The sequence below is a fragment of the Rutilus rutilus genome (assembly GCF_951802725.1).
Source record: "Rutilus rutilus genome assembly, chromosome: 7".
Taxonomy (NCBI): Eukaryota; Metazoa; Chordata; class Actinopteri; order Cypriniformes; family Leuciscidae; genus Rutilus; species Rutilus rutilus.
The window spans coordinates 28,413,960-28,486,048 of record NC_140221.1 but is presented as its reverse complement, the minus strand read 5'-3'; the positions used below and the strand labels follow the sequence as shown (position 1 = coordinate 28,486,048).

At 36.9% G+C, this 72,089-nt stretch overlaps 4 protein-coding genes across 5 annotated transcripts; 3 read left to right on the top strand and 1 right to left on the bottom strand.

Moving 5' to 3' along the window:
• The first annotated feature begins 32,681 nt into the window (after positions 1 to 32,681).
• ier5l (immediate early response 5-like) lies at positions 32,682 to 35,421 on the top strand. The gene has a single exon (XM_084413279.1). The coding sequence runs from the start codon at positions 33,281 to 33,283 to the stop codon at positions 34,187 to 34,189; it is 909 nt and encodes a 302-aa protein (XP_084269405.1). The 5' UTR covers positions 32,682 to 33,280; the 3' UTR covers positions 34,190 to 35,421.
• A 4,465-nt stretch (positions 35,422 to 39,886) lies between these two features.
• On the bottom strand, positions 39,887 to 50,066 carry ptpa (protein phosphatase 2 phosphatase activator). 2 transcript variants are annotated; one of them, XM_084413127.1, is made up of 10 exons: positions 49,994 to 50,066; positions 48,275 to 48,384; positions 47,829 to 47,915; positions 47,597 to 47,722; positions 47,221 to 47,338; positions 45,912 to 46,011; positions 45,575 to 45,699; positions 45,213 to 45,313; positions 43,711 to 43,818; positions 39,887 to 40,507 (listed from the first exon to the last, which is right to left on the bottom strand). In XM_084413127.1, the coding sequence occupies exons 1-10, from the start codon at positions 50,016 to 50,018 to the stop codon at positions 40,433 to 40,435; spliced, it is 975 nt and encodes a 324-aa protein (XP_084269253.1). In that variant the 5' UTR covers positions 50,019 to 50,066; the 3' UTR covers positions 39,887 to 40,432. The 2 variants fall into 2 exon arrangements, with proteins under 2 accessions (XP_084269253.1, XP_084269254.1); XM_084413128.1 differs by lacking the exon at positions 49,994 to 50,066 and having other exon boundaries at positions 47,829 to 47,918; positions 48,275 to 48,387.
• A 558-nt stretch (positions 50,067 to 50,624) lies between these two features.
• On the top strand, positions 50,625 to 58,492 carry crata (carnitine O-acetyltransferase a). The gene is made up of 14 exons (XM_084412922.1): positions 50,625 to 50,779; positions 51,428 to 51,706; positions 51,824 to 51,942; positions 52,580 to 52,633; positions 52,752 to 52,917; positions 53,034 to 53,208; positions 53,542 to 53,720; positions 55,166 to 55,266; positions 55,354 to 55,473; positions 55,594 to 55,716; positions 55,844 to 55,979; positions 56,405 to 56,467; positions 56,567 to 56,704; positions 57,240 to 58,492. The coding sequence occupies exons 1-14, from the start codon at positions 50,753 to 50,755 to the stop codon at positions 57,453 to 57,455; spliced, it is 1,896 nt and encodes a 631-aa protein (XP_084269048.1). The 5' UTR covers positions 50,625 to 50,752; the 3' UTR covers positions 57,456 to 58,492.
• Positions 58,493 to 59,354: 862 nt separating this feature from the next.
• On the top strand, positions 59,355 to 68,309 carry fkbp15a (FKBP prolyl isomerase family member 15a). The gene is made up of 23 exons (XM_084412921.1): positions 59,355 to 59,523; positions 60,783 to 60,889; positions 60,983 to 61,058; positions 61,148 to 61,217; positions 61,292 to 61,366; positions 61,476 to 61,574; positions 61,674 to 61,823; positions 62,501 to 62,569; positions 63,326 to 63,463; positions 63,564 to 63,694; positions 64,272 to 64,320; positions 64,416 to 64,535; positions 64,615 to 64,705; positions 64,812 to 64,891; positions 65,430 to 65,514; positions 65,613 to 65,719; positions 65,796 to 65,894; positions 65,980 to 66,074; positions 66,178 to 66,232; positions 66,427 to 66,598; positions 67,084 to 67,220; positions 67,843 to 67,950; positions 68,046 to 68,309. The coding sequence occupies exons 1-23, from the start codon at positions 59,477 to 59,479 to the stop codon at positions 68,163 to 68,165; spliced, it is 2,280 nt and encodes a 759-aa protein (XP_084269047.1). The 5' UTR covers positions 59,355 to 59,476; the 3' UTR covers positions 68,166 to 68,309.
• The last annotated feature ends 3,780 nt before the right edge of the window (positions 68,310 to 72,089 follow it).

Here is a 72,089-nt window from a genome sequence, read left to right as displayed (position 1 = left end):
GTATACAGCATATAGAATGTCATCTGTTTGACACTGCTTCTCAGACACTGATAAAAAACATTTAGTTTTTTTACTAAAATACTATTGGCTGTGGTCCAAATGTGATTATAATGTAATCTGTACACATCCCAGAGGAAGTGCACGTTGTAAGTATAATTTACATAAAATGATTTGGACAAGTTACACATGTTGTGTGGGCAATTGTGGTGCTCAGTGACTGAAGTTCATCACCTTAACTACCGTAGTCTGGTTATCAGGGTATCAGACAATCTAAATGAAATACCGCTTAGTACTCAATATATGACTTCTAATCCACTCAGATGCCTTAAACAGCTGTTCACAGATGTGCTTACTGCTTTTGATGTAAATTCATAATCTCACTCTATATTACATGTAAAAGCTATAATGCAAAATACTTGTTTAAAAAAGTTAATAAGTATATAAAAAAAATATATTGTGTAAATATAAATGAAGCATTCTTTGGCTACAATAGTTCAGAAATGTATTAAGAATTGGCTCCTTTTAATTCATGAGATGAAATTGGAATTTGAAGTGAAATGACAAGAAAATGGAATTTGCTGAATTCAAAGTCTAATGGCATTCTGGTAGTGTTCTTCCACATTGTTCCTTAAAATGAAAATAAATGGATGAAATATAAAGAAGTACATATAAATCAAGTACAAATTTCTAAGTGACCTTCAAACAAATCTAGGCTCTCTCTTTAAGGCCTATAAAATCTACAAACTTAAACTTATAAATTACACTCATTGCAATTATATGAATTTCTCGTTTTAATTCTACTTCCTTAAATTAAAATTGCAATGCTGCATCCTGTTTGGTACAACAACTCAAATTTAATTCAAATTCAGGAACTGCAATCTTAAAAAGCATTCTAAATTAATCTCTGTATGATGCAGACCTCTGAACTTCATTGACAAACTGATTATTCATTACAGAGACCTGATGTCAGTTTTTAATGACAACACTTTTATCACGGATGATTTTCACGATAAGGTTTGAATACCAACAGGGTCTTGAAAAAAGGTATGACCCTAATATGTCCACCAACTCAAAATGCAGCACAAACCAGAAGAGCAAGTGCGACAAAATACGGAAAATCAACTGACTTGAATGCATCTGTGGATCTAATGGATTTAAGTAGGACTGCGTCAACTTCTAGACATTCTAGATACAGATTTCATGAGACGTTAGATTACATTCACTCTCACTGAAGGATTTTGTGCAGTTTTGCACTGAGAGAAACAACGTATCAAGCACATAAGACATTAAACAATTGTCTGGTTTGCATGTTACATTATGAGATAAAAATTTGAGAGAGGTCTGCATGGTTCTTTCTTTCCTTTTTACTATTAGTGCATTTTTTCATTGTCAAATAATGTCACGTCTTTCATTTTCAATGATTAATGTGAATATAAATGGAACATCACTACCTAAACATCTTTCTAGAGCTTCCCGACAAATGTTTTTTAGCCTATTGTAAGGTGTCAGAAATTTTGCAGCAACGTGGCACTGTACATGCCACTGTACATGCCTACTTTTACATACATCTTTATTGCTGCAAGTGTGGGAAAATTAACTTAAATCTACATGTTTCCGAATATACACAAATGTATTTCAGTTCAGAAAAGATTCACACAAAAACAGACACTAGATCTGTGTAAATCAAGCAGATATTCCTCTTCCTCCTCATGTCAACACAACAATGCAGCCCTGCTGTGGAGCATTTTAAGTGCCGCAGCAATGTACAGGCACCAGCGACACACAAGGTGTCATCACGACCACAAATCACTTCCTTGAGAGTGTTTCTTCCACCCTTCCACCCCTAACTCGTTTTCTCTTCCTCTCTCCTTCTTTTTCCTCTCTCCAGCACACCATATAGGACGGAGTTAGTATATATCTCAATTAGAGAGCTGGAGTTGGAGTTGGAGGGGGAGGGCTTCTGTCCATACTGACTCCTCCCCCCCCAGTGCCCCACACCAGCCCACTTAAAGTGGAAGCAGCGCAGTGCCGTCTGGAGCCCTGTCAGTCAAAAGCCCTGCGGCCCTTTATGCAAATCAGTCTGTCTGTGGTGGACCGGGAGGGGAGGGGGAAACATGTCTAGATTTGTTTGTCATCCGTTATGCCCTCCCCTTCAATTCTTCCACTTCATCTTCTCTCTCTCTCTCTCTCTCACACACACACACACACACACACACATACATACATACACACACTCTCCTATATTCCGTCCTTCCCTCTTCTTCACCTTCCCTCATGGTATGCCTTGACACATTTATTCCTCCTTCTTCTCTACTTCTCTCTCAGGTCCCATAACCTGTCCACTTCTACAGCCTTGAGATGAGAAATTGTGACATAGCTGTGAAACTGGGAACCAGTGAGGTGAAGCATGCAATGCAACTGGGCTCTAGAAACTGGGTCGCATAAAAATGGAGCCTAGACACGTGTGTGTGTGTGTGTGTGTGTGTGTGTGTGTGTGTGTGTGTGTGTGTGTGTGTGTGTGTGTGTGTGAATGTCTGTGCACATGTAGAAACATTGTAATTGAGAGATTTGAAAAAAGGTGCAGACTGAACTTGATTGTAAAGAAGATATTAATACGAATTCATTCACAAAAACAGCAATTTAAATAAAATGTCTTCCAGCAAACATGCTCTTAATGGCTCAACTTTACAACTGATAATGCACCTAGTTTTGGAGTTCTTTGAAAAAGCAGAAAGACTATTTAAAAATTCCTCTACGAGGATCACCATTATTCCTCCATCCCCTCCCCAAAATTATCCCCACTTTCAAAACTCCCAGAAAAGCGTCAGGTCTGAACAAACAAGAAGTCTCAGTGAATCCCTTTGAATACCCCCTGTGGTGAAATTCCTTGAGATATCAAACTAAGACAGACAACTGAGACAAGAGCTGCGATGATCTTTAAAACTGGTGACCAAACATCACCCGTCACCAGAAAAGCAGCATCTTCATCTGCACAAATAAAAACAGCAGGCAAGATTTAAACTAAATAAACACACAAATAGTTCTGTCAAATCATCTGCTTGTCTAATCCAAATAAGCATCTTCAAAAGAAATGTTAAGACTACATTGTACTTCAAGCGATGACAGGATTACTGGATGTTGCCGTAGTAAAGTATAGCACAAAATAACCTGAATTTAATTAAGTATAAATAACTTTATTTAACATGATGTTGTCATTCATTGACGGGATCCTGATGTCATATCATTTTATATATTGAGCTGTATTTAAAAAAAAAAAAAAAAAGTATAACAGCAAAATCTTTTCTTAATTTACTCAAGAGTCAATACTGAAACATGTAACTAAAAAACACTTTAAAGTTAGTTTGAGGTGTACTCGATTACAGGATCCTTCATTCTTTTTTGTTTACGCATTGTAAAAACCAATACACAAGGGTTAATGTGTTTGAGAAAGCAAGAACGGAAAAAAACTCACTTAAATGACATGCTGAAACCAGATCTGAAAAGAGGTGTGTGTTTGGTAGTAACGGTACTCACCTGTAGAGACCTGTAGTCTTTCTCTTTTCTTGTCTGAAGACATGCATGTGAGAACAGCACTTTTACGGCACATGGCTTGTTTCCACACTTCTGAAAGACCACATTATCATAACTGTTAATCATAACTTCAGTCTGACAAACTCTACAAGTGTAAAAGAGTAATGTTTTATTAATAAGTCCTAAAAATCCTCTCTTCACCAGGGCCATGCGTGCACACAACAGAATACAGTTGCCAGTACTATTTTAGGGGCCGTTCACACAGAACATGTACTTGTGTTTTAAAAGCGGGATGAAAAAGAACGCAAGAATGATCTCGAGACAACTTTTAGAACTTTTTTTTAACTTAACATGGCGTCAATGCAATGCTCATGTGCGAGACGCGGAAAAAGCGGCAAGACGCGGAACAACTGTCAAAGGTGTCCATCTAGACTAGTACATGTTTACACAGAAAACAGTTAAGTTGTAAAACAATTAAAGGGTTAGTTCACCCCAAAAAATGTTTTTTAATTGTCAGTAATTAGGCTACTCACCCTCATGTCCAAACCCGTAAGACTTTCGTTCATCTTCGGAGCACAAATGAAGATCTTTTTTATGAAATCTGAGAGCTTTCTGTCCATCCATACTACGCAACTGACACTTTGATGCTTTAAAAAGAGATTGTAAAACTAATCCATATGAATTGAGCGGTTTAGTCCAAAACTTTCTGAAGAGACACAATCACTTTATATGATGAACAGTGTGAATTTAGGCTTTTATTCACATATAAACATTCATCAACTCACACATCAGTTGTGGTAAACAGAAGCTCAAGCATGTTCGCATGATGTGCAAGAACCAATGAGGTTCATGCTTGAACATGCTTGAGCTTCAGCAAGAGGTTTGTTCTCACACATCAAGCAGGTTCGGTAAAAGCCTAAATTCAATCTGTTCATCATATAAAGTAATTGAGTCTCTTCAGAAAATTCAGACTAAACCATGCACTCAATTCATATGGATTACTTTAACAATATCTTGATGAACTTTTTGAAGCATCCAAGTGTCAGTTGCGTAGCTGTCTATAGGAACATAAATCTCTCAGATTTCATCAAAAAGATCTTCATTTGTGCTCTGAAGATGAACGAAAGTCTTACGGGTTTGGAACGACATGAGGGTGAGTAATTCTTGACAGAATTTTCAATTTTGGGTGAACTAACCCTTTAACAATTAAAGGTACACAATGGCCTGGTTTCACAGACAGGACTTAGATTAGCCAGGATTTAATTATCTTACTGCTAATCAAACATGCACTACTAGGCACTACGATGGCTGTGTCTCATGTGACCTTGTTATTTGTACACGCTGTGACTATACAAAATCACAACATGTAAATAGGAAAATGTTGGCGTTATTTTGTCACTTATTGGGAGCAGTATGCTAGCTGGAGCCGTTTACCTCCAGTCTTTGTGCTAAGCTAGGCTAGCGGTGGGTGCGCCAGACAGAGTTACAGCACGCACGGAGATGAAAAGGGTAAGTATGGACTTATCTAACTCTGGGGGATAAGGTGAATAAGCTAAAGTCCCAAAAAGTCGCCGTGTTCCTTTAAGAAATAACCAGTTTGGATCTCAAGCTGACTAGCTTAAGATGTTACTAGCTAATAGACATGGTTACTTCCTTGAAAATAAATTCCAGCACAGGGCTACAACGAAATGACCCTTCACAAATTACAATACATAGGCTAATGCTTTATAGTGAACTCTGTTAGAGAGCTACATATGGCAATTTATCAATAAAATACCTTACTCACCTGTAGAGAGATAACACCATCTCCATCTCTGCAACATTTCAAATCCCTCAGTTCTCTCTCTGAAAAAGTCAAGCCAATGTTGATTCTCGGTTTATTACGAGTTCTGTCGCGTTCATTTTGCCAGCAGACACTCCTCTGTTCTGTTCTATGGTGACATGTTCGGTTCACTTAGTTTTGTAGTGGCCACAACATATAAACTCGTGGGAACCTGATAACTTTAAGTGATACTACTAAAGCTAGTAGTAGCTTTACTACTAGATATATTTATGGAGATAAGATATAAAAACCAGCCCAGTACAGCTATTATCAGCTGTACGGCCGAGCTTTCGATGTTGTTATGGGAAGGCCGAAACTGATCGATCCAACCGTTGGTTGGTTTTTGTCACATGACCTGCTTGCTGCATTCTGAAAAGTTGAGTGTGCCTTGCGCCTACTACATTTGAAATAACGAATTTGAGCGCGCAAAAGACGCGATATGTGAATGGCCCCCGAGACAAAAACACGTTTTAGAAGAAGAATTGGTGATGTATTGACTCATATTCAAATTGTGTTAATTTTTATCAAAAATGTACATAGTGTACAGTTAGTATAAATTAAGTTTGTTGTCTTTCAAGTTATACGGTGGGAGAGTCTGTTGTGTTGCATCTTTTAGTTTCGGTACGTTAACTTACAGAAGGTCATCTCAAGGTTTCAGATCCAGTCTTTCCCTGGAGCTTCTCCCGTCAGTTTTGTGGTCCAAATGCTGCACTTCAAACTCCGTAAAATGCATTCAAAGCCGCTTTCCGTTTATCAAGGTTTGACAGATGAACTCGCGCTGTTGTTTTGGAGGCCGCCATCTTTGATATACTTTTGTCAGTGTTACCAATAATTTTGTCGCTGACATCGGTTATTTATTTCTCGATGTATGTATTTATTTATTTATTTAGAAATTTGTGTTTGAGTGTTATGAGCATTTTATGGTGTAGAAATGTAATGAAAATGTAAATAAAGGCAGCAAATTTGAATAACACAATTACACTATTGTTGTGGTAACCTGCATGCATTTATGTACAAGCTAAAAATTTTAATATAGATTATTTAATATTTTAATCAATCACACTAGCGAGAGTGTTATTTTACCGAATATTAGCACAGCTGTAATTTGGCCATGCACATGGTGCATTTATTTTTATTATTTTAATAAATAAATAAACAAGAACTGATAATTAGCACATTCATTTGGCTGGAGTAAGTTATTTAAACAAGTAGCGTAAACAGTTAAAAAAGTAAACAGTGACCTTAATACTTTTTACAAATTGATTTGATTTTTCAAGCTGTCATATTGTTTTAAATCTCATATGGTTATTTTCTTCTCTTTTACAGTTTTTCTCAGTCGCTTTGGTGCATTTCTCTCATCACTACTTACATTTGCACAACAGTTAGTTCAGTTCTCAAAACAATTAGTACAAACTGCAAAACCTAGTTGATAACCTGCAAAAGCGTGTCACTTGCTCAAAATGGATAGCTCATTCCTCAAAAGCAAGTATTCATGTCAATGAAAGTGTCAGTGTCATCAAAATGAAAAGTCCTGACACCATTGTTTATGAACAAAATAGTCAAATGGCTTTGTCATGTTTTCATTATGACAGTTTACTCTGTAAATGTTTTCCAATGCAAAAAAGTCAGATCTTGGTGACACTACCTGAAAATGTTCAAGACAGCACTACATACTATTTGCACAGCCATTTGAAAAATACAGTAAAGTTACACATTACTGTATTTAGTGAGGTAACTGAGTACAAGACACTGAATATGTATGTTTCACATTTTTACTGCATATGCTCTTTGCAATTCTAATTTGTTCACAGCATTGTGCAAAAGAAAAAATACACCCTTATTTTACAACAAACATAAACTCCCTTTGGGTAGAGCTGTGCACAACTGTGAACAATATTGCAGTACATATTGGAACTGAACATACAACATACATAGTACTGTAATCATTCATGCACATCCAGACGTTCCTCATCAGTGAAAGCTGAGATTCACCTGAGAGAAATTGTTCAATTTAGGAGACATTTTCAGAAAAAAAAAAAGATTTAAAAAAATGTGTAAAATTTGCTTGACAGATTTTGACAACTAGTTCAACATTTTTGTATGTAATGACTCAAGCAATGAAATGAGGACTATTAGTTTTATATGGAATGACTATTCAGCATTCACATGTATAGTTAATTTTGACTGACATGACATAAGCAAATGATAATGTTATAAAACAGCAGAGAGTTGTATGAAAGCAATTGTTGCATGTCCAAAAGCATTTGCAGTTTGTTGGAAGGAATGAGAAACTGCTACTATGATGTGCACAAATGACTAAATGTTGTGGAGGTTGAACTAACTGTTGTGCAAATGTAAATAGTGATGTGAGAAATGCACCAAAGCGACTGAGAAAAACTGTAAATATTATTTATAATATATATATAGATTGGAACATAAGACCAGCAGAACAGTCATACACTGCTTCCTCACTTACCCCGCCGTAGCCACGGAAATGCTACCCAATCCAGAGCCTCAGAAATGCATGGAGGGCGGGAATGGCTCTGAGCCCTCCTTCCACCTTTCTTTTTAGACACACAGCCACAAATACACACACAAGCGGCATGATTCAAATGAGTGAGGTAGATATTTACATGCATACAGTACATATCAACCATGTCACTGTTCTCACCCTTTCTGTCTCATTCACAGACACATTAACAAAAACACTGTGACACTAATACTTTTCTAATCCTCCTCTTAAATACATGGCCCTAAAAAATTTAAGAGAGAATCGTTAAGATTTAGACTGACATTAAACGAACATTAAAAACGTACCTTGAATTTAGTAGTATTTTCTAACTTGGAAAAACGTTTCCTTTTTTTAATTATTTTTTTATGTGAATGACAGTTCAGTTCTTGGAAGTTGCACTCTAGTTGTTGCACATGTGGTAAAGGCTGTTAATCTTGAATTATTTTCCATCTAGGGCACTTCTTGCAGCCTCTGTAATATCTAGAACTATTTCTTTCTCTCACCAGACTACATTCTGCAGTAACCATATAGGTTTAGCATGTGTCAAGGCTTCTAGTATGAACAGGTGGTCATAGGTGAAGTGTGTAATATCTTTCAAAATAATATTTCTTATCCCAACTTAACATGTATATACAACTATAAGTTAGCCTTTTGTTGGTTGTTTCCTCAAATATGTTAGTTTGAGGACTGGGCTATCTGTTTGTCCAACCAATGGCAGTGCTCAGGAAACCTGGGAAGGAAACACACATTTTATTTATATATTTTTATACAGTACAGTATTGTTATACAGTTCTGCTCATAAGTGTACATAACCCTTTCAGAATATGCAAAATGTTACTAATTTTAACAAAATAACGGATCATAAAAATTGCAAGTTATTTTTGGAATGAGCTATTTCACATAACATATGTTAACATATAGTCCACAAGACAAAATAATAACTGAATTTATAAAAAATTATCCCGTTCAAAAGTTTAAATACCCTTGAATCTTTATACTGTGTGGTTACCTGGATTAGCCACAACATTTTTGTTGATTTTTTTGTGATAGTTGTTTACGAGTCCCTTCTTTGTCCTGAGCAGTTACTGCCCACTGTTCTTCAGAAAAATCCTCCAGGTCCTGCACATATCCTCTGCATATTTGAACCCTTTCCAACAGTGACTATGATTCTGAGATCCATCATTTCACACTGAGGACTATTGAGGGACTTGTACGCAACTGTTACAAAAGGTGAAAAAATTCACTGATTCTCAAGAAGGAAACAAGATATGAGCCAAGGGGTTTCAAATTATTTTGTCTTCTGGGAAACATGTAGGCCTAATTATTTAATGCAGGACTAAATGGAAAAAAACTAAATCTTTAATCTTTATCTTTAAACAAAATAAAAAATTTACACATCATCGATGTTCAAAAAGTTTACAGGTCTTAAACTTCTATTTCCTTCAGAATTAATTCTTTGATGAATAGAAAGTTTAAAGAAAACCATTTATTTGAAATTGAAGTCTTGATCAATTTAATGCGTTCTTGATAAATAAAAGTATTAATTTCTTTAAAAAAAATAAAAAAATAATCTTTGGTTGAATTTAAGATATTAAACAAGGTGAACACAGAAATAATATATTATCTTCTTCTACTTGTATTTTTAATTTTATTTTTACATAAATATATTATGACAGTTTTTACAGCAGAAACATTCCTGAAAAATGTAGAACTACCATATGTTAGTCTTCATAAACGGTCCATCCAGTCAGTCTGAAATAACATTATTAACATTGAAATATTGAAATAACACAGTGCAGGTGTCCACTCCACACAGGTTTCCACAGCTACATAACATTAATGTAACAAAACACTTATGTGGAGAATTATCTTCTCAGTGAAAACATTAGATTGTGTAAGCAACCGGCAGAATGATTCTACTAATCTCAAAAGCACCATCTTAATCACAGATCAACATTAAAAATAAGATTCTCATGATTTTTCAGGCTATAGTGCCAGGCTGTTACTTTTACAAAGGTTGTGGGGTTCAACCCCTATGGCTGCATTACTGTGGCCATAATCCTGCTCCATCACCATTGTCCCTCAAGCAAGTGTGCGACCGTATTGTACAGTAATTCCGTCAGATAAACAGCATCTGAAAATGCTTGTCAATTAAACACAGGTTACCCAGCGCTTTCCGGTTCTGTTTCCATTGTTGAAGGCAGTGTTGCAAGTAGCCATAGGCCTATAGCAGCCAGAGAGAGAGACTGCCAGAGGGTTCTCCAGGACCTAAAGCTCCTTAGACCCCACATTGGTACCCAGCCTTCATGCCTTGTAAACAGAATTGCAATTTCTTTCCATCTCCCGCCTAACACATTCTGCTACACCAAATATAGCCGCCTATTTCCAGCTCCCCAGCTCTAACGCGAATCCTCCCCCTCAGCTGTCTTGCAAAGGGGGCATCTAATCTGCTTTCTTCTTCACCACTCGCTTGCATTGTAAACCGATCCAAGAAAATATGAAGGGAGAGGGTGGAAGGTGCAAGGTGCAAGGATGAGAGAAATAAGAGCGATAGATGGTATAAAAAAAGAGAGTGAAAAGATAGAGAGTGAGGCCGAAAGAGAACGGGGGAGAGAAGAAGATGACCTAATTACAATTGCCCACAGTGTGAACCATCTCCCTTTGAAGAATATGAAAATTGCAAAGAGACAAGGAAAGCCAGACCGGCCGAGATGTGCGAAACACACAGCAGAAGAGGAAAGCAGATTGAGTGTGCCTTGCTTTTGAAATCCTTATCACACATTCACATCTACATTTCGCACAAGTGCACCAGAGAAAAAATACTTGGTTGTTCCAATGATGTTTCATTCAAAAGGTATAGCTGTCTCCTAAAATCTTGAAAAGTCTGGATAACTCTGATGTAAATGCTCTATATTGTTTTGTGTTCTTCTTTTGAAGAAATTACTGCCTTGTTGCATAGACAGATCAAATGTACCCTTGTCAAAATTCATGTTTTGTGTGGATGAGAGGTTTGAAAATGAACAGTGATTCATGTGACTGTCGTACACAGCTCCCCTCAGGTCACCAAGCAGTTGTCGTTGTTTTGAGAACTGAGAATCTGTGCCCACAACTGTATGATCAATTTAATTATAAATATACGATTTAGATCTTATTTAACATTATATTACTATTGAAATATTATTAGATTGAATTTGTGAGTGCTGATTACTGATTACAAAATCATGCACCCATTCAGCTGTTCTCAAACAAATAATCCTTGGTGGTCTGATGGAGGTCTTTTGTATGATCAAATGCTGTGATATTGCCTCCACCACCAGACCAAATATGTAGACAATATCTCCCAGAAATGCTTTCTTAAGATACAAGCCCATAAAGTACATGCACGCTTTGATACATTATTTAGACGGATTTTCTAAAGCAGGCAAGAACAGAGAATTTGAGGTGAGAGAACGTGGATGAAAAAATAACAAAATGAATTTATTAGAAATCTATCTGTTTTTCTACCTTTTTGACCTAATTAGCAGCAAATTCCCCACAACATGTTAATGTTAATTATCACTTTCCAATGATTCATAAAACTAATTAGCTACACCTTTGAGTAAGGGATGTGGATTTAGTCCAAGCCATCACGTCCTCTCAGAATGAGAATGAGTCATTAGAAACAGTGTTTTGTCTTTTGCTGTTTGTTGGGGAATCAGGATTCAAACTGAATGCAAAATTGACAAAGCCACATAAGGAAAATAAAGCAGCACAGAAAGAAAAAGTACATGCATACATGAATTGGATTTAAGGGGTCCACATATGGACACATGAACAATAGCAGCAAGAGATGATAATATTGCATATACACTACCGATCTAAAGTCTGTATGTTTGTGTATGTTTTTGAAAGAAGCCTCTTATGTTCCGATTTTAAATATAATTATATTCTATTTTAACATATTTTAAAATGTAATTTGTGATGGCAAAGTGGTGAACATTTTTAATATTAATATTTTTAATGCTGATTAATATTTTTGTGAAAATCATACTTTTTTCAGATTTGTTGATGAAGAGATGTTCAAAAGAACAGCATTATAAATAGTCACTTTTGATCAAATTAATCCTTGCTTAATAGAAGTAATAATTTCTTTCAAAAAAATGTATCAAGTGTATTTTAGATTCAAATCACCCACTACAATCCTTCCTCATAGTCAAGAAATTAAAACAAAAAGGACCGGTTTCACAGACAGGGCTTAGATTAAGCCAGGATTAGGCCTTTAAGTAGCTTTTATAAACGTGCCGAACAAAACCATTACTGGTGTGCATCTTGAGACAAAACAATGGCACTGACATATTTTAAGATTTTGCTTTCAGTTAAAACAGCTCAAACATGCATTTTTAAGACTGTTAAACCAGGGAAAAATCATTTAAACTTTGTATAAAAGATGTCACCATGCCCCAATTTTTATTTTATTTTTTTTACAATTATAACTTAAAACAATTATGAATCAAGATGTTCAGCCTGGCATACATCATCCTTAGCATTCCTCACACAATGAAGGTGAAACTAAAAATCACATTATTAAAAGAAAACATTATCACCACGACACATAACAGAAAGGGAACAATGACAACACTGCAAACTGTAAAAATAGTTGTGATTTGCATGATTTAGTCATGCCATGATGCATGCTGGTCCAGCAATGAGGTATATTTGCATATGATGAGGTACAGAGGTAAGATGAAGGAATTTAGAAAACATCCTCAAAACACTTATGGGACACATGTATCCCCCCCCAAAAAAAGGCCTCTCCTCGCATTGCGTAACTCTATGTGCCATCTGTGACTTTCAGCACTATACACACACAGCAAGTTATATTCACCCACTATTGAATTCCCAATGGAAGCAGTTTAGTATGGCTACAGTAATGTATGACATGTTCCTCTTGACCCAGCCAATCTTCAGTCCTAATGTACAGAGATCACCTTGCTAGTCCTCATAAGATCCCTGAGAAGTTAAGCTTTTAACACAACATTTAAAGTGGCTTTTTGATATTCAAATGTAAGTCAGTGTACTAAATAAAAGGTGGAGGAAATCTCTAAGGGCGTTTGCTGCCCATTCGCTGTTCATCTTCTTTTTTCTGCATAAACTGGCCCACATTTTAATGGAAAAAGCATCAGATTGATTGCCATTTTCCATGCCATTCAAGGCACTGAGTCGCAGATAAAAACAACGTAGTATTATAATGTTGATTCATCCCAACTAGACAGGTCTGGGAGGAGGCAAAATTAAATATTTAATGTGTTCTCTTCAACTTGACTGCATCCGTGCTGAGAGGCTGAAAATATCCAACTGGCTTATGTAAGAGCCTGTAGCAACTGTAAGGAGGGAGAAGAATGGAGAAATAGAGGGTGACAGAGAGAGAACGAGGGAGGGAGGGAGACACAGAGTGTCCCCGCTCTGCAACAGCAGTCTTATCAGGTTAACGCCTCCCGTTCTATTTCCTGCTCCCTCGCTACCGCTGGAGATTCACGGGTGATTCGTGCCCAGCTGGACGAGCTGTCCTTTCAGCCAAAGGCAGAGGAAAAGAGCAAATAAGAGAGAGAAATCATTATATGGCAGAACTAGTAAACAAGATATGTTTTAAGTCTATGTAACATTAGCACAGAGTTAATCTTGTTTTTTGTTTGTTTTTTTACAATGATAAAGGGGACAAAAATGTGCATCATGATGATAATGAATAGATTAAAATTGATATTGATGATGAAAATATGCTGGAAAAAAAATAGTACCACAAGATATTCATAATGCGATGTTTTCGAAGAAGAAAAATCGAGAAAAAAATATTGGACAATGAAAAACTAAAGCCTCAAGAATTCACAACATGGTGTACTCATGATGGTATTTCAAAATTCTTATTTTTCACAAGTTCTCACGTTAGAAATTTGGGGTTTGGGTTCAGTAACATTTTTTTTTTTTTAATTAAGCAATTATTTTTATTCAGCAAGGATGCATTTAATTGGTCAAAAGTGCCAGTAAAGACTTTTACATTGTTACAAAAGATTTCTATTTTAAATTAAAAACAAATAATTTTTTACTTTCTATTTATCAAAAAAATTATAATAATAAATATATATATATATATATATATATATATATAGAAATAGTGTATCATGTTTTCCACCAAAATATTGAAAGAAATGTTACTTACCAAATCATTATATCAGAATGATTTCTGAAGGATCATGTGACAGTGAAGACTGGAGTAATGATGCAGAATTCAGCTGTGCCATTACAGGAATAAATACTTTTTAAAATATACTAAAATAGAAAACGAATAAATGCAGACCATAAGAAACATCTTCTAAAAACATTAAACAATCTTACTGACCCCAAACTTTTGAGAAGCAGTGCAAATATTGACAAAATATTGACTAAATGTATATATTTTCATCATAAGACAAAAACTGTAAAAATGACCAGTGCCCATGGGCTTGTCTGGTACCGGTCTAATCTACGAAATCCTAGATAACAGGAGAAAGAACAGAAATTTAGATCAGAAGCTCATCCATACCTCATATCACAAGCTACTAAGAAGTTTTTAATCAAGACAATCACCTGAAGTCTTAGTTCTCAACAGGTTCTGCTGCATGACTTTTCAATTTCTCTTATAATTATCCATTCAAAATGAGAAAAAGGTAGTCCAGGTCAGGATGGATGTTTCTTAGTGGAAATTATACTACAGATTGGTGTTCTCCAACGAATGGTGATTAGGCCAGAGATTAAAGACAGAGAACGAGCGTGGACCGAATGAATTAAATGGAAATTAGAGTAGAAGACTAGTACACTAGGGTTCAGGGTCAGATGAAATTGTATTCATTTGGATTTTGGACATTTATATTCAGATTTAGATTAATTTAGATGATTTGATAACGAGTCTTTCATTATATGCCAGCATTTGTCAGTGTAACTGGTGTTTTGTCTGGGCACAGTTGGAGGGGTGGGGAGCTGGGGTTTACATGTAGGAGGATAGTAAACATATTTTATCACTCACTGAAGCTCACAGGCTGTAAATCAGGATCTGTGCTATATCGCTCCTCATCTCTGGCTTGTAAAATGGATTAATGAGACCTGCCCCTTCTTATGAGTGCCACACACACACGTTCACATGTACCTTGTGTGAAACAGAGAAAACATTTCCTCTGTAAATTGTACCTCTCAGTAAATCATAATTTTACAATTGCTTCTGGCTTTGTCAACTGTGGTTAGCAGGTGGTCACCGTGATTTTGCCAAGTAAAACATGTTCTTGGTTCAACATATTTTGTTGATCCTGAGACAACATTCCTGTTCGAAACTTATCCCTACCCCTAAACCAACCCTTTACTTTTCCCTAAAATCAGAGGGAAATGATAGGTGAATAACACTGATAGAAGCACCCAACCCTTGTAAGCCTAAACTTGACATAAACTGTAAACGTGTCCTTCAAATCTGATTAGTTGATTGGAATGTTGTTTCAGGATCAACAGAAAATGTTGATCCCGGAACATGCCGTACTTGGTGAAATCACAACTAGGTAAACGTTAAGATCATGGTTAAGATGCAAATGTAAACTCTAATAAAGCTTTGCTAAATGTAACAAATGGTATACCTCCATCCATCCAAGTAACCTCAACACACAACTGTGCAATACAAAATATCTCGTCGGTACTAAAATTCAAATGAGGACAATATTTTGTAGTTCATGTAACTCAAGCTGCAAAAAAAAAAAAAAAAAGATTTATATTGCACAAATAATAAAAATACTACGGATGGATGGATGGACATGAAATATTATATGGCTGGAACACTGACACAGTCAGAAGCCAGGACAGGACCTACGTGTTTAATAATATATATTTTAATAGTGTATATTGAATATTATAATTATAGTGTAATCATTTGAAAATACTCGCACATGCTTATAATATAGCCTAACTAAAATGGCTAATTTACTTTTTTTTAAGTAATATTTTCCCACTAAATAACTGTAGATGTGGTCTGAAAGCTATTTCTCATACAGTACATCTTACACCTAACATAAATAAATATTTGTACACAAAATCGTGAAATACTAAAGTATAAAATCCAGATATATTAACTATCTTTTTTGGTTGAATTCTCAGTAAGCAACACAGAGACTCATGTGTGTTGCTCTTCTGTACTCGCACAGTGATAATGTCAGTCATATCATAAAGGAGCAGAAGCCCAATCATTCTACATACTGTGCCTGCACTGCACTCAATCAAATAAGATGCATTTCAACATATTTGGCTGCTGGAGTGTTAAAAAAAAAAAACTATGAACCTACAAACATGCAGATTTTTACCATTATAGTTGCAACATACACTTTCTAATACATAGATTAGTTATACATTTTGTAAAAAAAAAAAAAAAAAGAAAAAAAAAATGTTTTTCTGCTATTTGCTCACTTTAGAAGAAAATTTCAAGATTGTTTAAATGTCATTTTTACAGCTGTAGGTAAAAACTAATCTAACCTCCTTCAAAGTGTTTGCGTGTGCAATCACTGTTTAAAAGACACCATCATCAATCTGCCACTGGAGGCACCAAAGTCACTGCATCTACAGTGTGTGTAAACACCTGACACGTCCTTGAACACATACACACACAGAAACATATATATATATATATATATATATACGACTGTAATGGGAAAACAGCAAACTATTTATATGCACATCAACACAGATGAATTTACTCAGAAGAACAAAAAAGCAGTAGAGGATGTCAACATGAAAAAGAACATGGAGAGCTGACTGATTTACTTCATTTACCAAGGTCCATTTTGAACACAAATAGATGTGTTTGCAAATGTCTTGGCTTTAGACCGTCATGAATATCAGAAAGGAATCTCTCAGTCAGTGGATACACACTGGCCACTTTATTATAGGGTATGGTGGTGGCAAATGGATATTTTCTCTTTTTTGGACCATTTCTTTATAAACCCTAGAGATGGCTGTGTGTGAAAATCCCAGTAGACCAGCAGCTTCTGAAGTCCTCAGACCAGCCCGTCTGGCAGCAACAACCATGCCACGTTTAAAGTCACTTAAATCACCTTTCTTCCCCATTCTGATGCTCAGTTTGAACTTCAGCAGATCTTCTTGATCATGTACATGAATGCACTGAGTTGCTGCCATCAAATTGGCTGATATTTGCGTTAACGAGCGGTTGAACGGGTGTATCTAATAAAGTGGGCCGGTAAGTGTATTTAAAGGCATCTTTGAATAGTTAAAACACAGACATTCAAACACACAAATACAATGGCTGTCTGCTATTGTTTTTAGATGCCCTGATGCTGTCAGTTGGCAAAAACATCCTCTAAGGCCACACCTCCTGAATCTAACAAGTAAACTGAGACCTATACCATGTGTCATACAATGAGGTATCCTGGGGAAGTCTTTGTGTTGTATGAGGACAGTAGGATAGAGTGACCCATAGGGCCCCGGGCTACGCGAGGGTGTGGCAGAGCTCGGGAAACAATGCTGGTAGTTTTGGTCAGGTACTGCAACCAAAAACAAAACACTGGATCTTTCCGAGTGCTAATGTAAACGTTTTTATCCAAAGCAACTGATAGCGAGTTTAAGATTTAAAGTGTTCAAGTGAATCTATCCCATGACTTCTGCACTATTAGTAACAAGTTCTTCCAGAGGAGCTGAAGGATATATTTGCTTTAAAATGTATTTATTTACAGTACTGTTTAAAAGTATGTGATTGGTAAGAGTTTTTTTTTTTTTTTTTTTTTTTTAAAGAAATTAATACTTTTATTCAGTAATGACACATTAATCAAAAGTCACAGTTAAAACATTTATATTATTTCAAAATATTTGTACAGTATTTTAAAGAAATGCTGTTCTTCTAAACATTCTATTCATCAAATAATCCTGTAAAAAAAATGTATCACGGAAATTCAGAAAAATATTAAGCAGTTTTCAACATTGATAATAATAATAAATGTGTCAAGAATGATTTCTAAAAGATGTGGCACTTAAGACAGCTGAAAACTCAGCTTTGCTAAACTTTACAGGACTAAAGGTCCTTGCACACTGAGTCCGAAATTTTCGCATGCGTTTTTTCGTATTCGTGAATATTCGTGATTCGGTGGGTCTGAATTTTCAAACTCGACTTGCTACGGACACGAAAAACGCAGAAAATCGAACCTGATTCAATTTTTGTTTTGACGGACGAAAGTTTCGGAGGCAGTGTGCAAGCGTGATTAACATAACGTGAGGTCGTATTTATTTTTTAACGTGCGAAAATTTCGGATGCGAATTTCGGACTCAGTGTGCAAGGGCATTAAATCTTAAAACAGTTATTTTAAATTGTAATAATATTTTACAATAGACCTGTTTTTACTGTATTTTTGATCAAATAAATGCAGCCTTAAGATCCTCTTTCCAAAACATTGATATAAATCTTACCAACCCCAAACTTTTGAAAGGTAGTGTAAATTTACATTTTCATGAAATACTTGAACTCCTATATCTACAGCTTTTATTTATCAAACCTTTCATTATTCGTGGCCTAGTTGTAAATGCTTTTACACACTGAGCTGGTATGGTCATATGGGTGACACAAATTTGAATCTGGCTTGATATATGTCCTGTTGTCTGAAAAACATGACAACAGAGACTACAAAAATAGCTATGAATGATGCAGTGGAAAAAAATATTAACAATTTCAAATTCTGCTAATTATTTGTCAAATAATTTCACTTGTGTGGAACTATATTGTACTTTTAGAGATATTTTGAAAATTAAAAGCTCCGTAGAGAAGAAGGAGAGACAGATGAAGGAGAACAAGCCAGAGCAAAGTCCTTGAGTCTGTTGCTGGATCCGTCAAGGGCTTGCTCATACCTGTATCATCTTCAGTCCCTGCCGCACACCTGGCCGGGCCTCCCTTTTAGACATGACACAGCATGCTTATTTGTGTGTGTGTGTGTGTGTGTGTGTGTGTGTGTGTGTGTGTGTGTGTGTGTGTGTGTGTGTGTGTGTGTGTGTGTGTGTGTTAGAGAGAGTGGGAGGTCTTTAAGAAATAATGTGCTAATTTCTTTAAAAGGGACATTCCCACTTTCCCACATTAATCAAGTGTCTCATTAATAGACATAAAGTACCACGTAAAGCCAGAAACTACAATGACTTTAAAACACAGACTTTAAAAGTTTGTAATACCATATTAAAAACTGAGCTGTTGGCTTTGAAAGGTTTTCTGATACTGAGATACTAAGAGAAAGCGTAGCTTCGTAGCATAGCTATTCTCTGAGAAAGTAATTAAAACAAGCAGAAGCCTTCTGACAATTTGAGAGTCAAGCTGGACCTCTAGTGTTTCTCACAAAAAACAAGAGTAAAGTTTTTCTCATTCTCTCTCTCTGTCTCCACCGAAGCCCCTCCTGGTGGGAGGGGTAACCCCCCCCCGTGTCAGACTTCAAAGAGGAGACTGAGCTCCTCTTGCATTCATTTCAGTCTCCCAGCTTAACCACCGAGTTCAAACGGCTCACCCACACCCTGTGAGCCGAGGACTGGAGGAGCTGCACACAGCACAGAGACAGACACTAGCAGATACATGCACACAAAAGGCACAAACACACAAACTTACATGCGCAAACTTGCACAGAGCTTCATAATAATGTTCAGAGACATTTATGAATGCAGTCTTTCAAAACTTTCTCCTGAAATTGCTATGGAAAACTTCATGGTAGTAATTTTCATTCTTCCCCATATCCAAGACAGACAGGTCTGCTGTTCGACCTAATTTTCGGATAGACTACTGCAGTTTCAAATAACCTGCTTTCTATTTTAATATATTTTAAAAAGTCATTTTTTCCTGTGATGCCAACGCTGAATTCATTACTCCAGTCTTTAGTGTCACATGATCCTTCAGAAATCCTTCTAATATGCTGATTTGCTGCTCAAGAAACATTTTTTATTTTTGTGGAAAACGTGATTTCCGTGATTTGTGGAAAATGGTAGTAGTCGAGTCAAGTCACCTTTATTTATAGAACGCTTTTTACAATACAGATTGTTTCAAAGCAGCTTTACAGAGATAACAGGAAAATAATGCAACAAAGTTTGTTTCCAGAAGAAAACAGCGTCACAGTCCAGCTTATGTAAGCTCAGTGACGTTTCATTTTTGTTGTAAAAAAAGTTATTCATTTAGTTCATTTATATATATAGCCGCTCTGGAGAAAACCGTGATGTCATGTAAAATACTGAAACAATATAAAACAAATAGTTCTGGTCCTGGCTTGATCAATCCAACATTTCAGTCATGCTAAAATCAACTATATAGTAACAGTTACGGCGTGGAAAAAATATCACTATGCAGCACTCATAGTGTATCAGTAGTTTATTATTATTATTTTACAAATAAGGACCGAGACACTATTTACATGTGACTAATGGCAAACAAACATGCATACACACAACAAACATGACAAGTCTATTCTGATAACTCCTGTTTATATGCGTGTGTGTGTCATCATTTTTGTCGCATAGCAACGTTATGTCACAGACTATCTTCTAATCTAGCGGAAGGCTGTTAATTAAAGGAATAGTTTTTAAACATTTTGTTTACTCACCCTGAAGACTTTCTTTCTTCTGAAAAACACAAGATGTTTTGAACAATGTTTCAACTGTTTTTGTCTAAAAAATAAATAAGTACCTGGACCCCATATAGCCTTTCAATGCATGGAAGAACAAAAGTGATTAGGATGAGTAAATGATGACAGAATAATTTTTTTGGGGTGAACTATGCTTTTAAGAATACGTTTATTTAACAATAAAAATATTCGTAACGTTTTATTTTAAACAAATAACACAGTATATTATTTGAAGTGAAACATTTCATGCTTGAAATATTCAAATAGACTTTACAGGCTTTTATTTTAAAAAAAAAAGATAGACAGCAGCTCTAATATGGCACAATTTTGATTGCCGGCCCTCATATGAGAATAAGAGCGCTTACTAGTGCTACATTAAGTGCTGACTTCAGTGGAGTACTTATTCTCTGCCCTAGATTCAGGCAACCCACTCTAGAGCTCTATACAGTCGCAAGCTCTGAGCAAATTGCTTTAGATATTGACACTGTAGAAAAAGGTGAATGACATTTAATTTTGGCAGTCATTTAGGATAAAAACAGTGCTTCACCTTGAGCATTAGTGACTGTATATCGATGCACGCGACTGTCTGTCTATTTCCGATGAGGTCTGGGGTCTTCAGTTCACAGTTTGTCGAATATGTTTACAACAGCATTTTTTTTTAAATCTCAAATTAAGATTTATTTAGATTCTGTAGATATTCAGAAGGCCTTAAAAAGTATAAAAAGCATAAACTAAATGTTTCAAGTATCGCATAGTTCTGCACTCTTCACAGAACAGAACGAGACGCACATTATTAACAAGAACTTTGCAAACTCAGGGAGATTTTCTCTAGGAGACTTGGAAAGTACCCGCTCCCTCCCTTTTCTCCCCCTCTTCTTCGTGAGAGAGAGCATGTGTGTTCGATTAACATTTGCCGGAGTATTTGTTTATGGAGTGCTCTCTCTCTCTCTCTCGCTATGGCCCCACCCCTAGAATTCCGGGTGTTCCATATTTCCCGAACATGGTTCAGGAATTCTTTGACCTGATTCCACCAACTCCAAGACCACGTCTCACGTTTTTTCTCAGTTTAAAGATCACACATTTATATAAATATACACAAATATATAACATTTAGCATTTCTGCTAACAAAGGGAAAGACACAAATTTACAAAACTATTTTCAGGGTGAAAAAAAGTCTGAAACACAACTATGATGTCTGCTTTTGACCCCCCTCCCCTCTTTTTCTTTCCGTCTTCCTCTCTCTACTTCTCTCAGCAGACAAACATGTCTCGTTAATCCTCTTGGCTTTCATAACTATGAACAGGAAATGCTTCTTTTGCACTGAACACATCGCCGGATTTTAACATTTCGGTGCTCTCTCAAATATTGGCCTAAAACCATTCATTTATTTTCATATAATCAATTTTAAACCACTCTTTATGTTTAAAAAAAGAACCTGCTGACATGTGGATAAAGTTACTGCTATAAAACTAAAAGAAAAATGGCAAAAGGCTGTTTATATCCCTTAGATGTCCTTTTTTTTTCTGCCTGCCATTTAAAGGGGTCATGAATTGAGAATTTCAAAATGTCCTTGATCTTTTGGATATGTAAGAGGTCATTGTGCTATAAAAACACCCTGTACGTTTCAGAACTTAAAACTTCCTTGTTAGTCCAAAAATAGCTTTTAATAAAACCAAGCTCTGAAAACGACTCATTTTGGATTTTGGCACATTATGACGTAATAGTGCAATGAAAGACCGCATCTGCAGAATCAGATCAACGACCTACTTCTACATTAGTGAGATGACGAGGAGAGAGGAGCCAAACATGATCACTGGACTAAAGATAACATTACTTTCCAAAGGATCCCAATGCTAGGAAAGTGATAATTTCAACTATGCGAATGTCTCATTAAAGCATTATTTGTTTGTTCAGTACACTTCACTGTGGATTCTTTGGTAAATCAGTCGCAATTTCAGCGCAGGCTTTGCTAACAGACTATCTTACTTTACTGTAAGATATGGACCCGATAGTAATGCAACAACATGCAAGAAACCTTGTTACTTTTACTGCCTAATCTGTGATCAGTGATTTCTGATATGTAATGATTCATGTACAGTCAGATGTTCTTTGTCTCAAAATTATTTATTGCTGTTTATGCGTTATTAAATCAAGCCAGTGACTACATGGTAAACTTCACATTGTTTCTCTTAGTTTCTCTAAATAATCAAGTCAAGTCAAGTCAAGTCAAGTATATTTGTATAGCGCTTTTCACAATACAGATTGTATCAAAGCAGCTTCACAGTATTAAATTAAAATAATACAACAAGGTTTGTTTCTAGTGGAATTTATTGATTGATAAAATCAAATTAATTTAAATTGTGATTTAATTATATATAGAAAGCAATCAAAGAACGCTCCCTTTATAATCACTGGAGCTGTCAATCAAACAGTGCAAGTTTATTTGTGTTAATATGACACACACAAGTACTATATATTAGTGCATACATTAGTGTAACTGTCTTAGTGACTAAGTTCTGGACTCTCTTCAAAATTCCCTATATAATAAATGACGATCTACACTGCACAATGAATCTCGTTTACATCGTGTTTGCACTATTAGTTATGATGCACAAATCGAATTGCAATGACGAGATCACTTCATTCATGTGCTCAACAGACATGTCTATCATCAGCTACAATGCTTATCGCTGAACACTTTCCCAAGTGTGGGTATTTGCAGGTTGGAGTAATGGGTGTGATGAAAGGTAGGGGCGTGGAGAAAGGTCTTTATCATTGGTCCAAAAAATGTCTGTCAGGGTGTGGGGTAGGGTTAGTTTCTGTTGTAGAAATTCACCTTTCGGCCATTACCCCGACATAAAGCTATCCCTGTCTCACCTTTCATGCAACTGAGTAGATCTAAATATGATGCTATAGTCAATATTTTTCACGATTAGTTAAAGGCCCACTGAAGTGCCTTGAAACGTGCAGCATTATTCAATGTGTTGATGTAATTTCCACTAAGCAGGAAGACAGAGTGGGACATATCGTACATATCCCCTTTTTGTAAAAGTGATGTAAATGTTGATGTAAAAGTTGTAAAAAATTATCTTAAAAAAGCTCCATATCGCTTTAAAATATAGCATTCTGTGCAGAATTCAAATGGGTCCAATACGTTTACTGGTCTGCGCCGACTCACATATGATCGGCTCTGTGCTATCGTGTCTCTGGACCAGAGCAGATTCACCCCAATGGAAAGCAAATTTACACTGTCTGAATTGTTCCTTATCCCCTATAAAGTGCACTATGTGCCATTCACCATGTAGAAAATAGTAAATGTGTGTACAAGTGACCAATTTTAGCCACAGCTTCAGCGTCTATTTATAATGTAGAGGGCGGGACTCTGTAGAATCTAGAAAGCATTTGATTGGACAGAAAATCTGATGAGAAGCTGAAGTGCAGAATAATGTCATCAAAATCATTGATCCATATTGGCGGAAGTGAGAGACTGTAAATTTTGAATGCTTATATCTTCTAAATACGAATTTTGTCATTTGTTTGGTAGCACACTAGCTTATATATAATGCCAACGGCACGCTTATAAATAAGGCTAAAATATTCATACTAAATGCCAAAAAACTTCAATTTTGATTTCATGGGGACTGGGGTTATGCAGTTCATGACCCCTTTAAGCATGTCGTTAACATTTCAGTCCTCTCTCAAATATTGGCCTGAAACTTATGAGGGACATCAATTGGAGTCATAGCTTCTGTTTTTTTTTAAATAATTACTTTCAAAAATGATTGAGAAACAGTCAAAGTTTAAATAAAAAAAAATAATTTCAACATAAGGAATGTCAAATAAACAGGTCAGTGTTTCTAAAATTAGATCATTTCACATTCAACCAATTGTTGCCTATACAAACACTCTCAAATCCCGCCTCCCTCGCCCTCTGGAAGGTAACAGCCATATAATACTGACCAGGAGAGTGACAGAGTGGACACCAGTAGAGGGAGTGTATGAAGAGTGGATTGCACATGTAACTAACCCATACGCCACTTCCTGAGAAGAGTTTCCTCAGTACAGAGACACTCCCTACAGCGGCTCATAATGCATCCAGCAGCAACCAACACTGCAAGTTTCTGAAGGAGAGCAGGCCACTTTTGTTTTGCGTTCCAAACATACTGCTGTACGTCTGAGCTTGTGTGCGTAGCCTATATGTATAAGAAGACACAAAGAACATATGAGAAACAAAGGAAAATGTTTACTAATATAGAAAACACATGCAGTCTGTTTAGACTGAAAATCTAAATTCTCATGTAAGATGAATATCGTTCATAACGTTTTCAGACTGTGAAATTATGTATTCTCATAAACATATGATACAAATAAAAAAATATATATTAAAAAAAGCTGGCATAAATTGCAAGATGCAATTTCTAATTCACATTATCTTGTCTAGGATTATTTTAATTAAATAACCATTTATTAATCGATTTTAAAACATGAACCGGCTGACATGTGGATTAATTTACTGGTATAAAAGAAAATGAAATATTCTGTTTATATCTCTTCTATGTCCTTTTTTTCTGCTGGTCGTTTGAGCATGTCATTATTGGCAGAGCTGATTCGATGCTCGCATTTTCAGGGGGAAATTGTTAGTTCTAATATTTCACTCTCTCTCACACACACACACACACACACACACACACACACACACACACACACACACACACACACACACACAGCGGTCTAAGCACTTCAAGGAGAAATGGGCCCTCTGCAGGAGAGCATTAGTAGGCGAACCTCGAAATCAACGCAAAGTGTCACCACGGCACCAGCCATTGGATTCATGACGCACACAAGCTGAAGGATAAAAATAGGGCACAAGCTACACTCTTGAGAATGCCTATGTACCTGACACTTCCACGGGCGCTCACTTTTCTGTGGAAACGGACTGATGCGAATTTCAGTATGGAGAAAGAAAAACATTTGCTGCGAATTCGCTCATTCCTATGCTTCTAAAGTAGTGCGCGCTGCAGCACAACCTCTCTGTCTTCCGCTGTCACCCCGCAGCGCGCACACGTGGGCGAGCCCGCGCAAGCTCTGTTGAGCTGGAGGGAGGAGTAGGCACGCAAGTCAAACATGCATCCTGACATGTGGAACATTTAACTTATGTCGCTACCGGACTATAGAACGTAATTTATTTCGAATAATATATTTCATAAAATATTTTAAGACCCAATTCTACGATATGCTTGCTCGTCGTTCGTTTTTAAAAAATAAACATTTGCGTCCTTCACCTACAATAATAGCCCGGTAGCCTAACTGTTAGCCTACATGTAAACATTTAACTTTAATATGAAACATTTTAAATAGCCTACTTAAATTATGTATGTTTTTGTTTTGTTTATTTGCTTATTTTATACTAAATTATTTTGGTTGAATTCCACGTGAGTGCGCAAAGGTTTACCTATGGTGCGTGAATGCGTCCGTGCGCGCGCACCTCAAATGTCCATATCCACCTAGAAGCCATCAAAAATGCACCCCCCTTCGACTGAAGAGGGTAGTGAGGAGAATAATTTCTGGCACTGTGAGATGCAAAACTACAGCCGTGTTTAAGTCTCATTTTAAATGAAACCAGATGATATTCTACCTAAAGTAAAAAAAAAATATATATATATATACAAAGTCTGTGCATTTTTAAAATCCTCAGGGTCCTTATGTGCACTTTGGTCAGAACCAAGTCTGTCATTCATGTTAAAATCAATGAAATTGATTACCAGATCAAGGACAGAGCCAAAGAAAAACCCTATTTCTAGCCTTTAAGATGGTTGTTGTTTTTCCACGGTGCACACATAGTCTTCTGAGTTACTAAATTCTGAAATAAAGAATACAGATCTTAATGAGATATACGCACATAAACTTTGGAAAATATAAATTATAGAGAAAATGTACATTTTGTAGAAATTCCTGCTCTCTGGAACATATTGACAGCTCTGAAAAAAATCGTATTGATGATTTTTGCTCATTTTTCTATTTTATTCAATTCAATTTGATTCATTTGGTATGTGATTGATTGACATGTTTTGATGCATATAATCTGATACATAATCAAAATTCCTTAGCAACAAAAATATAAAGAGTAACTTCAAAGATAAAATGGTAACGCTTTACAATAAGATTTCATTAGTTATCATTAGTTAACATGAACTATAATGAACTTCACTTCTAGCATTTATTAATCTTTATTAATGTTAATTTCAGCATTTACTAATACATTATTAAAATCAAAAGTTGTATTTGTAAACATTAGTTATTGCACTGTGAACTAACATGAACAATGAACAGCTGTATTTTTGATTAACTAACTTTAACAAAGATCAACAAATACAGTAACAAATATATTGCTCACTGCTAGTTCATGTTAGTTAACACATTAACTAATGCTAACAAATGAAATCTTATTGTAGAGTGTTACCAATAAAACTAAAAACCACTTAACACATTTAATAGGACTAGTAAAATACTTCTAAACTCATTTGACTTAATATTAAATAAAATGTAATTAAATAAAAAATAGCAGGACAGCAATAATGTTGTGTGTTCTTTACAAAAAAAAAAATAGTATTTTGACCAAATACCTAAATACTATGTGTGTGTGTTTGTGCTGTGTTGGAGATAAAAAGAGCAAGAAAAAAAGAGTTTGTGTGTGTGTGTGTGTGTGTGTGTGTGTACCTGTGTGAGGGAGAGATACAGCTCCCTCTTTCTTTCATTCTCTGTATCTCTCCAGTTCCCCTCCCCTCACCCCCATCCCTTTGGTGAAGAGTGAACACACCCTCGGTCCGTGGCATGCAGATGAGTCTCAACAGGTTACAGGAAGCTGAAATTCCAGAAGAGCTAGAAAGGCTCAGACAGGAGAGGCTGCTCAGGGAGTTCATTTGTCACAAATGACATCAACTCTCAAACATTTCTTAAGAAAGTCGTTGATTCTACAAAAAACAACAACAACAACCTACCTGCTACCTTGCGCATTGCAAGCAGGGCTCTTTATTTTTAATTAATTAGATCATTAAATGTGTTCTGTGTATTTATTGCCATACATATGAGAATAGTAGTATTAGCCAGCCTGAAATGAGCCTGACCATTTCAACCCAGCGTATTTCACAATTAATTAACGTTTTTAACTCTGTATTTAGGCTATGTATAGTATAAATGGCGTTACTTTATCTAGGTTAGTGAGAATAATCACATATGGGTTCACCCTGCCTTATATATCACGTGTGTTCATATTATCACATTTTCTTGCAGAACTAATGCAAATGGAAATTGTCCGATAGACTTTGGAGGAAAGCAGGCTACTTTCCGACCGTTAACTCAGCCTGCTTTACGGGAATAGAAACATGCGGGGAGATACAATCATTACCATGGAAACCAATCTTGCCTGAGGAGGATGGGGATGGGGAGGTCAGGACAAGTGGTTGCCTTGGAAACCGCACACATTGCTCACGCTCAGAGCCCTCCCTTAGCGGGCTGACGTGTTGCAAAGGGGGTCGGCGACTTTAATTGGCCGAAATTCAGCCTCTGGGCTTGACACCTCCCTCCCCAACACAGTTCGTGCTCTTAAAGGGGAAATAAAATGCAATTTGTGAACCCGGGCTAAAAATACTTCAGCAAAGAATCAGTCAAAAACGTTACATGAATATATGGAATATGAAGTCTTATTTGGTAAGTTGTCACTGACTGTTGCTCCTGCTCTAGATAACAAGAAGAAAAAAAAAAAGGAAAAAAAAAAGGAAAGTGAATTGCGCAACAGCCAAACGCAGAAGGGACAGCTTGTGTTTAGTAGCAGGCTGATAAAAACAAAAAAAAAGACTAAATGTTGGTCTTAAAAACTCTCTCCCACAAGAATGTACAGAGTAGGCTACTTTCTTATTAAAAACAAAGACCAGTAAGATAATAATCCAACTTGCAAAACGAGATAGCCTAGCCTATATAGATTAACGTTTTATTTATTGGTCAAGGACGTGAACCGTCACTATTCTCTTAAAAGCGCACTTGAAAACGTGGCCAAATGTAACAAAGACGTTTAACTCATTTTCGTTTGACAAAACAAAAAAAATTGGCTATCCACAAACAGAAAGATCTTACCGTAGCCTACAAAGCAACGTCGCGCTACCGGTAGGCTATCTAAATCTACCAGACATCGATTAAGAAAAATATGTTACAGATCAATGCACTTGCCTCGTGGGTTATTCATTTATGCCTTTTGAGATATGTCAGAATATAGCCTACTTTCACCTCATCAGCTTTGTCAGTTAGCCTACTATTGTCAAAAAGATGTCTACTGCAATCTAGAACGTATGGTGGCGTCCGACCCTGGGAAATTGCATCTTGCGATTTATGTTAAGTTGATTACTTTGCCTTTAAGTTCACAAGGCATCCATCTGCCAAGCGGGGAAAGCTCCGCCCTGATATTTCACCCACTGGTCCTCCTGCCACCAGAATGCCCGCGAGTGTCCTGAGCAACGCAAATCACACTTCAAATCCCACAATGCTCCTCCTGTGATAAAAGGACTTCAGTGACGCCTCAAGACCGGGGAATGTAGTTTTTCTCACTTTAATTTAGAATGACGTTCATTAAAATGTATATTTTAAAATTCTGTTTATGTCTAAGTTTTTTCTGATTTGAGTAAGCAGAAAAGAACAACAACAAAAGTGAAGAATGAAAGTGCTTATGTCAATAGCCAATTAAAGCATCTTTCCGCGCAGTCCGTCCACATAAAAATTCGCATAAAGTTATATGCAATTTAAATAGCTAAACCTTTTTTTAAACACACAAATTTGTCATACAAACGCAAACCTTCAAGGTAAAACATTATAGGGATTTGTGATTGTATTCAAATTGAAGCTATTATCCATGCATGGCATTCTAGTAAGTTATTAAAAATCAGTAAGTATTATTTTTAAATAGCCTACATTAGCGTGTTTTTGTAATCTTTGTTTTGACCTGACTGAAGGATGTTATTGAGGTAAAGAGCAATCATATCCTATAGTAGACAATCAGAAAGAGGTGCTCATCACCTCAACTAACAAGAAAATAGTAAATCCTACATTTTCTATGAAGCATTTAAAAGACAATTAATTTTCTTTCTGATGATGGAAGTTTATAGCCACTGACGGTGACCTCTATCACAACTGGAGAGATTCACGGTCGCTGGAGTATGATACTCCATATGAGAATATAACAGATTGTGTGTTGTAAAGAAATGTTTTTATGTCACTGTAAAAGACAGTTACACGACTCGTACAGCAGAGCTCTTCAGTTCTATATTCTTCTCAAATTCACCTTTAATTTCTGGTGTTAAGATGCAAGAATGTAAATCTTGATCTGAAATCTTCCCTTTCAAGCAAATGTTTATGTGTGGCCAAGATGAACAAACAGTAGCTCAATTAGATTCAGGTGAGAAATTAGAAGGTGCTTCCAAATGTTGTTTAGCTTTCATCATTTTTAAGAATTTTAAGCATTTTTATACAAATATACCCATACTCATTCTCATACCCTTTCATATATTTGTAATATGTATGTTATCTCTCTCTTGGTTTGCCCAGTAGCCAGTTGCAGTACTTATATTAAATTATTAATAATGTTCTTTTTAGCTCATTACTAGTTATGAAATATAAAAGCTAAATATATAAAATAAAATTTCAAGTTAATGATATGTGAATACATCAGAATGGTTAGTTCTTGTGATGGCTATTTCATTATAAGATTGTGAATTTATTCCATTCAAGCAGGAATAGAGCAACTTTGTATTGGAGAAAACAAAAATGAATTACAACATATAACATGTCCAACTTTTGTTTAGCTTACATTCGACATCTATGCACAAACAGGTTTTTGTTTACATTTAAATACATTTAAATTTTAAATTATAATGAAACCTAAATTGATTGATCTTTAAACATCCATTCATTATCCAACAAAAGTTTTATAGGGCCATTTACACCACAATCACTGAATGTGACACCCTTACCCCACCCGCTTAAAACAAAATGTGAGAATGCCTAGAAACTTTAAAACGTAATACTATATGCCTTTTAAACTTTAAAGCATGATTGTTTGGGATTTCCAGATCAAAGCATGGCTGGATGGATGGATGAAGAATGGCACGCACAAGGTTGTAAACGTTTGCTTAGACATGTCACTTCTGAAGATACAGTTATGATAATAGGGAATATATAAAAGAATGGTATGACACTAAAAGAGAGGTGAAGCATCTTAAACCAGCTCTATGTTTAGAGGCCCATTAGACAAAATTAGCCTGCATTAGGACTAATAGTCTGCACACAGTAAATATCTGGGTAGAATTTTGATGTCTTAAACATCCCTTGGCGTAATTGGAAAGCGACGGGATATAATGCTGTTCTTTCAAAGATAGAGTTGGGTTAATGTGATGAACTCTGCTTGGACACCTATGAAATTGAGGAGAACTGGCTTCATATATCCACCAGAAATCCCTGAGATTAGATGATTAAAAGTAATTACAAAAATGAAACGTTAGTTTACATCATTTCTTTGCAGATGTCACTTGGTTTGATATTTTGTTTTCTAATGCAATGACATTCACACATTTTAAATGTGTCTTAAGTGTCCAAATAGTAATATGGAGTGGATGGATGCATTGCTGCACAAATGTGTTGCATGAAAGGACCAAACTGACGCAGTAGCTTTATTAGGTAGTATAAGTTGTACTACTAAACATTGAACATCTGAATATGTCTGCATTCTTGGTCTAAAGCAACTTATCTGCATGTATTTCTTTAGTACAAGATCTATAGTATCCTTTAGGGCTGCATTACATCAGTTTATTATTAAACTAGTTAGAGATCATTTTCTAAATCTCTTCTGTAAATTATTACATACCATTACTGTACCAGCTTTTCTGTGCATTACAAAACCCACTGCCAAACCCAACTAAACTATGCTCTAAACATGCAGATTTATCACTTCTTAACATTATAAAGATTCCTTCAGATACAACACAGATATGATATTTTTTTTCTTTCTCTTATTATAAGATTGCAAGTCATAAGCTCAACCTTAAACTGTAAAACGACTTAATTGTCAGTGTCTTAACATACTGTTTTAGTTTCACATTCCATTATGTCTTTAACACATGACTATAATACTGTTATAATCATTTATGTATAATTTGTGTGTTGGTTACTTGTTTGTGTAAAGAGTTGGGTGTTTTGGGCAATGTTAAGATGCAGAGCTGTAAAATCTGAGTTTGTGTGTGTGTGAGAGAGAGAGAGAGTGAGTGAGTGAGTGAGTGAGTGAGTGAGTGAGTGAGTGAGAGAGAGAGAGAGAGAGAGAGAGAGAGAGAGAGAGAGAGAGAGAGAGAGATTTTTTGACTCGCACAGAACCAAATCTGATTTTTAGAAAATGTAACGGTCTGGTTTTTTTTTTCTCTTATTTTCTTTCTTGTTTTTTCACATTGTGCAGGTGCAGACTGAATTACTAGACAGGGGCCATTCAGATTTTCTAAATTTTATTGAGTCAAAGTTGAAAAGTTTAAGTTGAAAGATGGGGAAATATTTTACAGTCCTTTGTGGAAGTTTGTACTTTCTGTCCTGAACCCCAGTAGTTTAACAATATACATGTCATCTGTTGATATGGGATAAATTAACATCTATCAGACCAAAGGGTAAATTAATATCTGTCAATATATTTATGAATATCTGTGCTGAAATGAATACTCCAGAGCATACTTTATTCATCATCTGTTTTGACTTTCTAAAAATAATATTCAATTTTAACTAAATATCTACAGTAGTCTTAGATGTTTTTATTATTTACTTTAATATCCTTATCTGGATTATTTGAGATTATTGATATTCCACATCTTGACATTTAAGATAATTGCATCGTCTTGTATATTTTAGGTAATGCATATTTGAGAAACATATAGCCTACAATGTAAGAATAAGGCTATACAGTTTATATTACATAGTATTTTCATTACATTTGCTATGTTTTGAGTCTGAATCCTCCATTACATAATGTTTTCCCATTTACTAAATCCATATGACATAAAAACAGGCTATAATATATAAATATATTTAGCCTATTTATATTTATTATGATATTTATGATCAATGGTTTAACGTTTCATGTGCTATATGGGTTACATGTAAGTTGCAAATAGGTAATAATAATGTTCTTAAAATATCAATTGCCAAAAATTAAGTAAAAAGAGTTTTAATGACTGTTAATCCAGAGTGTTTTTCAGTTGTGTCAAATTTACAATGCTTAGTACTTGTTAGCTTATCCTGTTTAGAAATATATATATTTTAGTCAATTTATGTCATATCCTTCAAGTAGTCTCTCCAGCACACATGACAAGAGCACGCACTCCGAAGTACAATGCGCCTCATGAGAACATTCCAGTTTGGTAAAGTCAGTTTGGAATTTGAATAGCACAGAAGAACCGCCTCTCTATGATTGGACGAGATCAAAACCTCTGGGTGGAATTTGCTTGTCACTCAACGATATTCCCAGCCCCTGATTGGCCGAAGGTAAAGTGGGCGTAAAGTTCTTCGCCATATATATACTATGGCAGCAAGCGCAGGCTAATGATTGCCTTCGCTCACACGTTGAGGCAGAAACGACCACGTTCAATGTTTCTCCACAGAGCTGACTTAAGCCTTCGTCCCCGAACGAAATATCGTGATTCTGACTAAAAGAAAGTTAGTTACTTTCGTCAGAGCGGTGGGAAAACATCACGACCCCGACCATGATCAACACCATGGAGTGTGCAGTGGATGCACAAAGTCTAATTTCGATATCATTACGAAAAATCCACAACTCCCGTACGCAGAGAGGAGGAATCAAGCTGCACAAAAACCTGCTGGTTTCCTATGTACTGAGGAACGCCAGGCAAGTCTACATGAACGAGAAGTACGCCGAGATCTACAGGATGCAGCAGTACGAGGAGGTGATGACCGTCTGCAACGAGATCCAGGAGCTGAACCCGCTCGATTTGATGGAGGACTGCGAGGAGCAGACGGGGGACTGCTGCGGCAGCGCGAGCGAGTCGGCGAGCCTCTGCGGCGCGCTCTTGCCCGTCAGTCACCAGGCTCCTCCGGTGCAGCACATCCAGCCCAGCAGCGCCTGCTCGGTGCCCATGGCTCTCCAAAACGAAGAGGTCTGCAAAGCTCCGGATCCCTCGTTCTACCGCAGCTGCTGCGCGGAAGCCTACCCCGTTTCCAACTGTGACTTTTCGCCGGTAAACAACATGCACTGCAACAAAACTACAGTGCTCGATTTGGACACGCATGTCGTTACCACAGTAGAGAACGGGTATTTGCATCAGGACTGCTGCGCTTCGCTCCAACAATGCTGCCAGGGCGCACAGAGCCCAGCCAAGAAACGCAAGCTTGACTTTGGTTACTACGTGTCCGAGATCGAGGAGGTGCCGGATTTTACGCCGTGCAAAAGAGCGAAATTCGAGGACTCTTCATACGTGTGCACGGAGCATTTGGACACGTCGAACATTTCCAACCTCATCTCGATCTTCGGCTCGGGGTTTACGGGACTCGTGAGCAGACAAGCGGACTTGGAGCAAGCCTTAAACGGACAGTTCTGTAGCAAACAAGCCCTGGCGAGTTTAGGGGCTTGGACGAGAGCTATTGTAGCCTTTTGACTCTGTGGTTAATGCGAATACAGATACTTTATGAAATTGTACAGAGTCTAAGACAAATTGACTTTTATTTTTGCAGCAAAGTTATTTAAGCGTTTTTTATTTGGTTTGTTTTTAGTTTCGTTTCAGTGAGGGTGGCGGACAGTGGTTGTAGCCTACCACTTGTGATGTCCTGTCCTTTAAAACAAATGTCGATATTACAGCAAACGTTTTAATACGAAGTTGAATTTCGTTGCCTTAAACCCAACGCAGACTGCTAGCTATGGCCACAAACATGGAAAGTCTCTGAATGTGTCGCTCGTGGATTGTTTCTCTTTTCTCTCCCCTTCCCAGGAACTTTCACAAAGATGTATTGTAAAATAACATTACTAGTCATGTAATGTTGGGAATAACAGGCTGCAAACGGAGAAGCCTACCCACTGCACGCTTATTTCTCACACAAAACACTTTAAGCAGTCGTGTCATATTTTCTAACATTTTAACGACTACCAGTTTACCAGTAGAACAGGCTACTATACAAGACTATATATCTGAGCTCGTGTTGTTGTTAACGTAGAGCTACAGGAAGAGGACTGGCTTCAACAGACTACATTCTGTAATATCATACAGGGCAATCAAGTAGGCTAATGAAGGTGCAATATATGAACCCCCTCCCTGTTTGAGTTTGTTGTTTTCTGTATTATGAATTGTTCTGTTGAAAGTGGCGAGGACTGGTGCGTTTTGTTGACTGCACTGACTGACCTACAGCTCCAGTTCCTCTGAGTGTGTTTGTAGTTCGCCTATGCCAGTCACCTCATCAACACTGAAAGTTGGGGCCATTAATTAACACTACAACTCCCATAATGCACGCCGTGATTTAATCTGCCAGCCAGGTATTTTTGTTGACTAACCAAGTCTCCAGCATTAGCCATTTCCTGCCCCCTTACTCTCAGAAAGAAAAAGTTAAAGCCTTCACAGTAATTCATAATGCCAGCATTTGCTTGGTTTTGTGGGTTTGATTTTATTTTCTACAAACTTAGACCTTTTGTTCTAAAAAGGCAATCTCATAAATTAGCCATACGTCCTCACATTATATAAGCACTATGTGTACTGAATTAAAGACGTTTTCAGACGTATTCTCCATATTTTGTTGGTATTCTTGTATTTTTGTGCATATTAAATTGTATATCACCGGGTAAAACTGTTTTAGAAAGTATTTGTTTAAAATTTATAACCTTAATAAAAAATGAAACTTACTTTGCATCGCCTCTTTTTGTGTATCTTTTGATAAACCAAGAGTGTCAATTAAAGCTAACATTTAGGCCTCATCTGGTGATAGTGAGCTTGACTCAAAGCAATACAGAAATCTTAAATAAATCTCGATATATAATAAATCTCATCTACCATATCCACAGCAAATCATTAGCCTATACATTTGCCAATTTCCCATTAATGTTAGTTACATTTCTAATCAAGGCCAAACTCAATTTTTATTTCACTCACAAAAATGATTTCACTCAATGGCTCTCCAAACTGGCAACAACTGTGCATACGATTTTAGATACTAAATAAATGTTCTCAGCATTGGTTACCTGTTTTATATCAGCTGAAATTTAATTTTAGATAGCCAAGCCTATTTGCCATTAGGCTACCTGTGGGATATTGAACTGTCACCTGTAGGCCAAGAATAAAACAACTAACGAGAAGGAAAATTATAGGTAAAGCCTACGCACCATAGATAGAATAAAACAAAGCACACAATATAGTAAAGCCTACATTTAAAACGAGGGTTTCACATGCAAAGAGCATTACCCATAACAGCAAACTTTTGTCTGACAAACGCGTCACGTCTTATTGGCGGGCACTGTGTTCAAGGCGCGCGCACTTTTTAGCCAGAAACTCTCGCTAAACTTGCAGACTGTGTTATCTCTGCTGTATGCCACATGGTGGTGTTCTTCAAAATCAATGAATGAAGGTATTAGAGCGCCTATGTAGCGGCACTTTGGGCTGACCTCGAATCCGCTGCTCCCTGCAACCCCCTCCACCCCTCCCCTCCCTGTCCTCTCCCCGGTCTCTCTCTCTCTCCCTCTCTCATCTCTAGCCGAAACCTCTCGACTCCTCTCAATCTGAGATACCCCACCGCAGTACACCCGACACATCAACGTCCAACATGCATAGGCTATTGTCAGGTCGTTGTCTTAGCTGTTTTCGACGAATATAGCTGTTTCGCGCATGCTTAAATGTCGCTAAAACGCAGGTAATTCGGTCGCGCGGTAGCCTGTTTGTACTACATTACGACGAGGCGTTTAAAACCGTTCAAATACGTTGTAGCTTGGTTTGTAATGCGACGGACACGTCTTAGAAATAACTGAATGATTCAACAAGGTTAATTAGATGTCGGCTTAATGAGTGTGTAAGTTATATTTGAACCCGTTTGTTTGTTTTGTTCTGAATACGCTCATATTAGGGGAAATGTGTCAGTGCTAACGTTACCAAATCTATTTTTATAAAAAGACCGTTTGTATATTCGTTTAATTTTTGACAGCCGATGTAGGCTACTACATAGTCTGTGGTGTGTGGCGAGCTCCTCCGCGTGGCAGACGCGGGAAACGCTGCCATGGAGAGCGCGCGCACGAAACGAATGCAGATTTTCTCATTTTATGTGATGGAAGGATCCATGCGCTGTCAATTATACACGCACACAGAATCTTCCACATAGATAGCACGTGTTTCATTAGCCGGTAGACGTGATATATATACTAAATGCGCCTCTGTTTACACTCTCCTTGTGAAACGGTCTCATTGGTAACATCAAATGTTATTGAAGACAAAAGGCACTACTTTAATCTTATCTTATCTCAACTGCGCCTGTTGAACTCAGCAGTGAAGCCTGCGTGAATACAACTGAATAGAAACGGGGGATGCGGATCGGTGTTGGGTAAATTCGACATGAGTTCATGTCAATAACCGTCACAGTGGGGCGACTGGACTATAGTGCCGAATTTGCCAACCACTGAAAATGACTCAACTAAAAAATACAGAATGTGAATCAGCCTGTCCTGCGTGTAGGTCTTGTGGAGCACTTTGTAGATCCCTAAAGAATTTTATTTTATATAACAAAATTACATAAATACACCAGTGTTGAAATAAAACCATGTCCATGTTTTGTTTTTTTAATTCAACATCAAGATTCATGTTAAAATACATGTACAATGTATATCTATATAATAACCATTTACCCCCAAATCATAAACTCTATATATCTTTTTCTTTATACATGAGGCAATACAACCTTTTATTTGATTTATATATCAGTTTTAAATGAATTGTAGCATTTCACATAACAGGACACTGCTGAAACTACTTTGAAGTTCAGTCAACTATATTTTAAGAGGAAAAGACATTTTTAACCCTCTGCTATTATAAGTCACAATGTTAGTAATTCACTTACAACTTAATTGTGGTGGTTAGGAAGCAGATAAACATCGAGTGTTATGTCCCATTATTAACCCAGTAGTTCCATTGCATCTCAAAAATTAGAAGACATTTCTTAATTAAATACTAGCAACCCAAAAAGCCAATTTGATGACACTAAAGATTTTGACAAATTTGATACCGATTGCAACAAACCCCTTAAACTAAGCAGACCCTTAGTTATTATTATAAATGAATTGTCACAAAGTTTCTTAATTTAAAGGGTTTGTTGCAACCAGCTGCTGGCATCCAAGCTAAAGGGATGATTTTGTAACATAACAGGGCTGTATTTCCTAGAAGCATCGTAATCCTAAGTAGATCTTGAGACCATTGGTTTGCATGATCTACTTAGGCCTACAAAGCTTTTAGGAAAGGAAGACCAGGGGTCTCATTTATAAAACTGTGCGTAGGAACCTTACTAAAAGTGTACGTGCGCCCGAAAGCCAAAAATGGCGTACGCAAAAAAATATTCAGACTTATAAAAGCGTGCGTACGCCAGAACCTGCGCAGAATTCACTTTATAAATCCCAGTCAGCGGAAGATTGTGCGCACATGCGTCTCCACCCGAAATAACCATATATGGAGCTTACAACGCCTAGTTTTACTATGCAGATCCTCATCTACATATCATTTGCATATGATTATTCATCCACGTGATAACTTAAACGTTATCACGTGGATGAATAATCATATGCAAATGATATAAACGGTACAAGAAACATTACATTAATACAAATCAAGTAGTTGTCTATCCTTGCCTTGTTTTTGAATAGCCTACATAAATCAAATAGTGTAAAATACATTTCAGAGAAAGTTTTTTTTTTTAATAAGCAATTATCTCTGTGGTTAAAACATTAAAGCACGCCACAGGAAAAGTGTTCAAAAACAATCGCATCCACAACAAATATTTCTAATGATTGAATTTAAAAAAAAATTTAACTTAAGTAATGATTTCATGTTTAAGTGTTTAACTCCATTAATTTGAATGGCATATTTAATATAAATGTTTATATCAGAAGTATTTTATTTATTTAAACTGTTATTTGCGTCAGTTTCACTAAACGGCTCAACGCGCTCGCTGCCGCGGACATTTAAGAAGGAATGGATATTTGCTTCAAGTGACAGGCTTGGTGATTGATATTGTATTTGTATAATCTTTCTGTATATGTTTAATTTTCTTTAGATTTTCTGTATAAAAGTGACCAAAAATACATTTAACTCCAGCTCACCATCGGTGTCGCCAAAGTGCTCCATCTCCAAAACGTTCGTACGCATGGGTCAGAGTTTGCGTGCAGGTGCGCAAATTTTCCCCTCAAGTTTTTCTTTATAAATCCCACCTTTTGCGCAGGAACTGGCGTACGCATGTTTTCAGCCCCGTTTTGTGCGTACGCAAGCTTTATAAATGAGGCCCCAGGTCTGTTAGTTCCATATTAACCCATGATAAACAAAAAAGCTGGTTGGTTTAAAACAGAAAAGTAGCCCAGGACTAAATACTCTGTTTTAACATGCCTCTCATTTCAAAATGATTTCATTCTCAATCCAGATGAATTTCAGTTAATCAATCTAAAGTGTGCTAATGTGCAGAACAATGAATACTTACTCTGTGAAGTATAAATTATATTTGTGCCCATGTAAAAAGTGTCCATAGATGTTTCGCCTGGTTCTAACAGCATACACATTTACTGCATTTGAGTAACAAAAGCTTTGCACTATTTCAGTCATTTTAACTTGCAGACTGTACCCTGTTCAATAAATGATACTCCCTCTCTTTGTTGGTTATGAAGCAAACTGAAACCATTTATTTACACAGAATAAAGTTTAGAAATCAAAAAAGCTTCACTGATTTAGCATAATGCCAAACTGGTGGAGCCACATTCATTGCTTTACTATAGCAAACGGAAGACTATGGTATTAGCTACATGTGGCTGTTTACAAACTATACGGGTTAAGTCTTTCTGACATTTTACACACCAATTACTTGTCCGATTTTCAGTTAAATGAAAAAGAAAGAAATAAGCACAGCCAAAAATGCAAAAATGTAAAACTTAAGTGGTTGACAACTTATAAATGTCTTACATAGGTAAAAACTACACTTGCCAAAACCATTCACAGCAAACACATACCTCAGTGATCTTTGATAACTGAACAGCAAGTGACTCAAAAAGCGCCTTTTGAGACACTGATGCTCCACAAACTCACAAACACCCGCACACACACAAACACAAATTGTTCTTCAGATCTTTGCACACAGGAAATGGAATCCATTAAACCAAAATCAAGCCTTCAACCGTTCATTGTGACAAGCTCTGTTCTTTATATACACATAAATAAATATAAATGCCAATCCAGATGAAAATGTGTATGTGCATAACTGCAGGTGTCTTAGTAGCAGTTCAACTTCCTGCTTGCAGGGAATAGATAAATAAAACCATAAAGACAAATTGCATCACTAGGAGGAATATCAGAAGTGGGATTTCATATGCACAACTAGTAGACTGTGAAGAGCAGGGCTGTTCAGATCTACTGTCCTGCAGAGTTTAGTTCAAATCAACTCATCTACTCCTAAACCAGATGATCAAGGTCTTCATGTTCACATAAAAATTTGAGGATAGGATGTATTAGAGCAGCTTTGGGACTGAACTCTCTAGGAAAAGTAGATCTGCAGGATTAAGACCAAGCACCTCTGCTGAAGAGAATGCATACTAAGGTCTGTTAACATGGAACTGAAGCGCTTTCGTCCTTAAGAGTTTTGGTTGTACTCTCTGACAAGGTGCGAATTCTTTCTGTTGTCTCTCATGGTTTAACTGGCTGGATGGAGAGCAGGCTGCCAAACTTGAAATGCTGGATGACAGGGAATTTTTCTAGACACTGTGAGAGGGCGACAGAGAAAGAGTTAACTAGTATCAATCAACTACACAAGCAAGAGAACAGATTTACTAGCTTTCAAAATGTCTAATGCCATGGCGTCCGAACAGAATAAAACTATAAATATACAAAGGTATATTTCCACAAACACACACACACTACTGTTCAAAAGTGTTTTTGAAAGAAGTCCTTTATGCTCACCAAGGCTGCATTTATTTAATCAAAAATACACAATTAACAGTAATACTGGAAAATATTATTACAATTTAAAAGAACTGTTTTGTATCTTCTATCACATGATCCGTCAGAAATCATTCTAATATGCTGATTTTGATAGAAATCTTTTTTAACATTACAAGTCTTTAGCGCTTTAAAAGTCGACTAAAGGTTAGTCTTGGTCGTCTAAATTTGAATCAGTCGGTTAGTCGCAGAAAAAAACTCCACAGGAAGGGGCAAAGTCTTAACACGGCTGGTCCATGAGTTAATATTTCAGGCAAAAAATCCAAAGTACTGTGGGAACGTTTCGAGAGGGTAAAGAATGACCAAAAAAAAAGCTGACGTGCGACCCCAAACATGACTTATCATGTAAAACATGCATAGCCTATAGCACTTCACATGGCCGTTCACTCTATCGTTAATGTTAACCTAGACAAATGTGTGCTAATAAGAGCATGTCCAAGTGTTCATGTGGAGTGTGGAACCTAAATGTTGCGCTTAATGCACGACATGTTTAACTGAACTTCCACGTCCACGCCATCGGAACGCCATCTCAAAAGCCGGTGTTAAGTCGTGGACAAACTTGTTGTGTCCCTTTCTCATAATATGAGAAGACTGAGATTGGAGTAACGGTGAGTCAGATATAGCCTAATTGTCCATATATTGTTGTAGAGTTTCAGTTTGCTGCTATTTATTTATTTGTTTTTATATAGGCTTAATGTATATATTTTTGTGTGTGTTCTGACCTCGGAAAAACTGAGTTTTCATTCGATGTTAAGGCTACCTGTCTGTCTGATTATGTTTGCACTGATATTTCTCTATTAAGTGTTTCAGTTTGTTAAGATAAGGCTGTTATTTATATTATAGGGCAGCGGTCCCCAACCTTTTTTGCGCCACGGACCGGTTTAATATCAGACAATATGTTCACGGACCGGGCTTTAAGGTGCGGCGGATAAATACAACAAAATATAAAAAATATATAAAAAATAATTAAATATAATAATAAACGTGAATCCAATGTAGGCTTACTTGCAATTTTATTAGCAGGGTACTCGTAATATCGCGCCTAAAGACAACTGAGAAAGCCTGAACACAAACAAAAAGCCCCCCAAAAGAAAAAAATCTCCATGTTTACAGTGCTGATGCGATGTAAGGGTGGCGCTGCCAATAAAGCACCTAAAAGCTGTCACAAAGAACCGATTTTAAGAACCAAAATTAATGATTATGAATATGTAAAATATAGCAGGAGACATTTTAATTGTTTAATAATAAACAAGTGTTTTCTGTGCAAAGATTAAGTTGACAATGCTGACTCGATCTTCGCAGTATGCCTAGTGAACGCGCCAGAGAGAAATGCACATTTCATACGAATTACATAAGCAGAGAACAGTCAGTTTTCTATTGTTTTGAATTGCTCTGTTTAAAATTAGACATTTCAAGCTTTCTATGTCTCAGGTCTGTGAGGCAAGTAGGCTACCTTATACGCTGAATTTCGGTTAATTTATGAGATCAGCTCCAGTTCACGCGCCCGCGCCTCCGTGTCCTGATTAAATATTTTCTATTATATTTACTTCTTATTAAATCCAGGCAATTGGGTGATGAAACATTAATTAAAATTAAGATACAATTAATACAAAACGAAATACAATTTAAAGACAGGCTTTTTGCTTTCTGTCTGAGGTCTCTGTTAAAGTTTTAAAGCAGTCTTTTTGTGCCGCTTTCAGAGCGCTCGATCACGTCCGTAAGGGTGAACTGTCCCATCCGAACAATTATTTTTTTGTGTGAAATAGGCTACATTTCTAAATTAATGCGACTTATAGTCCAGTGCGACTTAGGCTATATTATGTTTTTTCTTCTTCATGATGCATTTTTTTTACTGATGCGACATATACTCCGGAGCGATTTATAGTCCGGAAAATACGTTAAGTTATATATTCTTTCTGTGAGGCCCGGTACCAAATGTCCCACGGACCGGTACCGGTCCGCGGCCCGGGGGTTGGGGACCTCTGTTATAGGGTATTTATTTTCTTTGCGTTCTGATGCGATTTTTGTCACTGTGGCAAGGTTTATGCGCACACGTGAGCACTTAATTTATATTTTATATCCTCATTATGGTTTACCGCCAACTAATCGACTGATGGCTTAAATGAACGACTAACAGTCAGCTAGGAAAATCTTTAGTTGGAGGCAGCCCTACAAGTCTTTACTGTCACTTTTGATCAGTTTAATGCGCGCTTGCTGAATAAAAGTCTAGGATTGACTATGAAGTGTATTAGGATCTTCAAACTACACCGGCCAAAGGAGACGAGATGGAAAAGCCTCTCATGTATTTCAATGTAGAAAAAAGTGAAATTGAGACAAAAGCATATTGAAATGTCGCTCAGAAACAGAATTAAAACCTTTCATATATAAAACTTCCATATGGATAGCTTTCATATTCTCTTAGCATTTAACTTGAAAGACATCAGTAACAGTCATGAGTCCCAGGCTGACGGAGTCAAAGAGAGAACGAGAGTGTGATATATACGGGGGTGGGGAAGACAGAGAGAGAGAGAGAGAGAGAGAAGGAGGAGGGGAATTTGCAGACAGACTGGCCCCTCAGCTTCGCTCTGTGCTGAGAGGAGAGGAGGAGGAGGGAGCACCAGCGTCTTCTGAACAACACAGGATGTGGGCTTTGGAGGAGGGGGTGGGGCACGCGGTTCTTCCCCTCCAACACAAATGCTTGCCTTATTAACTCTTTCAGCTCCGGTCTTAAAACTTCACAGAACAACTGAGAATCTATGGCTTGGCATTTATAATGACTCATTTATAAACGTCCCATGAAGACTGTATAATGTTTTGTCATATTTTTTCAGTTATGATAAAAAATTAACTACCAAATGTACCATTTACATACTCTAGATAAGGAATCAGTATCACACCAAGTTAAATATATTACAACATCAAAAACTCCTGACATGTATTAGTGTTTACAATAGCATGATACTTACTTCTGCTTTATACATTCGTATGAGACCTTGATTGACTTTGGACCAAGAAGGAACAGCGCTGATGTTCCAAAGCTGATTTGAGTGCTCGGCAAAAGGGCCTGTTTTCATCTAAAGACAGACAATATTCATAGTGATTAAGGAGATGATGGTAAACTTACGATATAATGTACAATCAGCAACATTAAAGCTCGATTTAATGGAGCATTTTGAAATGCACAAACATCTCAGAGATGTTTAAATGTGATTCATTTGAGAAACCTGACAAGACTGCTTAGAATAAGATACTTGAATTTCACTTTTAACTGTGGTAAGTACTTGTGTCTGTTGATCACAGATCGGACAAAAAAGGGGCAAAGATAGTAAAAGTAATTGTAGAAATATAAGTGTTACTAGAAAGATGATCAAACAGAATTTAGCACTAATATTAGCAAAACACCAAACAAAAAAAATGAACACTGAAAAGTTTGAAACATATATTAATGTTTAAAAAAATAAAATAAAAAAGCATGCATTACCGTTCAAACGTTTGGGGTCAGCAAGATTTTTTTAAATGTTTTGAAAAGAAGTCTTTAATGCTCACCAAGGCTGCATTTAATAAAATGGTTACAGTAAAACAGTTACATTGTGAAATATTATTACACTTGTAAATAACTGTTTTCTACTTCTACTTCTGTGATTGCAAAGTTGGTCACGTGATTAGTTGTCACATGATCCTTCTGGTGAATAGAAAGTTCAATAGAACAGCATTTATTTGAAATGTTTTGTAACATTATAACAGTCTTTACTGTCACTTTTGATCAATTTAATGCATCCTTGCCGAATGAAAGTATTTATTTATTAAGAAAAATCGTACTGACCCCAAACTTTTGAACAGTAGTTTATGTGTGTAAATTAAGCGAAATAATAATAGAATTAAGATTATCAAAAGATCATGAAGTCTTCTGTACTGGCGGTAATTAACCTATCGTCATCAAGTCACTGTACTATGAGGCCTATTCATGAGAGTTTATGAGAGAGAGGGGCTGGTGGGCTGCCCTTGGGAAAGAGCACTTTATGAATGGCAGTGCTGTGTGGCTTTACTCCACACACACACTGCTCTCGTCAAGCCGGACTTTCCAGAGACCTACTAGCCCCTAACAGAGGAATAGAGAGAAGGAAGGAGAGAGAGAGAGAGAGGAAAAGAAAGAGAAAGGAGGGGGTGGGCCCTAGGGGCCTTAGGAGTGATTCACAACAACGTGCAGGGAAGGAAGGAAATGACTCATGTGAGTGGAGTCCAAATACAACCTCCCTGAGAGAGAGAAAGAGAGAGAGAGAGAGAGAGAGAGAGAGAGAGAGAGAGAGAGCGAGAGTTTTAAACTATATATTGTAAGTATTTACATGAATGGAACGTATGAGTTACTGTTTGTGTGTGAACTAAATTTCATCCTCCCAACAAAATGAAAATGAAATGAAAAATGGACATCTCACGCTTAAAACACGACCAGATGCTAGATGACACACACCTCGTTGATGAATTTAATGCACTCCAGAAACATGTAGTCTTGGTGGTACTCGTTTACGGCCTTCTCCTCCAAAAAGTGTCGGGGCTCCAGGGTTGGGTGGTCTGCACACAATAGATGAACAGACACACCGGACAGTAACTTAGTGTGACCACTAGGTGTCTCCATGGTTGTCATTGCATGCAACAATTATTTAGGATTTAACCAATTAAAAAAATAAGCAAAATATAACTGTATAGGTCTAACAAATAGCTGAGCTTGGTCTTGTTAAAGACTAAACAAGGCAGCATCTCCCGCCAGGAAACAATTCATGCTAAACATTACAGAATAAGAGCCAAACCTGGCAACGAAGACGGAGCCGTTACCTATGAGCTGTGCGCTCCCCCATATGAAGGGGAGAAACTGAAAGTCGTCAAGGCCCCACACACCCTGACTCCCAGCCGGCTCCATCCTATACGTCTTCTGCAGTTTGCGCATCACTAGCAGATACCTACACCGATAAGATCAAAATGCTTGATGCAAATGAGTTCTTCACACCATCAACCACAAAACACAACTGTAAAATACACTGACACAATTTGTGTTGACATTTAGTGTGCAGTAAAGTGCAAACTTATTTAGTGAAGTTGCAGATCTAACCTGAGAACAATGAAAGGTTATATATTTAAAATCAGAAGTGAAGCAATAAGAAGAACCACTAACTTGTCAAAAACTTTAAATACGATGGCCAGCTGGTCCTCCATGCGCAGAGCTCCCACCTTGCAAAGACAGCAGAGGAACGCAGCAAATGCAGCCTCATGACCTGCACACAGAAACATGTTAGGACTTATGATAAATAATGCAATCAGCATTTCCAGCTGCTCATTTTACAGCACCGTAGCAAAAGACAATGGCAAGACAATTCTATTTCTATTGCCGGCTACACTTAAATTAACAAATGAATGACTCTTTTAATTATAAAAACAAGAACTGTTTTGTGTATTTAAGGTTTGTAATAATTTAAATCAGTATCTGAATCATGTTAAGCTATCAACAGTGTTTCAACAGCACCCTCTAGTGGGGATTGGGAAAAACTACATTAAATCAATACTTGCACACTTTCATGGATACATAATGGACGCTTTTTACATTTCTGAGGTAACTATAACAAATATAATTATTTGCGTTCCCATTTGCTCCAATAGCAAAACCCATAGAGTTTCAACTCTAAAAAAAAAAAAAAAAAGAGGAAAAATATATTGAGATGATGAGAGAAAAATGAGAACGAAAGATGTCAAATTTCATCACTTCATCAACAATTGTATTAGAAACACTCACAAAGTAGCATTAACTAGTTTAGGTTAGCTAAGCATAGGCCTGGTTTCACAGACAGGGCTTAGATTAAGCCAGGATTAGGCCTTAGTTCAATTCAGTTAAAACAGCTCAAACATGCATTCTAGACTGGGAATGGCTTAAGCCTTGTCTGTAAAATCAGGCAATAGTGTTATAAATGTACATTCAATTTTTTAAATACGAAAAACGTATACACGGGTCATCAAGCGCCGATGAAGGCCAGCTCATTTTGAAGGATGCATCGAGTGTTTTCTTTGTGTCCTTCAATCACCCACAATCCTTTGCACACATTCCAATTTAAAAAAAAGAACTGACAGAAATGAGCCTGTGAGTTCAATATGAAATTTAAGACAAATATTGTTTTCGGTGATGAAGGCATACAAGTTACCTTTTGTTTTGGTGTAAATTAACACTAAACTGACAACAATGCAAACCACTGGGAGACCACAGACGGTTGTCAATCACTGTATTGTATTAATAGAAAGCCAGTTAATATAAAGTTGAATTGGTAATTATAAAATAATAAGCACCCTATATTCACGATGTTAATAACTGTGAAAACATGTAGTGAAAACTGTGAAAACAGGAGTAATACATTAAAGACATAATTTCTCTTCAAAGACAACTATGGAGAAACATACACAAACATATAAGAAACGCAATAACAATAAAAACAGACCTGTGCCATAGTCAATTCTGGTGGAGTTGCCTACAGACTCCTTTAGGTACACGGCTATCTCTGGAGCAGCATCATGACGGTCTGACGGCAGAATGGCCATGACCAGGGTCTCTGCGTCCTGCACACACAAAACACTTTTACATCATTTAACCTCAAGACAACTGCCCTGAAATGCAAATCAGAACAAATCATACAATGCCATGAAACAGCATTTCCCTTGACCAATTCAAATACTGCCCTGAAAAGTTCGATATGAATTTACAGAAACACAAGAGAACAAGAAATAATCAAATGGGCATTCATACTTTCTGAAGGCACTGTGATTAAGTTAGAACAGTTTGAAGGTCAACATTTCTGATTTCATACGAGTGCTCACCTGCTCCAGTTTGGCATACCATGAGCGGTAAGCTTTATTGCCGAAGCGAGAAGGCTGGTCTACAGGTGGCGTCTCATCAATCCAGCGATCTAATGTTCCCAACATCGCAAGCAACTTCTCCACTGTCTAATATCAAAGAAGAGTACGCAAGCACATTTCTATGAGCATATATATCAGCTACTTCATCTGTTACACACACAGCAGTATTGAGAGGAGCAGGATAGTGACCCACCTCAGACACTTGGAATTCACATGTAAATTTCTTTCCCTTCACACCCTCATTCAAGGTCAGAATGAATCCCATGTAGTCTGCGTACGCCTACTTACACAAAACAGAAACTTGCTCAAATAAATGTAAATATTTGTTTAGATGTGCTTTCATTTTTTGAAAAGCACCATGCGTATTAAACACACTATATAATCAAAGGTTAGTAACTCGAACTTGAAATCATTCATTTGGTTGTGTGATTTCAACAAGACTGCCACTATGAGTCAGTGACCAACTGACTTTAGAAGAAAAGCGCTCTTTCTAGGCCAGTGTTTTTCATTTCTGTATTTTTAAACATTTCTACCTATTATTATCTTTAAACTCTAGGGATACGAGGGAGAGAGACTGAAAGTGAGCTATATTTCCATCTCTCAATGTAGCAATGTCTCATAGTGGGTTGTACAACATACCTGTGATCTTTTCCATTTTCCCATATCAGGCACCATGCTGATCTCCTTCTTTGGCACTATGAAGTTGAAACTGACAGGACTGGGAGGCTTGTCATCCTCGTGGGAGGAGCCTGTGCAAGCGACAACAAATATGATGAAGAACACAATTTTAGAGTCAAAGTATACTATATTATTGTTACAACTAATAAAACTAATAAATACTAAAACATCTGATAAGAACTTGGTTACATTTGGTTTCTGCAATTCTAAACTATTTTAGAATATATTTCTTATATTTAAAATCTATATTATATCTGAAATACATATATTTATTTAATTTTTATATTTTTCAATATATTAAGTAACCATCATCATCAAACCATAAGGTTATAATCCCTGTATTTGTATGGGTAATTAAAAAAAATACATATATTAAAGCTTTCCTTGATAGCTAAGATTGACAAAATCACACATGCATTGCTGCTAAACATTTACTCATTCCACAGGTTCTGATCCATGGTTTGATTGTGTTTTTGTCGTCTAGACTAGAGCCCCTTCTGCATCAATGTTAATGGTAGTCTCACACATACAGCTGAAGTCACTCTGGATGAGAGCCTCTAATGTAATGCATTGACTGTAACCGTATATTAATACTAATATTAACATACAAAGTACTAAAAATGAATACTATACTTAATATAGTATACTTAATTACACACCGGCAGTTGAACATTTGTTCTTCTTGTGGGTTGATAAGTGCACTTCATGACTTTGTGTGCCAATGAACAGCACACTTCAAGGTGTAAATGCTGGGGTAAAAATAAACTAAAGATATCGAAATAAATGTGTAATAACAATGTCTGAACAAACACAACGGTGTGTGGCTTGACCCTTTTTGGCATACTGACTTATTTCATTTTAATTTCCAAGTATTGCACTTACTGTTAATGTCCATACATATATTTCTGCTTAATTGCAAAAATAGTGGGAAGAATAAGGGAACAGCAGCCACTTACAACAAACCTCCCTTATATAATAGCCTAATTCACTTACACAACTAGAAACTTAGTTTGTTTTTTTTTACCCTAAAGGATAGTATACAATGTGGTCTATGGGTGTACCTAAATTTGAAAGACCTCAGCCGGTTCTGCTCAGGAAACATGAATCACTGTCCTATAGGCGAAAATGCTCATAATTCTTTAACCAGATATAATAAATCCCCTTTAAATATACATTTATTCCCTCAATTTCCCAGAATATACTGTCAGAGATAAACTACTAGATTTTTTTCCCCATCACATTATACACAAACATATCTGAAAATAACAACATGCTGCACTTTAAAAAAAAATAAAGCTTATGTTTCTCTTTATTTTTACATATGGGTTAGCCAACTTTGAAACTAAATGTGTTCAACATCTAGGCCCATTATTTTCGCTAAATATAAATCAAACAGCATCCTAAGTAAATTAATATTGCAAATAAATAATAACCTCGGGTCATATGAGCGCATATAATGCGTAATAACATATATATGTGCACGTCGCAGATATGTCAGACTCTCATGGATTCATAACATGAGGCGCGGCGAGACACAACTAAGCGTTTTTCTGCACACGCGCACGTCCCTTTCACCGCTTCAGGTACTGAACAACAACATATATAATAGTCTTGATATTACTGGTATCTTCGCTTCTGAATTATCCGTGATTAAATGAATATTTGATTGATGTGAATTACCTGACGACTGCTCAGTCTCCGCCATGTTTACTGTTGAACATGAAAACACGACCCTTCAACTCTCACCCGCAGTTTCGCGTAAAATATTTTTAAAACTTAATCAGCGAATGTAAATTGTTGTGAGAAAGATTATTACTGCAACTAATGTATTTTTGTAACATGCATAATATGTAAATTTACGATTTAAAATGTTGGAATCAACTTACGTATTTATATTGGTTGTTATTTGTGATGTATGATTGTTTATTATTTACATATAAGTACAATTCAATATATGTACATTATAATAAAAAATACAATAAAAATAGCACCAGTACAAAATAATTTAAATTTGCATTGTCGCATACATTTTCAGTAGAGTTGTACCTTAAAACATTATGTAGGCTAGTTAAAAAAAATACTGTTAGGAATTTGGAAAAAAAGTGGACTTTGGAGAGTGCAAATTTGGCTTATGAATGTGAAACTTAGTTCTAAAAGATTTTAACAATAAATGAAAGACTTTTAAAGAATTAAAGACATTTTTATTTGCATTAATAAAATGTATCGGATTGTCAATGAAAAGTAGAAAGATGATGACGCAGCGGGGCTGGGCTTGCAGATTGTTTTCGTCCCTCGCGCGCCGTCTAGCGGTGGAGTGGAACAGCAGCAGTGATGATGGCGCTCAGGGGTTTTCTGACTGCGCTCTCGTTCAGTGGACTCTGACCGCTTCTGTCCCTCCTATCAGGCCTTGATTTGGGGGCGTTTTAGTGAACTTCAGTTATGTTAGGCATTCTTGCCAGAACGATGGTGAGTAAGCAATTAATATGTCCCCGTTTTTAAACATAGTCTGCTCTTTTATGTGACATAAACAAGGGTAGCTGACAGTCTGAGCGGCGTGTAATGAGGTGTGTTTTACTGACATGCAGGTTGTTTACGGTTAGATAGCGGCTAAGGCAGTAGTAGGAAGTACATCATCGTTCATGGCAGTGATAAGAAAACAATGTTCACTGACAGATTCTTTAATACTTAATGCAGGTACCTAACACATCGTGTGAATGTGTACATGGTCTCTAATAAAGCTATTTAGTTTGTAAAAGACATGCGCAACAGTCTTATTGCATGTTACATTGCTGGCAGTCATGTGTAATGTTGAGTCATGTGTATATTTGATTATTACAGTAAACCAGTTATTTATAAATGTAGGACTAGATTAGCTTGTTAATGTGCATTTAATAGGACAATTTTAGGTACTATTATGATAATATAAAAAAAAAAAATGATTATGAGACTAATGACAAAGTATCATAATTATTATAATATATAAAATAGATAAAAAATTTTTTTTTAGTTATAAACATGTCAGTCATCAAGAACGAAAAAGATCTGTATTTTCTATGTATCCTTATGTTGTATGATATAATGCAGTCGCTGTTGTATCATCTGGAATATTTTTAGGTCAAGGCCGGCATGGTGAAACCCTGTGGCCTGGTAAAACCAGTGTCAGTGACACGGATCACCGGTCGCTACTTGGCCCATCAGGAGGGTCTGCCTAAGCTTCCAGTGCCACCCCTGAAACAAACATGCGATCGCTATCTGGCTGCCCTGGATCCCATCGTGGACCCGGAGGAGCTGAATCACACCCGGCAGCTGCTGGAGGAGTTCCAGAAGCCGGGCAGTGTAGGAGAGAGACTTCAGAAAGGCCTGGAACAACGAGCAAAGAAGATGGATAACTGGGTAAAAACTTGTTAGGTGATGCTTTTTCAGGAGCCCTGTGTGATGGGGCAGGCTTGCTCTTTTCAAGGGTTTCCTTCTTATTATCTCTTATTGTCTCTCTACCATTTCCACTTCTAGCTCTCTGACTGGTGGTTACAAACAGCCTACCTAGACTATCGGATGCCTGTTGTTGTCCATTCAAGTCCTGGGGTCGTCCTTCCCCGAATGGTGTTCAGTGACCGTCAAGGCCAAATGAGGTCAGACCAGTGTGGATTCAGATATCATAGGAAGTGTCGACTAATTTTAACACGTGACCTTTAGTTGTTCAAAACTGTGTCCTTTAAAACTAAATGTGTGCTGTTATCTGCCTACACAGTTTTTTAAATAATAATAATAATAATAAAAATTAAACTAAGTCATACAGTGATTTTTATTAATTAATTCATATATTTTACTTATAAAACAGTTTAAAGTATAAAACACTTTTATATTTTAACATTTAAATATATATTTATAGATATTTCTGAAACTGATTAAAGTTATACAAAAAGAGGCAGTTGTTTCCAGTTACCTCTGTGGTGACCTTTGTACAGACTGATCCTCTCTTGCCAAGCTGAGCTTTGCAAATTCAGAACTGTTGCTCTCAGTTAAGTGCTGGCCTGAAGCCAGTCTCCTCACATCAACTATAATAAAAGCTTTCACATATGACAGCTAAAACTGGCCACAGATCAGCAGCAAAGTGTGTTCTGTCCATAATATCAAAACTCATATGATTCAAAGGCACATGGCACACAGCATATGCTACAGTATTAGTAGTTGAATAATTTATTGGCAGTATGTTGATGTGAAACTTGTTTAAAATGACTGTTAAAAAGTATTTCTTGTTCTTCACAGATATGCTGCTAAATTGATCGCTGGGGTTTTAGATTTCAAGAGCATGATTGACAAGTAAGTCATACATTCCTTCCCCTGTATATGCTTTAGATAACCATGACTATTACTATTGATTAAATTCATGAGTTTATAAAGTTCAGAGTCAGACATCATGTCTTTGCTCTTTGATTAGTGAAACATTGCCAGTGGAGTATCTGGGTGGAAAGCCACTCTGTATGAACCAGTACTATCAGGTGCTCTCGTCCTGCCGGATCCCTGGAACAAAGAGGGACAACGTGGTCAACTACGCCTTGGACAAGAGACCCCCCACACATATCACTGTAGTGCACAACTTTCAGGTCAGTCCCTGTTACAAACTTCCAGGCAGGGTCCAAATGTAACTTCCAGTAGTAGGTGAATTAACATAATTTACAGCCTATAACGATTTCTTACCGGCTATTCTTTAAACTCGTAGTTCTTTGTGCTGGATGTATACAACAGTGACGGCACACCACTGACCGTAGACCAGATCTACATTCAGCTGGAGAAGATCTGGAACTCCTCCTTACAGTCCAACAAAGAGCCTATTGGCATCCTCACCTCCAACCACCGCAACAGCTGGGGCAAAGCCTACAACAACCTCATTAAGGGTGGGCACTGCTAACACGTTTTAGTTTTAGTTGGGCATATTAGTGTGCTGGTAAATAAAACTTTGATCAACTATTTAAAATACTGTACACTACCGTTCTAAAAGTTCGGGATCATTATGATTTTAATTAATACTTTTATTCAGCAAGGATGCATTAAATTGATACGTAAAGATATTTATAAAGTAAAAGAAGATTTCAAATTTCTTTCAAATAAATGCGATTCCTCAGTTTATTAAAAGGAGTTAACTGCTTAAAAAGGAGTTTATTAAAGAGTATTAGAGTTTTTTCATGTTTTTTCCATGCTGATCCTTCATTTGTTAATGTCACTTTCAGATAAAACTAATAAAGAGTCAGTGAGAGCCATTCAGAAGAGTATCTTCACAGTCTGTCTGGATGCTGCCCTGCCGCGAGCGTCTGATGACATGTACCGCACCCGAGCTGGAGTTCAGATGCTGCACGGAGGGGGCAGCAGGTGGAACAGTGGAAATCGCTGGTTCGACAAAACATTGCAGGTTAGACCCATGAGGAAGTGTGTGGGCCCTAACTGAGAACTTAGGTTAGAGGTTAGTTCACCCAAAAAATGAAAATTCTGTCAGTAATTACTCACCCTCATGTTGTTCCAACCCCGTAAGACTTTCGTTCATCTTCGGAACACAAATTAAGATTTTTTTGATGAAATCTGAGAGCTGGCTCACTCCTCCATAGGCTGCTAGGTAATCGATATCTGCCAGCCCAGAAAAGTTAGTAAAGACATTTTTAAAATAGTCCAAGTGACTACAGTGGCTCAACCTGAGTTTATCAAGCGACGAGAATACTTTTTGTCTGCAAAAAAGACAAAAATAACAACTTTATTCAACTATTCATTTTCTTCTGTGTGGGTCTCTGACGTGAGTTTATGAGAGCGCCACGACGCATGAGCGAGAACTGACAAGATGACGCTCACGATCATTTGATGGGAAAGTGTGAAAGGTAAGCCGTTTATTTTGCGGCACTGGTAAGGCACTTTTACGTTTTCTCGTTGGTTTCTCACGATTCGGACATCCAGGAAATGCACACTTTAGAACCATTTTAAACACTACATCGAGACCCATCTGCGTCATCTTCTCAGTTCTCACGCATGCGTCGTGGCGCTCTCGTGAACTCACTCAGAGGCCCACACAGAAGAAAATGAATAGTTGAATAAAGTCGTTATTTTGGGGGGGTTTTGCGCACAAAAAGTATTCTTGTCGCTTGATAAACTTAAGGTTGAGCCACTGTAGTCACTTGGACTATTTTAACAATGTCTTTACTAACTTTTCTGGGCTGGCAGATATCTATTACCTAGCAGCCTACGAAGGAGTGAGCCAGCTCTCAGATTTCATCAAAAATATCTTAATTTGTGTTCCGAAGATGAACGAAAGTCTTACGGGGTTGGAACAACTTGAGGGTGAGTAATTACTGACAGAATTTTAATTTTAAACAATCTGCAAAGTTACAAGACACAAAGTCCACGCCAAAGGGAGTTAATCACTCCAACAGAAACTCATGTCTGAAACGCCACTTTTATAGTCCTGCCATTATGCCTGTGAGTCTGACAGCTACGTCACCATGTTACACATCTGCATAATGCCCGCCTACTGCCTACTCTGGCTTGTTCTCAAACAAAGGTAGTTATAAAGGCAATGTTTTTCAGACACACGTTTAAAGCGGTGAGCCAGTCACAACAGACTGGAGCTGACTGACCAATCAGAGCAGATTGGGCTTTTCAAAGCCCGAAACTAAAACAGAGCGTAAATGTATATGTAAATTACAAGAAAAATAATGAATTTTTTTAACATTAAACCATGTAAACCTATTCTAGTAGACCGCCTAGACAAAATTATAAACCTCTAAATGAGCATGTAATTTTGGCAAATCAAATGTTAGAAATGTATCAAGTACAAGATTCTGATACTGAATACTGTTGTTGTGTTTCTAGTTTATCATTGGAGAGGATGGGACATGTGGACTGATCTATGAACATGCCCCCGCTGAGGGTCCGCCTATCGTGTCACTGATCGACCATGTGGTGGAATATACGTAAGACTAACAGTGGTTAAATGTGGAAAAACTGTAACCATGGCTAACACAGCTAATATTTACCACTTTTTTGTTATATTTGTACAGGAAGAAGTCGGAGATGGTCCGTACCCCAATGGTCCCTCTGTGTATGCCTCAGAAGCTTCGTTTCAACATCACAACAGAGATCAAAAAAGACATTGAGGAGGCCAAACAAAACATGAACATGTGAGAAGCTGAGATATTACACTCTTTGCATCACCAACATTTAGTTTGTTTTTTGAACAAACAACATGGTAGTATGCTAAATATTGAACGCTTGAAAGTTTCTCTTCTCCTCCTCTACAGCATGGTTCATGACTTGGACATGAAAATCAACGTGTTCTCTCATTTTGGCAAAGATTTCCCAAAGTCGCAGAAGATGAGCCCTGATGCCTTTATTCAGATGGCTCTCCAGTTGGCTTACTACAGGTAAGCCTCACCAGCACTGCCATTAATATTATTTCCCATATTTATATCTGAACTGCTACATTATTACTATTATGAAATTAATGATCAGTTTAGTTTATTTGCTTGATTCGCGGACTCACTGTTTCAGGATTTACAAGCGCTGTTGTCCCACCTATGAGAGCGCTTCTCTCCGCATGTTCAGACTGGGCCGAACCGACACTATACGCTCAACCTCAGTTGACTCTGCCAGATTCGTCAAGGCCATGGATGACCCGGCCAAACATGTGCGGTCACCTTTAGTACACATTTGAGTTGAATCCACATTCTCATACACTAGCATTAAAAGAATTTGTGGGTCAGTAAGGTTTTTTTAAATTTATTTTTTTATGAATAATTCTGCTGAAAATGTATCCATCACAGGATTATATTCCATTTCATTTAAACAATATAAAAAAAAAAACATTTCAAAGTTTTAGTGTATTATTTTTGATCAAATAAATGCAGCCGTGATGAGACATTTAAAAGCGTTAAAAAATCTTACCGACCCCAAGCTTTTGAACAGTAATTTATATCAGTGTAAATATTATATGAAATATTTTGCTGGGTATTTAGTTTGTCTGTTTTATGGTCAATATAAGTCAACATCAAGTGCATTTGTAAATTTGATCTGGCATGAAATAAAATGTAACAATCTCATTTTGATGGACAGAACACAGAGAAAGTGGCTCTGCTAGACAAAGCTATTAAAGCACACAGAGCTTACACAGACATGGTGAGTAAACACATGCTGAGGATGTAAATATATGTTTTAATCAGTATCGATCTGCACTAAATATATTCCACATTCTTCATCCTGTGCGTGGATTTGCAGGCCATCCGAGGTCAAGCCATCGACAGACATTTGCTCGGACTGAAATTGCAGGCTATTGAGGACCTGGCTGCCCTGCCAGAGATATTCATGGATACCTCATATGCTGTGGCACTGCACTTCAACCTCTCCACCAGCCAGGTAATGCCAAACAGAGCACTCAGGTCCAGGGCTAGAGGTAACAGATGAAACTGAAGTGCATGTAAATAAATGCTTATTTGCCAAACAAACTCTTTGTGTTGTGTTCAGCATGCTGTGCAGATGAGCAGTACCATACTATTAACTGTACACATTTTTGGTGATGATCAACTGATCACTGAAATAGATAGCTCTTTAAATCTGCTAAAATTATATTGCTGTGAAACTAAAATCATCAGATCATCTAAAACTCATACCCCTGGTTTTAAACAGGGCTTAGATTAAGCCAGGATTAGGCCTTCCTTCAATTAGGACATTTAAGTAGCTTTTTTAAATGTGCCTTAGAAAAACCTTACTGGTGTGCATCTTGAGACAAAACAATGGCCTTGACATATTTTAAGATATGTCAGTGCAAGTTGCTTTCAGTTAAACCATGCATTTTAGTCTGGGACTAGCCTTAAACCTAATCTGTGAAACTGGGGGATAATCTTACATAAGATTAAATTGTACTTTTTATTTTTCCACTCTACTCTCCCAGGTGCCAGCTAAAACAAACTGTGTGATGTGCTTCGGTCCAGTGGTACCTGACGGTTATGGCGTGTGCTACAACCCCATGGATACTCACATTAACTTCTCAGTCTCTGCTTTCAACAGCTGCCAGGACACTAACGCAGCACGTCTGGCCCAAGGTCTGGAGGACGCTCTGGTAGACATGAAGACCCTCCTGGAGCAGACGCCCAAAGCCAAGCTTTAAGGGCGATTATGTCAGTTAGACTTGATCTTTGACCAGTTCGGCCAAGACATTTGAGTTTACCACAGTACTCGAGGACAGGAATTTTAAGAGAATTTTTATTTTATATTTGACCAGTTCAGACCAGAGTTGCCTGGACTCCATTGGTTTTTGACACGCCTTGACACTAATTAATAATCCTTATTTTTTTATGTTTATGTGCTTCTGTTTGTTTAAACAGACAAAAAAAAAAATCAATAAGGTTTTTCAGTCAAGTTTTGCTGATTTCTGTTTTCTTTGTATTGAGTTTTCTCAGTACAGAAAATGTACCCGATATGTGCATTATAGTAAACCTGTGGTTAAAACTGTTCTTGTGATTTTTAAATTGTAAATTATATATTAAATGTAATCAAATACGGGAAAAAAATACGTTTAAATGCTATGATGTGAATAGTGACATTTACAGAGCATTGGTCTCTTAGTTCTTTGTATAACGTTGCAAATTTGCACAATTGCATTAACATGTTTTTAATAAATATTATGTCTTTAATAACATGATTTATCCTTTTTAGAATTGGCTGAGGTGATTTTTAATCAAAATTTGTTCTTGTGCATGAAAATGTTTGTCAAATTCCTGCTTTATTCTTTGGGCCTATCTAATGTAATGCTGGACATCTTTAAAATATATATGAATCACATGCACACAGAAGAGGAACGCTTATTGGAGAAACGTGAATTTCACAGCTTGACAAATTGTTATATGCATAGAGGATAACATAAATAATCGGTTTAATTTTTATATTTTTTGTAACAATCTGTCAAAGCTGCAGTTCCATCATTGACCCATAGGGGTCCCCGATTGCCCCCCGGTGATGATCTCTTCTCGTCACATCACATGCTCGTGTGTGTGATCAGTGAGCTGTTGTGTTTTGCTTTTACCTGTTCATCATGTCACGCAGAAGTGTAAAATATTAATGCGTTTCATCCTACTCTCAGGCGCCATCGCTGTGCGATAATGAGAAATTTGAGTATGGAAAAAATAAAAGATATTATTCCTGATTATCACGATGGGGAATTTCTGTGCCCTAAAGGAGGGTAAGTGTTATGACAGAACATATAAATTTTTGTCCCACTCATTGTAGGTTAGCCTAATCTTTGAGACAAGACGTGTTAAATAGCCTAATTATGTCAAATAATTATTATTTATTTATTTTTTTAAATAATGCATTTGTTACGAGTTATGGAGTTTATGACTTGTGGTATCTTTTTTTTTTTTTTTTTTTTTTTTACTTTGATTTCTTTGATTTTGTCTCATTGAGCTCCAGTTGTGTATTGTACAAGCTTTATTGAATGGGTATACCGTCTAGTGTTTAATTAATTGGCAAACTAGTGATGAATGCTAAGGTGTCCTTAAAATCTTTTTAAAAATTACATACCAATAATTTCATATTTACATTTTCAATCTTGTCAAATGTTAATGATAAACGCAAAATATAGGTAATGCAATTAAATAAGACCCCACACTTCAGACATTATGAAAAGATGAGGTATATCTAAAAAAAAAAAAAAGTGTATTGAATTTTTTTTTTATTACCTTAAATTTTGGGTAAACTTGACTTTGTGTCAATTATTATTTTATTTACATAGGCTAAAAGGGGAATTGAGAAAAGAAATGAGGTAGACATTTTAAAATGAGAAAAAATTACATTTATGTTAACCAGTTTATGGTAACTGGATTAGTCATGTTAAATGTTCTGATTTTATTTAACATACATATTTTGCCCTTTTCATTTTCTGCTTGTTGAAACCACTTTTTAAGGCATTTGCAGTGTTGATGAGGTGAGACTCCTCCTTCAGTAATTTAATTCACATGATAGTGATTACAGTGCATTTTAGTTTGGACGGCTCAAAATCTGGACTGGTGACCCACTGTAGCTTAAACGGCAAGATAGGAAGAAGAAAAAAGAGGAAAGGGTGGAAGATTTTTCAATATCTCTTTTTTGAGGCTTCTTAGCCTGTTCCTCGGTGACAGAAAGCTGGCGGCCATGTCAGCTGTATGGGACACTGACTATCTGTGGAGGGAGGTCCAAGGGTCAGTGCAAACAGGTCGTCTTCTTTCATATGGATTTAATTATAGATGCTAGACTGGACCTTGCTGTACTGTAACTAGTTCTGGTTTGAAAAGTCTAAAGGTGTTTGATCGGTGCTGGTCCAGTATTTCTTGTGTGCAAGTCATTAATGTTGCAGCTTGTTGACAATTCTTTCAATGAGATAAACAGCATTTTAAAATCTTACCATGCAGTGAATTTCTCACTCACAACATTGTTAACAGCATATTTCAGCAATGGCATCTGTGGATCCAATGTTCTGTCAAAGCCTGAGTTATCTAATTTCCACACTACATAAATAATTATTCTGCTGTTTTTGTTGATTGAACTTCTACATAGATTGTTTTCAACAGGATAGTGAACTCAGATTGTGTTGATACATTTGAAACATTCTACTTAACAAGAACATCTGGATTTAAAATGGCTACCTATTGGATATATATGGAAATCTGATTCTGCATTAAAGTAAAATAAATAAATGGGCAATTGTGAAAACTTAAAATAAAGAAATAAAGTAACATGAGATATAAATTCACATTTGTTGGCATAAAATCACAATTACTTTTCTTTTTACTCTAAGATGAAAACAAGCATCCATACATACCAAATAGTATGAGAATAAATCTGTATGCATTAAAGGGTTAGATCACCCAAAAATGACAATTCTGTCAGTAATTACTCACCCTCATGTTATTCCAACCCCGTAAGACTTTCGTTCATCTTCGGAACACAAATTAAGATATTTTTGATGAAATCTGAGAGCTGTTTCACTCCTTCATAGGCTGCTATAGGTAATAGATACCTGCCAGCCCAGAAAAGTTAGTAAAGACATCGTTAAAATAGTCCAAGTGACTACATGGTTCAACCTTAAGTTTATCAAGCGACGAGAATACTTTTTGTCTGAAAAAAATAAATAAATAACGACTTTATTCAACTATTAATTTTCTTCTGTGTGGGCCTCTGACGTGAGAGCGCCACGACACATGCGCGAGAACTGAGAAGATGAAATTACCTAGCAGCCTATGAAGAAGTGAGCCAGCTCTCAGATTTCATCAAAAATATCTTAATTTGTGTTCTGAAGATGAACGAAAGTCTTACGGGGTTGGAACAACATGAGGGTGAGTAATTACTGACAGAATTTTCATTTTTGGGTGAACTAACCCTTTAAATTGAAAGTAATTTCCATGTTGATTTAGTGCTATATCTATAAGTGAAGATATAATGCTTGTTTCCATTCCTCTAGGGCAAAGCTGGCCTCTCTCTTTGGTCTGGACCGAGCAGAAAGTCAGGGAAACGAGTCCTTTCAATTCACTGCCCCTAAACAGCCAAAAAAGGCCTGCGCCATATTAGGTATGTGGAACAGCAGAGAGTCATGTAGCATTTTTGGCACAATTCCATGTGTTCCTTGATTATTTTGAACCTTAATTTGTCATGCAATTTAAGGTCCTCCTCAGAAGCCCTCTCATCCTCCATGTGCTCCAGCTGTGCTGTTTGCTACAGCTGTTCACGCATTCTGCTTGTTAGTATAAGTATGGCAATTAAAGGATGCTTACGAGATTTTGAATTAGCGTTCACACATTGCTTAAATGAGCTTTCATTTTCCACCAGTGTGAATGGACAGTATGTGAAGCAAGGAAAGATAGGAGCTGCTGTTTTAGGGAACCATGTCTCCAAAGAGGTAAGATAAGCGTGTGTGTGTGTGTGTGTGTGCGTGTGTTTCATTTGGTAATTTTTTTCTATCTGCAATTATAGTACAAGATTCTGTTGTACGGCAGTAAGCAAAAACAGATCACTACGGCTAGAATCTATCGTGGATTTGTCCTCACAGTAAGTGTTGATTGTTTTTATTCATAATTCTATTCTATTGTGTTGTCTTGTGTTTTGTTCTTTTATATGCTGCATTCATCAGGTCTATGCTACATATACCTGTCCACAGGTTCAGCCCTGTAACTATGTCACTTTCTATGATGACCAACAACAGAGCTGGTCTTTAATGTTTGACTCAGAAAAGTCCAGGCCTGAGTTCTGTAAAGAGGTAATGCTTGAACTGAATTATTTGCTGAACATTTTTTTTTTTAATTTACAGATGGACAACATTATTTAATTAAATGACGCGTGAGCCTGTTTCTCTCAGGTGTGTGTGGCCAGGTGGAACAGTGAGGCTTCATCAGACTCTCTGGTCAGTCAGGACCTTGTCCAAGGTGAAGGTCAAGCTGTTGATGTTGGGGACACAGTTGAGGTGGCCTATTCTGGATGGCTTTTACAGAACCATTCTCTAGGACAGGTGAAACCATTTGCAACCTTTTAATTGTCATATTCAAATCACACTTTACATGCATTATGGTATTTTGTACAGACAAATGTCTGTTGTGATCCTAATGTAAGTGTTTCAAAAATATAAAGATTAAATAAATATTTATTTATACCCCCGGTTTCACAGACAAGGCTAAAGCTAGTCCCAGACTAGAATGCATGTTTGAGCTGTTTCAACTGAAAGCAACTTGCACTGACATATCTTAAAATATATCAGTGCCATTGTTTTGTCTCAAGATGCACACCAGTAAGGTTCTTTTCTAAGGCACGTTTATAAAAGCTAATGAAATGTCCTAATTGAACTAAGGTCTAATCCTGGCTTAATCTAAGCCCTGTCTGTGAAACCGGGCCATAGTTTCTCGTAATTTTGAGAATTTAACTTCTTAATAAATTAAGTGGAATCACTGCTTTTCCTTAATTTGCACATATGGTCTTGAATTTGTAGCTGAAATTCTTTACTCATAGTTGAGCACATTTAGCACAGAGCAGATCACTGTGCACATTCTTGTTGATTAGTCACGGCTCAATAAAAGTCATGCCCCCGTTGAACTAATCAACTCACTGGTAATTTAAATGGCATGTTTGCTGTGCAGCTGGAGATCTATACATGTGAAAGTTCAGTGTCTCTGTCTGTCTTTTTCCCCCCAGATATTTGATTCTAATCTGGGAAAAGAAAAGCTGCAGCGAGTAAAGCTTGGAGCAGGCAAAGCTCTGAGGGTGAGAAGGGTGACGTTTTTAATGCGGTTTATACTGTATGACTTTTTAATATGCTTTAAGACAAACCATGTGCAAATTCATCAGTCAACACTATTGCTGAGTATTTTCTCGTTAAAACTCTGAAAAACAAGGTTTGAAACCACCCGTTTCCTACCGTCACAAACATGTATCCAATCCCATCAACGTGTAGGGCAGGGCATTTCTCCACTATCTTTCTATGATGTTTAAAGCGTTTCTAAGGATGCTGATTTTTAGAAGGAAGTGGTCTAAACATGGTTTGTGTAACATTAGAAACACATTTGCTGTTTGATAACGTAGTCAAGACAAAGGCTAATCATATCATTTAATGTTATGTGTCCGACGTTGTAGAGAGCAATGCATAAAATGCATTAGGCTACCATTGAAACGTCAACTTGTAGACGACCCTGTGTAGTTCACTCTTCCACTTCTTCTTCTGAATCAGTTTCTGGTTTAAACATATGGCTGAATAACAACATTTCCACTTGTCATCGTGTAGCATTTACTTCAGTTGACCGTGATTGAGTGGAGGCGGAGTTATATTCATGTATTCACGTATACTAAATGAAGTGTAGAGTTACAACGTTTAAATATGTCATTATCAAAGATTTAAGGCATACAATTATTGACTGCAGAGGGACCTTACAAATGATGATAAAAGAAAATGTATAATAGACGCAAACTGGTGGTTCTGTCTGCTGTTGTGCCATAGAGCTCTTACCTTGCCTTTTCTCTCAGGGATGGGAGGATGGGATGCTTGGCATGCAGAAAGGAGGTCGACGGCTCCTTATCGCCCCTCCTTGTATGGTTTCAAAGGGTGTCCCTAACCATGTGCCAGAAAACAGCACTCTGGTCTATGATGTAGAGATTCATAGAGTAAGGCACTGATGGTGTGAATGTAATTTAAGATACTAGAGCAAACTTCTCTAGTCTCTCTCACTACTTTTTTAAAATCTGTCTATTTATCTGCATGTAGGTTAAAATCTCCAAAGTGCGACATAGTGGGGGTTCAGTTGACACCTTCAGTATATCTCCAGGATCCTGTCCAGACACTCTGAGTGAAGAAAACACCAGGCAAATGGTCACAACCGATACAGAGAAGTCAAAGTGTGTACTGACAGCAGAAACTATGTACTAATTGTTGATATTTTAAGTGAATCCCATTTGTGAAAAATATAATGTAAAATAATTCTCAATTTAAATTGAAGCCTCAGTAAAACATGATAAATTGGCTTAAAAGCCGGTTCCTTGATTAGTAGTAAATCGCCATCACCTGCTTTCAGATGGAGCGGCATTTATAACACAGAGCCGTAGTTAACTGACAAGCTGAGTCATATCGCATTAATTATCGCCTTTAAGAAGGAAATTGTTAAGATAATAAGACATTTTCTTTATAGAATATCTTGTTTATTTTCTTAGGGTTTTTTTTTCTTAGGTTTATGCTGAGAAGAAAAAATGAAAGAAGATTCAACTTAAACTTTTTTAGTTTAAAGTTCATTTATTGTTTTTAGGATGTTTAGATAGTTTGGATCAGGCAAAATACTCATTAATACTCTGACTAAAGTCAAAGCAAGGATGAAGATAATGTGATAAGGGTGTTTTAATTAAGTGTCTCTGAGTCTGGACACACATCCATGAGCTGATTCCTATGAATTTATACAATTTATTGATCATTTGTTTTTAGAGAACAAGCACCTAAGGGGAAGGTTGAATCTGTTGTTGAATACCTGACAGTGAGTAGTTTTTCCTTTAGCAACTAGACAGATGCCATAAGCCTAAAGTGGCCAAAATGCTGAAGCTTTTTTTAATGTATTTTTCTTTCTTGTAGACATCAGGTGCATCTAAGGCCAAGCTGATCTCACGTATAGCCAAGATGGGTCAACCCATGCTTCCATTTCTCACTGGAGCCATTCCATCTCAGCCTGACCCCAGTGACTCAGAAACCGAGGTCAGGAGAATTGGAGATTTATTTTTGATTGATTGTATTATGAAGTAGAACTATAACTCGCAGATATGATTTTGTGCAGGATGCCAGTGAGTCTGAACGTATCTGTGATCTCTCTCCTTCACGTACACCCTCCCCAAAACCTGCACAAATGCCCTGCAGTCCTCCATCTTGTATGTGTGAAAACAATCACAAATAATCACCTAATCAGTATCAGTTTACTCTTCCTTATATTAGAGCTGACTGGTTCTTTGCTGTCATGACTGATCTTTGTTTTAGTGTTGTGTCAGCCTGATGATGGTCAGAAACAGGACGCAGTGCCACCTCACGCAGACTTGAACACTACTCAAGGCTTTCAGGTGAGATCCAATGTAAAAAAGAAAAGAAAAAGAGTATATTATAATAATATTTCACAATAGTACTATTTTTATTATTGAATAAATGCAGGCTTGATGAGCATTAGAGACTTCTTTCAAAAACAGATGTTATGTTATATTATATACCACCGTTCAGAAGTTTGGGGTCAGTAAGATGTTTTATTTTTATTTTTTAAAGAAATTAATACTTTAGTTCTGTAAACACTGATAATAAATATGTTTCTTAAGCACCAGATGAAGAATCATGACACTAAAGAATGGAGTAATGATGCTGAAAATTCAGCTTTGCCATCTCAGGAATAAATTCGATTTTAAAATATATTACAATGGAAAACAGCCTTTATTTTAAATTGTAATAATATTTTACAATATTACTGTTTTTATCATATTATGTTTGATCAAATAAATGCAGCCTTGGTGAGCATAAGAGACTACTTTCAAAAAATCTACTGACCCCAAATTTAGAAATTTAGTGTACATGTTTGTAAGAATTTATTTATTCATTTTTTGGGATCAACAGCCATATTCCTTTGGACAAAATCCATATGTTCCATCACAGCTAAATTCATTTCCCTCAATCTACCCATCCGACATTCCATACAAAAGTAAGACCTGAGCCATGAACTCTCTCTCTCATACAGTACTTCCATAAAGAAAATGACCTGTTTTTCACTAAATGCAAGAGTTTTGTATTAAACAATAGCTCCTGATATTACATCATTCTTGATGTCTGAGGCTCGTCAGCACAACACAGAAATCCTGCTGGCTATAGAAAAGGTGGCGCACAGGATGGACCAACTCACTTGCAAGGTATATTTGTGCAAAACAGATTTTTTTTTGTATTGGTCCTTATGGTTATTAAAGTCACAAACAAATTGTTTTTTAGGTGGACGAGTTGCAAAAAGATGGTCACTTCTCTTTTGGACTCTCCTCTGTCTCCTTAGAAACAAACATGATCCTACACAACATTCAGAGAATCTTTCAGGTTTGGATTGAAGGATGCTTTCCATCATCTTAATCGTTTTTAGATGTAAATAGATTTAAATGACATCTGTGTTTTATTGTGTAAGGAGAGCATGTGTCTGAAGAAGGAGGTTCTGGAGAAGAGTTCTCAGGTAGAGGAACAGAACCCCAAAATTGGGGAGCTGAGTGGACAGAATAAGAGGTGTCCCACCCCCCTCTTCACGCTCCAATTTCCTGCTTTCCAAACAGAATAAAGGCAAAAATCCCCCCCATTGACACACAACTGGTTTTCTCTGTGTGTGCAGGTCTATGGAGCAGCAACACACTCAGACTTGCCGCCTTCAGGCTGAACAGGAAAAGGTGCAGCGCAGATTTGCTAAATTATGCTATGTTAGTTTATTGGCTCACTATATTATAATGTGATTTATGTTAAAACTTATTTGATTTATGTTTAATTGGTTGATGTGTTTCATTTTGGTCTTCTTGCAGGTGTGTGCTGGTGAACTTTTGTTGTGAGGCAAAGGCCTTGAATTGTTTATTTTCTTTCTCTTCAGGTTCATTTATCTGGGGGATTGAGTTCCTCCACCACACAAGCATATCAGCTGCAGCAGGAGATGGTGAATCTCCAGCAGAGGGTGACAGAAATCCAGGCTGATCTCAGTGCAGCCCTGGAGGACAAGCACAAGCACTGTGCTCAGATCAGCCTTCTGGAGGAACAAGTGAAAGGTGATCCCGAAGTTTCATTCAAGTTATACTCGGATTCAAATTTGGGGTACTTTTAACCAGAAAAGTGGTAGTTGTATTGTAGGACAAAACTCGTAAACTAGCACACATTTTCTACATAGAGGAGTTTTCTCCTCTGTGGTTCTTAACCTTTTTTTGGCTCCAAGGCCCTCTGTTGTCTCCAATAATATTCAAAGGCCCCATGACTTTTCCAGTTCTTTGAAATTTACTGGATAAGGAATACAGATAAGGATTTTTTCAAAGACACTTCCAGGTTTTTCAAGACAAAACAAAAAAGGTTGTTGGTGGGAGTGAATTAAATAAATAAATAAATAAATGTAATTTATTTGAATGCGTGTTTTGTCTTATTTTAAATAATTTGAGTCATATTATTGAAGCCCCTAACAGTTCCCTGGTTGAGGAGCACTGATCTGATCTGAAGTGTTTGGTGCAGTTTGTAGGAGTGTCTAGATAATGTGTGCTTTTAGAGCTTGTGAAGCAAGAAGAACAGTCTGAGCAGCGGTGGAGAGCAGAGAAGCAGAAGTGCAAAGAGATGGAAACAATTATACAAAACATGGATGAGGAGATGCAAGATCTGAGGGCTGAAAAGGAGAATCTGCATCAGGTGTGTATAGTTTGTAGTAGTTTGAGCTGGAAAACGATGTGTGTTGCTGCGCTGACAGGACAGAAGATGATGCTGGAAGGAACATTTACTGTACTGCAAGAACAGGCTTGTGTAAAAACATCACACTGATGAGCAAAGATGACCAAATGTCCACACTGAAAAGACAGGGCATAAAAATGTATCATAAATAATATGGTGTATTGACAATTGAATAACCTTCCTAAAGGAATAGTTTGCCAAACATATGTTTAGTTCTTAAAGGGATACTCCTTCCAAACATGAACATTTTAATATTTACTCACCATCATCTCACCATCCCAGATCATCACCATCTTGCATTATATGGACTAAAAATCTTTGTGTTCATCTAAAGAAAGAGTCAAATGCATCTGGGACAACATGAAGACGAGTAAATAATTAGCGAATGTTTTATTTTTGGGTAAAGCATCCCTTTAATCTCTCATTTACCTTCATTTTATATATTTTAGTATGTGGATTTAAAGAAGACATCACAAAATAATAAAAAGCAGTTTGAGACCCAGTTGATGGGTCAGGTGAGGGGTAAAGAGCTGTTGTTTTGCTATAGTCTAAACCTAAAACTGAGCTGGTGTATCATGTGCAGGTGAAGCGAGTGATGAATGGAGTGTTTCAGTCCCTCAGGACAGAGTTTGATCCGCAGGAGTCTTACAGTGGACACACAGTGTGCGAGATTCTCCAAAACACTATCAAGGTACTGTCCAACCTATTAGGAGAAGCCTATGGACTACAAAAGACACCAATTAGATAATGGTTTCCATCTTGTTGACATCTATTTTTCCTTTGCAGAGTATCACCATGAAACGTTGGGAGATTGAATCAGGCGTAGATAAATTGAAAGAAGAGTATCTACTAAGATCTACTGAAGAAATGTTTTCAGATAGAAAACATTCAGAAGGAAAACCATGAAATGAAGGAAAAAAGGCCAACATTAAAAAGGATGGTATTTTTGTAGATCAGGAAACCTGCAGATACTGTACATGTGGATAAAGCACCGTTGAACCACAAGCATTGCTGACTCTGAAAGGAGAATTTATACTGACCAATCACAGTTTAAGAGGCTAAATAATGTACAATAAATGATTCTTCAGTCATTAAACTGGAAGAATCCTAATTAGTTCTGGTCCATAGCAACAGTGTCCGTCAACAGCACAACAGATAAGGTTATAAGCATGGGCCTAAAAGAAACTTTTTGCCACACCGGCCAATGACACCAAAATTGTAGATACTAGTGAAAATTCACAGTTCTATATTCCAATATTCGATACCACAGCTAAAGCTACTTGCCTAACTAATATAAATTGAAAACATTATTAAAGACAAATAACAGTAGTTTTCAGGCAGAGACATTGAATTAAAGGTGCACTGTGTAATATTTAGGAGGATATGTTGACATATGCAATATCATATACAGTATAAAGACATTACATAATGAACCGTTATGTTTTTATTACCTTGGAATTAGCAGTTTCTATCTACATACACCGCGGGTCCCCTTACATGTTAAGTCGCCATTTTGCGACGTCATGTTTCTACAGTAGCCCTAAACGGACAAATGCGTTTCGTCACTATGTTGTTCTACGTGCGAAGAAAAAACTAGCTAAAGTCAGCGAATAAAACACTGACTCAATGATGAACAAGTAACAATAATATTCGCAATAACATTTCGTTTTTACTGAATAATTAAAGGGATGGTTTGGAGTAAAATCAACCTTTGCACCATGACCTCGAGCCAAACACCCCCCCCAGAAGTCTTTTTTCCCTTGGTCGAACATTATTAAAGTTAGAGCTTATTTAGAGATATCAGCCATATGGCTTAGTGCAGGCGCTAATGGATCCTAGGCTATATCTCGTAGATTACCCCACTAATAATGCCCGGAATGGTACCAAACTTCTACAGTAGTACAAATACTAGATACAGCCTAGGATCCATTAGCGCCTACACTAAGCCATATGGCTGATATCTCTAAATAAGCTCTAACTTTAATAATGTTCGACCAAGGGAAAAAAGGATTCTGGGGGGGTATTTGGCTCGAGGTCACGGTGCAAAGGACTCTAGGTTGATTTTACTCCGAACCATCCCTTTAAGTAAACATAATTTTTTACTTTATCTTTGTAAAGAAACCTCATTGCTTAACTGTCTACTCTCTGCTGTCTCAGATGACGACATATTTTCCTATCGGCCACCGTAACTTCTGTTGGTTGCTATTCGCAACCTCACCACTAGATCACAAAATCACTAAAAATCACACACTGCATCTTTAAGTAATCAAATATAAAATAACACTGGATAGTATTTACTGTATAAATTAAACTAGATTAATCCTTATTAAAGTTACAAAAGTTATTCAGCCATTTAAGAGCAGTGAGTGATTTTTCTTCTCTTTATCTTTTGTTGTTTGATAAACATTAAAAACACAGACAGCAGAAATATTTGGCTTCTGTCATTGTAAGACTGATGCACATACTCATGCATTGTCTTTCTCTACTGTTTATGTTCACTTAAGCCATAACGGACAATGTTTACTAGGATACTCTTCGAGACAGGCATTTTATGACATCATTTTGTGTGAATTTGTCTGTTACTCAATTCAGTGGTCGCACGCTGTCTGAGACGCTTTCTGGGCGTGCGCTTCAGATGTGTGCACACACAAAACTTCTCACATAGCGTGGGAGAAACGAATTGAGTTCCTTTTCCCGTCTTCTTGAGCTTGAATATTTAAATTGGTAAGGCTTAATATTTTGTGACGATGCAGTACTTGCCCGTCAACTGTCCCGAACGTTGTTCACGTTCATATTCTCACAACACTGCTTTGTTAGAATTCATAAAAAACTGATTGGCCAACTGGTGATTGACGCTGTTTTATATACTCACAGATGCCTATTTTCACTTGAATTTGGCACTTGGTGAGTGTTATTTTTAGGCTCTGGTTGTAAAAGTTAACTAGATGCACACAAGTGTAATATTTACTTGTGCATGTTGGAACAATTTTCTAAAAAGAACATCCTCTAATTTAGTATTTGGGTTGTATTTATAATAGAGCTGTCAAAAAACTAAAATCTGTAATTAATCATGATTAATTGCACCTAACATTAAAACTTTCAATAATTTTAAATTGTACTAATTTCAACATATTTCAAATATTTTTCATATTTTAGAGTCTTTTTACAAAGTACAATGAATGACGGCCAGCATTACCAATACTGTTACATGATGACTCATTTAATACTCACTTTTAATACTCACTACTTAATATTGGGTTAAAAATAACCCAACTGTCACGGAATGTTTTCATTCACATCATGTGTTCCTTTGTGTAATTTTCCTGCCACTCCTTTGTTTCTGTTTGAGTCACTTCTTAAGTTCTTCTTCCCTCACAGTCCTTCGGTGTTCGGTCCATGTTACATTTAGTGTGTGTTGCCCTGCCTGTCTGAGTATTATTTGTACTGTTATTAAACTTTTTATTGGAACTTTATTCTTCATCTATAGATTTCTATAGAGATAGATTCTATAGAATTGTTTGCAGTTTCCAATACGGATAACCAAATATAATGAATACTTTTTACATTATAATTGATCTCAGCTGATAACCAAAGTGTATGTGTGTGTGTGCTTGTTTATATGATTTATTATGATAAAAATGTGTAGTATAATGACATGGGTATTACAACATAAACATGGTTTATGAACACATTTCCTGAATCCTTGTAATTAAAATGGCTTAAAAACAATGTTTTATTAAAAATATAAAAATGCAGAAAGTTTTCTGTAATGATTATGTTTAGGGGTTGCATGTTGCTTTACGACTGTCCTAATGCCAGTGACAAGTAATATCTTACTTGTTCATTAAATATACATGTTAAAAAGGTACATGTACCATGTGCTATGCTAGCTGTTAGTTTTAACTCAGATAAGACTGATTCCATGTTGAAATTTGAAGTTGTCATAACTCAAAAAGATTAATGCAAACTGTTTCATTAATTTTCTGTTGAGTCTAAACAACATTTTAGAGTTCAATATTTGACTCAATGCAAGTAATGTTACACTTTCTTTGAGGCTAGAACTCTCTGCTCATGCTACATCTTTTGCATTTATTATTGTAACTCTGTATAGCATCTAAACCATTTTAAAAGTGTTTCATTAAAACACTCCTCATTATAGTTATCACACAAAATATGTTGTTCAAACTGTTTCCCATAAAGAGAAACATTCTTTCAGAACATCCAATCATCATCCTCTTTGCTTTGACCATCATAAATCAAACATTTAACGTCCCAGCTTCAACCCTTTAACCAACAAACTTTGCCTTTCTTTGCCAACATTCCCTTTACTTTCAAAACACCAACTTGAGCCTTTAGTTTAATCAGACACCTTTTTAAACACCTTCAGCTTTTCTGATGTCACTAGATTACCTGAGATCAGCTTTCTGCACTGTGAACATATTTAGCAACTAATCAAGTATTACTGCTTCCACTTATTTGATCTTAAAACATTCTTTTAGTTGTCAAGTTCTCAATTTTGTCACTTAGCTTAACCTCTGACTGCTTCATAACTGTAGAAGAATATCATCTGACCCAGTTGCCATGCTACTCACGGTATGTAGTACAAACAGATCACACTCACACTGCTTTGTTTATACTAGTCCAGCAAGGGGAAGACACCTGGAGGAAGGGTTTACAACTTCATCCTCACGTCAGTGGCCTGGAGTCATTCCACCCTCCTGACTGTGCGAGAAACAATCCCGACTCTGACTGTTTGATGGGGATAACAGTTTCTCTGTTATTCCATCCTGCCAACCAGTGGCGCAAAAAGTGGGTATGCGCTATATGCGG

Excerpts from the sequence above, each read along its gene's own strand:
- crata (XM_084412922.1), top strand. The coding sequence starts at position 50,753 with ATGTTAGGCATTCTTGCCAGAACGATG. Across the intron at positions 50,780-51,427 it reads GCATTCTTGCCAGAACGATG|GTCAAGGCCGGCATGGTGAA; the intron begins GTGAGTAAGCAA and ends GAATATTTTTAG. Across the intron at positions 52,918-53,033 it reads CTGTAGTGCACAACTTTCAG|TTCTTTGTGCTGGATGTATA; the intron begins GTCAGTCCCTGT and ends TTAAACTCGTAG.
- ptpa (XM_084413127.1), bottom strand. The coding sequence starts at position 50,018 with ATGGCGGAGACTGAGCAGTCGTCAG. Across the intron at positions 47,916-48,274 it reads GAAAATGGAAAAGATCACAG|GCGTACGCAGACTACATGGG; the intron begins GTATGTTGTACA and ends TTGTGTAAGTAG. Across the intron at positions 45,314-45,574 it reads GGGGAGCGCACAGCTCATAG|ACCACCCAACCCTGGAGCCC; the intron begins GTAACGGCTCCG and ends TATTGTGTGCAG.
- ier5l (XM_084413279.1), top strand. The coding sequence starts at position 33,281 with ATGATCAACACCATGGAGTGTGCAGTGGATGCACAAAGTCTAATTTCG.
- fkbp15a (XM_084412921.1), top strand. The coding sequence starts at position 59,477 with ATGTCAGCTGTATGGGACACTGACTATCTGTGGAGGGAGGTCCAAGG. Across the intron at positions 59,524-60,782 it reads CTGTGGAGGGAGGTCCAAGG|GGCAAAGCTGGCCTCTCTCT; the intron begins GTCAGTGCAAAC and ends CCATTCCTCTAG. Across the intron at positions 61,059-61,147 it reads GCTGTTCACGCATTCTGCTT|TGTGAATGGACAGTATGTGA; the intron begins GTTAGTATAAGT and ends ATTTTCCACCAG.